Genomic DNA, 71,307 nt, shown 5'->3' with positions numbered 1-71,307 from the left:
CATGAATAAAACCTTATATGGTTACACACCCAATGAAAATAGTTCATTGGATCTCGATCGTAGTGATACACATATTCATAATATTGAAACCAAAAGATGCGAAGTTAATAATGATAGTGCAACTTATTTTTGGCACTGCCGTTTAGGTCATATTGGTGTAAAGCGCATGAAGAAACTCCATGCTGATGGGATTTTGGAATCACTTGATTATGAATAACTTGGTGCTTGCGAACCATGCCTTATGGGCAAGATGACTAAAGACTCCGTTCTCCAGTACAATGGAGCGAGCAACTGACTTATTGGAAATAATACATACTGATGTATGCGATCCGATGAGTGTTAAAGCTCGCGGCGGGTATCGTTATTTTCTAACCTTCACATATGATTTGAGCAGATATGGGTATATCTGCTTGATGAAACATAAGTCTGAAACATTTGAAAAGTTCAAAGAATTTCAGAGTGAAGTGGAAAATCATCGTAACAAGAAAAATAAGGTTTCTACGATCTGATCACGGAGACAAATATTTGAGTTACGAGTTTGGTCTTCAATTAAAACTATGTGGAATAGTTTCACAAATTCATGCCACCTGGAACACCACAGCATAATAGTGTGTTCGAACGTCATAACCGTACTTTATTGGATATAGTGCAATCTATGATGTTTCTTACCGATTTACCACTATAGTTTTGCGGTTATGCATTAGAGACAGCTGCATTCACGAAAAAAGGGCACAATCTAAATCCGTTGAGACGACACTGTATGAACTATGGTTTGGCAAGAAACCTAAGTTGTCGTTTCTTAAAAGTTTGAGGTTGCAATGCTTATGTGAAAAAGTTTCAACCTGATAAGCTCAAACCCAAATCAGAGAAGTGCGTCTTCATAGGATACCCAAAAAGAAAAATGTTGGGTACACCTTCCATCACAGATCCGAAGGCAAGCTATTCGTTGCTGGGAATGGATCCTTTCTAGAGAAGGAGTTTCTCTCGAAAGAAGTGAGTGGGAGGAAAGTAGAACTTGATAAGGTAATTGTACCTTCTCCCTTATTGGAAAGTAGTTCATCACAGAAATCTATTCCTGTGACTACTACACCAATTAGTGAGGAAGCTAATGATGATGATCATGTAACTTCAGATCAAGTTACTACCAAACCTCGTAGGTAAACTAGAGTGAGATACGCACCAGAGTGGTACGGTAATCCTGTTCTGGAAGTCATGTTACTTGACCATGACTAGCCTACGAACTATGAGGAAGCGATGATGAGCCCAGATTCTGCGAAATGGCTTGAGGCCATGAAATCTGAGATGAGATCCATGTATGAGAACAAAGTATGGACTTTGGTTGACTTGCCCGATGTTCAGCAAGTCATTGAGATTAAATGGATCTTCAAGAGGAAGACGGACGCTGATAGTAGTGTTACTATCTACAAAGCTAGAATTGTCGCAAAAGGTTTTCGACAAGTTCAAGGTGTTGACTACGATAAGAGTTTCTCACTCGTATCTATGCTTAAGTCTGTCCGAATCGTGTTAGCAATTGCCGCATTTTATGAAATCTGGCAAATGGATAAACAAAACTGCATTCCTTAATGGATTTATTAAAGAAGAGTTGTATATGATGCAACCAGAAGGTTTTGTCAATCCTAAAGGTGTTAACAAAATGTGCAAGATCCAGTGATCCATCTATGGACTGGTGCAAGCATCTCAGAGTTGGAATATACGCTTTGATGAGTTGATCAAAGCATATAGTTTTATACAGACTTGCGGTGAAGCCTGTATTTACAAGAAAGTGAGTGGGAGCACTACAACATTTCTGATAAGTATATATGAATGACATATTGTTGATCGGAAATAATGTAGAATTATTCTGCAAAGCATAAAGGAGTGTTTGAAAGGAGTTTTTTTCAAAGAAAGACCTCGGTGAAGCTGCTTACATATTGAGCATCAAGATCTATAGAGATAGATCAAGACGCTTGATAAGTTTTTTCAATGAGTACATACCTTGACAAGATTTTGAATTAGTTCAAAATGGAACAGTCAAAGAAAGAATTCTTGCCTGTGTTACAAGGTGTGAAATTGAGTAAGACTCAAAGCCCGACCACGGCAGAAAATAGAAAGAGAATGAAAGTCATTCCCTATGCCTTGGCCATAGGTTCTATAAAGTATGCCATGCTATGTACCAGACCTATTGTATACCCTACACCGTTTTTGACAAGGGAGTACAATAGTGATCTAGGAGTAGATCACTGGACAGCGGTCAAAATTATCCTTAGTGGAATAAGGATATGTTTCTCAATTATGGAGGTGACAAAAGGTTCGTCGTAAAAGGGTTACGTCGATACAAGTTTTGGCACTAATCCGGATGACTCTAAGTCTTCATCTGGATACATATTGAAAGTGGGAGCAATTAGCTAAAGTAGCTCCGTGCATAGCATTGTAGACATAGAAATTTGCAAAATTCTTACGGATCTAAATATGACAGACCCGTTGACTAAAATTATCTCACAAACAAAACATGATCACACCTTAGTACTCTTTGGGTGTTAATCACATAGCGATGTGAACTAGATTACTGACTCTAGTAAACCCTTTGGGTGTTGGTCACATGTGGATGTGAACTATGGGTGTTAACCACATAAAGATGTGAACTATTGATGTTAAATCACATGGCGATGTGAACTAGATTATTGACTCTAGTGCAAGTGGGAGACTGAAGGAAATATGCCCTAGAGGCAATAATAAAGTTATTATTTATTTCCTATATCATGATAAATGTTTATTATTCATGCTAGAATTGTATTAACCGGAAACATAATACATGTGTGAATACATAGACAAACAGAGTGTCACTAGTATGCCTCTACTTGACTAGCCTGTTGACCAAAGATGGTTATGTTTCCTAGCCATAGACATGAGTTGTCATTTGATTAACGGGATCACATCATTAGGACAATGATGTGATTGACATGACCCATTCCATTAGCTTATCACCCGATCGTTTAGTATGTTGCTATTGCTTTCTTCATGACTTATACATGTTCCTATGACTATGAGATTATGCAACTCCCGTTTGCCGGAGGAACACTTTGTGTGCTACCAAACGTCACAACGTAACTGGGTGATTATAAAGGAGCTCTACAGGTGTCTCCAAAGGTACATGTTGGGTTGGCGTATTTCGAGATTAGGATTTGTCACTCCGATTGTCGGAGAGGTATCTCTGGGCCCTCTCGGTAATGCACATCACTTAAGCCTTGCAAGCATTGCAACTAATGAGTTAGTTGCGAGATGATGTATTACGGAACGAGTAAAGAGACTTGTCAGTAACGAGATTGAACTAGGTATTAAGATATCGACGATCGAATTCGGACAAGTAACATACCAATGACAAAGGGAACAACGTATGTTGTTATGCGCTCTGACCGATAAAGATCTTCGTAGAATATGTGGGAACCAATATGAGCATCCAGGTTATGCTATTGGTTATTGACCGGAGACGTGTCTCAGTCATGTCTACATTGTTCTCGAACCCGTAGGGTCCGCATGCTTAGGGTTTCGATGACAGTTATATTATGAGTTTATGAGTTTTGATGTACCGAAGGAGTTCAGAGTCCTGGATGAGATCGGGGACATGACGAGGAGTCTCGAAATGGTCGAGACGTAAAGATCGATATATTGGACGACTATATTCGGACATCGGAAAGGTTCCGAGTGGTTCGGGTATTTTTCGGAGTACCGGGGAGTTACGGGAATACGGGGGAAGAAGTATATGGGCCTTATTGGGCTTTAGGGGAGAGGGAGAGGCAGCCCCCCCCCCAAGGCCTAGTCCGAATTGAACTAGGGGGAGGGGCTGCGCCCCCTCCTTCCTTCTCTTCCCTCTTCCCCTTCCTTGTCTCCTACTCCTACTACATGGAAGGACTCCTAGTTGGACTAGGAAAAGGGGAATCCTACTCCCGGTGGGAGTAGGACTCCCCTAGGGCGCGCCATAGAGAGGGCCGGCCCTCCCCTCCTCCACTCCTTTATATACGGGGGCAGGGGCACCCCATAGACACACAAGTTGATCCTCGTGATTGTTTTCTTAGCCGTGTGCGGTGCCCCTTCCACCATACTCCTCGATAATATTGTAGTAGTGCTTAGGCGAAGCCCTGCGACAGTTGAACATCAAGATCGTCACCACGCCGTCGTGCTGACGGAACTCTTCCCCGACACTTTGCTGGATCGGAGTCCAGGGATCGTCATCTAGCTAAACGTGTGCTAGAAATCGGAGGTGTCGTAGTTTCGGTGCTTGATCGTTCGGGCCGTGAAGACGTACGACTACATCAACCGCATTGTCATAACGCTTCCGCTGTCGGTCTACAAGGGTACGTAGATCACACTCTCCCCTCTCGTTGCTATGCATCACCATGATCTTGCGTGTGCATAGGAAATTTTTTGAAATTACTACGTTCCCCAACACTACCGTCCAACATCCGCTCCACTGCCGCTCAACCCGACAAACTCCTATGTTCGAGCGACCCGAGTCCAGTACTACTGCCCAGCCCGAGCTGCACTACCGCTACAGCGGTACTACCGCCCTAGGGTTCGGTACTACCGCCCTGCCTGCACTCAGAGGTCGGGTCATGGGCCCATGTATTTCCGTCTCACTTACCCCTTCGTGTACTTCGACTATATATACTCTCCCACCTCATCCTAGCAAGGGTTAGCGTTGTGATAGCTCATATTAGAGATAGAGCCTCGCTCATCCACATCGGATCTACTCCTTGAGAGAGACCGCGGCCCCTCTACGGAGAAGATCCCCTTGGATTCAAGACCCCCTTTTGGGTAGCCCCATCAAGACCTCCTTTGGAGAAGAACCGGTTACCGTGTATCATCCCTTGTTGATCGTGGATCATGTATCTTCCTTTGTGTTTCGAGGATCTAGCATATGTGTGATCGTTCTTGTTGGATTGAGTGATTCTCTCGTGTTTCCCCTCTTATTTCCCCCCGTGTTCTTCGTGTTCTTCGCGGGATCCACTCCTTTCGTGAAAGATCGGCCATCTAGGGTTCTACCCTACATCACTAGGTCAAGCGTATTCGCTCCCTGGTAATCGAGACATAAGCAATACCACCTCAAACTGGATTAGGCCTTTACCTTCACCGCAAGGGGCCGAACCAGTATAAACTCCTTGTGTTCTTTGTCTTGTTTAACCCCTTTAAGCTAACCCTGTTGCGATGGCTCCACAACTAAGTCCTTTTGCTAGGACATCTGTCGTGACAATTCCACGACAGGTGATGTTTACGTAGTGTTGCTTGGTTCTCCTAATTTTTTGATAACCTTGGTCTCATCATTGAGGGAAATACCTACTGTCGTTGTGCTGCATCATCCCTTCCTCTTTGGGGAAATACCGACGTATTTCTAGCAGACATCAGGTACCCGTGGATTCGGCTAGCTGGGGAGTGTGATTGTCGGTGGAGGGGGGGTAAACCTTTACTTTTATCGCTTGGGAACCGCCACTAATGTGTTTAGCATGGAAGATATCGATAACTAATGGTCGCGAAGTAAATAGGAAGGTGCATTTCTCAAAATTCCATTTATCTCTGTTTTTAAAAACTGAGCTCTCGCACCACTGCAAATCCCTGCTTCCCTCTGTGACGGGACTGTCTATTTAATTTTATGCTGGGTCATCACCTTCTCAAATAAGCGCCAGATTCTGAGAGCACTACTGTCATCCTCATGCATTGTGTATAGTTAATGTTGGATGCATCATGACTGGATCTTTTCTACCATGAATTACAATGTTTAGTCGCTGCTTGAACTTTGGAGGTGCTCTGCATTTATGTGTCAGAAAGGGCTAGCGAGATACCACTGTTGTCATATTATATCATGATTGTTTTGACAAGGTGTTGTCATTTGAGATATTTTATTATTGCTTGCTTGTTTATTATGTCATTGATATGACTTAATATAATTTTTAAGAGTTATTGTTGACATGGTTAGTTATAATCTTTGCTGAAACCTGGGTACTACTTAAGATTATTTATGTAAACAAGAGCAAAAGAGTTCGTAGAAGTTTTTCTTTTTCACTTACAGTTTATCAACTGAATTTCTTGAGGACAAGCAAAGGTTTATGCTTGGGGGAGTTGATACGTCTCTGTCGTATCTACTTTTCCTAACGTTCATCCTCTTGTTTTGGACTCTAATTTGCATGATTTGAATGAAACTAACCCAGACTCACGTTGTTTTCAGCAGAACTACCATGGTGTTGTTTTTTGTGCAGAAATAAAAGTTCTTGGGCTGAAACGAAACATTTTGGAGATTTATTTCAGAATAAAAGAAAAATACTGGAGCCAAGAACCACCGGAGGGGGCCCTGGGTGAGCACAACCCACCAGGGCGCCCCCCCTCCAGGCACGCCCAGGTAGGTTGTGCCCACCTGGTGGCCCCGCAGACCCTGATTCCGACTCCATAAATACCTATTTTTTGGAAAAAATCTGGGAGGAAGAATTGTCTCGTTTCACGATACGGAGCCGTCGCCACCTCCTGTTCTTCATCGGGAGGCCAGATATGGAGTCCGTTTTGGGCTCCGGAGAGGGGGATCTTCGATCTTCGTCATCACCAACCCTCCTTCATCACCAATTCCCTGATGCTCCCCACCGGGAGTGCGTAATTCCTTCGTAGGCTCACTGGTCAGTGAGGAGTTTGATGAGATTCATCGTGTAATCGAGTTAGTTTGGTTAGGGCTTGATCCCTAGTATCCACTATGTTCTGAGATTGATGTTGATATGAGTTTGCCATGCTTAATGCTTGTCACTTTGGGCCCAGGTGCCATGATTTTAGATCTATATATAGATCCAATCTTGCAAGTTATATTCACCTATTACGTGTTATGATCCGTAAACCCCGGAGTGACAATAGTCGGGATACTTTCCGGTGATGACCGTAGTTTGAGGAGTTCATGTATTCACTATGTGTTAATGCTTTGTTCCAGTTCTCTATTAAAAGGAGGCCTTAATATCCCTTAGTTTCCTTATGGACCCCGCTACCACGGGAGGGTAGGACAAAAGATTTCATGCAAGTTCTTTCCATAAGCATGTATGACTATTTACGGAATACATGCCTACATTATATTTATGAACTGGAGCTAGTTTTGTATCACCCTAGGTTATGACTGTTATATGATGAATATCATCCAATGAATCACCCGATCCAATGCCTACGAATTTCTCTTATATTGTTCTTGCTAAGTTGTTACTACTATTGTTACTGTTACACTTGCTACAAAATCATTGCTATCATTGTTACCACTACTGTTACTGTTACCACTACTATGAAAACTATCATACTACTTTGCTACTGATCACCTTCCTGCAGATATTTAATCTCCAGGTGTGGTTGAATTGACAACTCAGCTTCTAATACTTGCAAATATTCTTTGGCTCCCCTTGTGCCGAATCTATAAATTTGGGTTGAATACTCTACTGTCAAAAATTACTGCGATCCCCTATACTTGTGGGTTATCGAATCTTTGGTTTAGTTAGGCCAACTAGATCGATTTCTCTTGCCATGGGAAGAGGTGCTTTGTGATGGATTTGATCGTGTGGTGTTCTTTCCCAGTGACAGAAGGGGCAGCAAGACATGCATGCACCATTGCTATTAAGGATAACAAGATGGGGCTATTCCTACATGAATAAATCTCGTCTACATCATGTCATCGTTCTTATTGCATTACTCCATTTCTCCATGAACCTAATACACTAGATGCATGCTAGATAGCAGTCGATGTGTGGAGTAATAGTAGTAGATGCAGGCAGGAGTCAGTCTACTAATCTTGGGCGTGATGCCTATATATTGATCATGCCTTGGATATCGTCATAATTATTCGATCTTATATCAATTTCCCAATAGTAATTTGTTTACCCACCGTGTGCTATTTCTTGAGCGAAGCCACTAGTGAAATCTATGGACCATGGGTCTATTCTTTATCATATTTGCTTCCCGGTCTATTGTTTGCCACTTTTATTTTCAAATCTATTATTCCAAAAACCCAAAAATACTTTGCTACACTTTTTATTTGCATCTTTTATTTCGTGTTTTATCGAGATCTATTTATCCAATCTATCACAATTTTTATCCTGTCAACTTGACAATTCCAGGCGTCGTTACCCGAAAAGGGATTGAGAACCCCTTATAAGCGTCGGGTTACAAGTGTTTATTCTTTGTGTGCAGGTACCGTTTACATAGTGTTGCTTGGTTCTCCTATTATATTGATACCTTGGTTTCATAACTAAGGGAAATACTTACCGTAGTTGTGCTGCATCATCCCTTCCTCTTTGGGGAAATACCGATGTAGTTCAAGCGACATCAAAAGGAATTTATGGCGCCCTTGTCGGGGAGACATCATCAACATCTATCAGTTTTCTAATCACAAATCTCATCTCCTTGCAATTTACATTATTTGCCATTTGCCTCTCGTTTTAATCTCCCCCACTTCACAAAAAATTGTTGTTTTATTCACCCTCTTTTCCGTTCGCGTTTTCTTGTCAGATCTATTTTTGTTTGCAATATTGTTTGCGTAGTTGCGATGTCTCAAGAAAATACCAAATTGTGTGATTTTTTCAATACCAATAATAATGATTTTATTAGCACTCTGATTGCTCCTACCGCCACTAGTACGGAGTCTTGTGATATTAATGTTGCTTTACTGAATCTTGTTATGAAAGAGCAATTTTCCGGTACACCTAATGAGGATGTTGCGTCCCATCTAAACACTTCAGTAGAATTGTGCGATATGCAAAAGAAAAAAGATGTGGAGACTGATATTGTGAAGTTGAAATTATTTCCGTTCTCTTTGCGGGATCGTGCAAAAATTTGGTTTTCTTCTTTGCCTCGCAATAGTATCGATTATTGGGATAAGTGCAAAGATGCTTTTATTACTAAGTATTTTCCGCCCGTGAAAATTATTTCCCTTAGGACTCAAATCATGAATTTTAAGCAACATGAGCATGAACATGTTGCGCAATCTTGGGAAAGAATGAAATTTATGCTAAGAAATTGTCCTACTCATGGTTTAAATCTTTGGATGATTATACAAAAAATGTATGTGGGACTGAATTTTGTTTCTAGAAATCTTTTAGATTCAGCCATGGGTGGTACTTTTATGGAAATTACCAACTTCCATAGGGTTTGGGTTTAGCGTCAGAGAATCAATGTTTTGAACGCTACACCCCTCTTAATAGTACGGTGGTCCTATGACTCAATAAAGAGAAGAACAACAAAATAAATGCTACGTCTTCACTTCATCTTCAATCTCCTCGGACAGGCACCAAACCAATTGCTTCACGTCAGCAATTTTTGAGGGGTCACTCTTGTTATCATAATCTTTGGTGATAACCTTCACTGCAATGCAAGGAGATTACCTTCGTCGTTTACATCAAACTCCTCGTGACTTCAGGGACCTGTTACTCTGTGTGCATTAGCGAACACATAAGTCCCATACTGTTTATGTCAACAAACTCGAAAACATAAGGGGCCTATCATTGCACCAACAGTTTCTAATATTTTATGTCGAGTATTATTTGTAGATATGTTCATTGTGTGTCGACTGTCGAGTATTGATCGATGCTATGTGTGAAATATCCATGTCCATGCATTAGATTATTAAATCATCAATCAATTTATTTGGATTTGGTGTTTAGATCACCCAAACTTGCATAGCTATATTGTTGGCTTCTCTCTAACAAAAAAAGCTAGGTTGGTGGCAATCTTAGATACTTTCTTTTCACTGTTGTGCTTCCAATTTAGATTACTAATGATGAGATAGCAATATTTTTAAGATTCTTATTTGTAGATATTCCAAAGTATACCACATATGCTTCTACTATCTAGATAGTTTGCAGTTGTGGCTTATCCTTTTACGGTGAATTTGGCAGGTAGGTGGCATTTGTCGTCTATGTTCAAAGATGTACGGAGCACACACAAGATGTTGCATATATTGGCCTCCATACCATCCTCTTCTAACCTTGGTCCTGACTCTTCCCATCATATAGAAAGTGTATTGAGATTGCCTCCATACCATACTTCCAGCTTTCCATGCTTCATACATGTAGTACTTATGCATCGTCACTCCATACAGTTTGTTTCATATTACCATGTCAAGCTTCCACAATGACTCCAGTTTGCTTCATACATCTCCAACTTGTGCTTCCACGTTGTGTTTAGTTCACTTCATCTCCATGCCTCACATGTGCTTCTAGGCATCATGTATTTACTTAATCGATGGCCAAATCATGCTTCCTAAATTTCACATATATTATGGATAAGATGCATGTCACCCCCTTGTCTTAATATGCATGACAATGTAGAAATCTTTAGTAACCCCATTTCAAGAAATATATGTGCTTCCACTATGTAAAAATTATGTTGAGATTCCATGATCATGATGCATCCAATTTTCATCATTCATTTGTATCTCACAATGCACCATTTCCTTCATACAAACCATATTATGATTCTTCACTGTGTATGGTTTACTTCATGTGTTTCATACTTGTGCTTCTATGTCATGTTTAGTTTGCCTCATCTCCCTGCTTCATATTGAGGCATCATGTTTATATCAAAATCAAACTACTCATGCTTCCTAAATTTCTGTAGGGCTAAGGAGAGCGAAAGATAATGCTTTATCGATGGTAAGTATGTCACGGTCACCGATGGTGGGCATGCCGTGTGGCGTGAGATAAACCATCTCAATGCAGTGTGTTTTGCCATTGTTTTGGAAGCAAACTAGCAAGACACACTTTGTCGAAGGTCAAGGGTGTTATTCCCTGGATGGTGCCAACCTCGCTACTCTTCACCAGGACTCTTGTGGCTCAAGATGTTGGCACAAGCAGATTTTTGGGGTAGTAGGAAGTCAGCGACGCTAAGTAGGACACGGTTGATGGAGCAGAGAAGGAGGGACTGGGACGGTACCGTACCACATAGTAGGCAGGAAGTATACATGTTATGTACTCCCTGCGTAAAGAAATATAAGAGTGTTATAAGAGTGAGCAATTAAAAGCATGGTTTGTAGCATTGGAAGCATGATTTTTACATGATGAAAGAAAATTTGAGTACACTTGTATTTCTTGGAATGGCATCACTAATATGTTTGAAGCATGTGTTCTGTGTACTCATGATAATGTTTATTTTGTAGATAATGGATGTCTTATTTCGTTAGAGCAATCATATAGTCAATTTTATGTTAACCATAGCAAGTTTACTTCACTCTTTATGCAAAATCATTGATAAACACAAGCAGATTTAATTTTGCATTATACTGGATCAAAGTCACATGGAAGCAAATTTAAATGGGTCTGACTATATCACATCTAATATCTCAGATCTAAGTTGTGGCATCAGCAGAAGTAATTAAAAGCATGGTTTGTAGGGTTGGAAGCATGATTTTTATATGATGAGAGAAAATTTGAGTACACTTGTATTTCCTAGAATGGCATCCCTAATATGTTTGAAGCATGTGTTCTGTGTACTCATGATAATGGTTATTTTGTATATATGGATGTCTTATTTTGTTAGAACAATCCTATAGTCAATTTTCTGTTAAGTGTAGCAAGTTTACTTCACTATTGATGCAACATCATTAATAAACACAACTAGATTTAATTTTGCATTATGCTGGAACAAAGTCACATGAAACACATGGAAGCAAATTTAAATGAGTCTAACTATATCACATCTATCGGCCGCTGGAGCGTGGCAAAAAAAATCAAATGACAGACTTTGCTGCTTTGGAATCGAACTTGGAACTTCACACTGGGAAACACTAGTGCCTACCACTCCAACTAATAGTTGTTGTTGAATATTTAGAAGCTGGAAGTGATTAAGAACATAGTACAGCATCAAGATTAGAAGACGCTTTTAAAAAAATGAAACCTTATTTGCAAATTGTCAACAATTTTGAAATGTCGAATATTTTTTAAACACAAAAAAATGAAAACACTTTTTTCCAATGTGAATACATTTTTTAATTTCATTTTTTTAAATAAGAACAATATTTGGTATTCCAAATAATTTCTTCACGAACAGAATTTTAAAAAAATGCGAAAAAAATTTGAAATTCCCCAAACATTTTAGCTTATTTTTATTTTTGAAAATTCTATTTTAAAAAAAGATGAATAAATTTAGTTTATTTTTGTTTTAATCATAAATTTTCAATAAAAAAATTGTTTGCACCATTTAAAAAATGGTCATACATTTCAAAAGAATGTTTGTGATGTTTAAAAGAATGTATTATTTAATGAAAAAAAGTTCGGGCCTCGATTATGAGTCCAGGATATATTTGCAACTAGGACAAAAAGAAGGTCGGGCCCCCAGTTGCGAGTCGAGGATGGGATTGCATCTGACACAAAAAAACGGCAGGTCCTAGTTGCGAGTCGAGGGTGGACTTGTAACTCGGACAAAAAAAGACGGACCCAAGTTGCGAGTCAAGGGTGGACTTGCAACTTAGACAAAAAAGGCCGCGTCTGTAGGATCGAAAGTATGTCTAGAAGGGGGGTGATTAGACTACTTGACCAAATAAAAATCTAGTCTTTCCCCAATTTTAAGTCTTGGCAGATTTTAGCAACTTAGGACAAGTCAAGCAATCAACCTACACATGCAAGTCTAAGAGTATATCAGCGGAATGTAAAACATTGCACATGAAGGTAAAGGGAGGACTTTGGAGGGAGCAAATGCAATGTAGACACGGAGATTTTTGGCGTGGTTCCGCTAGGTGGTGCTATCGTACATCCACATTGATGGATACTTCAACCCACGAGGGTAATGATTGCGCGAGTCCACAGAGGGCTCCACCCACGAAGGGTCCACGAAGAAGCAACCTTGTCTATCCCACCATGGCCATCGCCCACGAAGGACTTGCCTCACTTGGGTAGATCTTCACGAAGTAGGCGATCTCCTTGCCCTTACAAACTCCTTGGTTCAACTTCACAATCTTGTCGGAGGCTCCCAAGTGACACCTAACCAATCTAGGAGACACCACTCTCCAAAAGGTAATAGATGGTGTGTTGATGATGATGAACTCCTTGCTCTTGTGCTTCAAATGATAGTCTCCCCAACACTCAACTATCTCTCAAAGATTTGGATTTAGTGGAAACATGATTTGAGTGAAAAGCAACTTGGGGAAGGCTAGAGATCAAGATTCTTATGGTTGGATTAGAATATCTTGGTCTCAACACATCAGTAGGTGGTTCTCTCTCAGAAAATGAATGGTAGAAGTATAGGCACGTTCTGATGGCTCTCTCCACGAATGAAGAGTGGGTGGACGGGTATAAATAGCCTCCACACAAAATCTAACTATTACACACAATTTACCAAACTCGGTGGGATCGAATCATGAAACTCGGTCAGACCGATTTAGTTCAAAATGTGAACGTTAGGATTTTCGGTGGAACCGACATGTCAACTCGGTGAGACCGATTTTATTAGGGTTAGGGCATAACGTAATCTCGGTGAGACCGATCACATAAACTCGGTAGGACCGATTTCTGTAATAGGCAAACAGAGAGTTGATCAGGCAAACTCGGTGGGACCGGATCGCTCATTTCGGTGAGATCAAAATGTTACAAAAGGGAAACAGAGAGTTTGCATTGCGAACTCGGTGGGACCGATCGCTCATCTCGGTTGGACCGAAATGTTATGAAGGGAAACAGATAGTTTTCAATCCCATCTCGGTGAGACCGAGATCCCTATCGGTGGGACCGAAATGACTAGGGTTTCTCGCAGTGGCTTTGTCAAGTGAACTCGGTGATGCCGGATAGATAATTTTGGTGGGGCCGAGTTTGACTTTTGGTTTGGGACATATGTGGATATGAGAAAGTGGTTGTGGGCTTTTGGAGCATATCACTAAGCATTTTGAGCAAGCAAGCCATTAAGCAACACCGCATCCCCTTTTAATAGTATTGGCTTTTCCTATGGACTCAATGTGATCTTGGATCACTAAAATGAAAATGTAGAGTCTTGAGCTTGAGCCAATGTGTGTCCTTAGCATTTTGAGGGGTCCACATTCCTTATGCATGCCATGCCAATCATTGAACTTTTTGAAATGATCATCTTGAAATAGCATTAGTTCAATGAGCTATATGTTGTTAGGAATTACCAAAACCACCCAGGGATAGTTGCACTTTCAATCTCCCCCTTTTTGGTAATTGATGACAACATATAGATCAAAGCTTCGACAAATGATAATAAGATTGAAATACATCATCGCTTTGAGAAGTATGTGATAAGCAAGAGCTCCCCCTAAATTTGTGCATTATTTGAAATTTGCTTTTGAATGCAAATGCACAATCGATTAGGATTATGGGTTTCTCTTCCATGTCACATACATCTTGGTGGAGCGCTCAAAATGATATAAGGTAAAAACATGCACTCCTCACCAAGCAAAGTGAATGATCATATATGAGATATAAAAGATAATATCATCCAAACAAGCATTAAGGTAGGATATGATCAAACACATGATCACCAAGCAAAGTGAATGATCATATATGAGATATAAAAGATAATATCATCCAAGCAAGCATTAAGGTAGGATATGATCAAACACATGATCATACAATTATATCACACACAAACATAAAGAGTATTAAAGAAGCACACATTGAAGTATCAACCAAATAGCAAAAGATCAAAGAGGCAAAAACACTCTCTCTCGAAGCCTATGATCTATACATTTCTCCCCCTTTGGCAACAAGTTACCAAAAAGTTTGAAAATGCATAGTGCTATGTGTATCTAGGCTTGGTCTTTGGGAGGTGGTGAGAGAGGACTCCAAGGATGAAAGCACCTGTAGACGTTGTTGGAGCTGGTGGAGTGGCAACTGGAGGTGGCACTAAAGCTGTAGCTACTGGTGCTGAAATAGTAGCTCTAGTGTCAGACATGGGCACTACAGCAGATCTCTGACCTCTGGGCACTCTCTGAAAGGCATCTGTGGTAGCCTGCCCTTTCCTCTACTCTGCTTCCTCCTAGAGATGCTCAACAGTTGTCTGCATCTCAGTCATTTTCAGATCAAGATCATAGGATTTGGTTTCAATGATCCTCTCCAAGCTCTCCTGATTTTTGTTTAGGGTGGCCAAGCACTTCTCAATCCTCAAAGTTGCTTGAATCAGATAAGCAAGCTAGTCTTGTTTTGTCTTTAAGAACACTTGAGATGCCTCCTCAACACTTGGCATCTTTGCAGCCTTCTTAGCCTTTGCCTTCTCTTTCTTTTCTTGTGCTTGCACAGATGTGGGATCATCCTCATTCATCACAACAGTGTTGTCCTCAAATTATGGTCTCAAAGTTAGATGCCCCTTGTCCAAAAGATAAGTATATGTGCCCATCTTGGAGTTGATGAGCACCTGAATATGTGGAGCGTACCCACAAGATCTTTTCTGATCAGCAGTTGTCCTCTTGATTGTTTCAACAATCAGGCTCATAACTTTGAACTTCTGAGGCACATCAAATATCTGCAGCAAGTTGATTGAATGTCCTTTGATCATCTTCTGATCTCCGGATTTGGGCAACAATGTATGCCTCAAGATTGTGTTGATAGTAGCTAGACCAGACAACAAGTAATGTACAGACCCAAGCTTATGTGTTTCCAATGCTTTGTCTGGGATCTCCTTGTACATGTTGGCCATAGAGTTGTGGTCTTTCTTCTTCTTGGCATAGACATCCAAGTCACCTTCATGCTCTTCAGGGGCATTTATCAACTTTTCCCACTCCTCAACAATTGACTAGTACCTTGTACCCTTAGACATCCATACAATTCTACCATATGGATTAAAATGACTTGTGGAGTAGAATTGCATGATGAGTTCATCATTCCATTTGGTAAGCTCCTGTCCCACAAACTCGTCTACTCCACAAGATCTGAAACTCTCATGCACTCCTGGAAAGTGGTCTTCATTTTCATCGATGTATTCCCAATCGATCCACTTCATGTCACACACAATAGGCTTCTTGTCAAGCAAGATGGTTTCATAAAAATCTTGTTGTTCTTTTGGTGTGGAACCTGTAGTCCACTGCAGTCTTCCTCCTCATAGCATATGGATCGGACTGTCTCCAAAGTCTGAGACCTGCATCCTTCCTGATGTTCATGTCTTCTGCCACTGGATGGTTGTCATTATGATCTGGAATCTTTGGCTTAAGCTTTCTGAGCACTTGGGCTTCAGCATATTCTTCCTCAACTTCAGGCACTAGGGCCTTGTTCTTCTCTGTAGCTGGAATGTTCCTAGTGCTCCTCTTGGGCTTTGGAGCTGGAGCAGAAGCTTTGGGTGCAGTCTCGGGCTTAGAAGGGGCAGCCCCAAACTTAATTGCATCCCCCATCAGCTTTTGGGACTTGGGTGCTGGTGCAGCATCCTCTTCCTCTTCCTCAGCTGGATCTCTCATCATAGAGGATCTACCAATGACTTTGGCAACGGTCTTCTTGACCCTCTCCTTCCTTTTCTTACTCTCTCCAGCAGCCTCTTCAATTGCCTTAGAAGTTTCAACAGTTGAGACCCTGGCCTTTAAGGTTGGCACCCTCTTGGCAGGGGCCTTCTTGTGCATACCAGGTTTTGTTGTAGCAGCAGTTCCATATTCTTTCTTCAGCACTTTCTTCTTGGAACTTACTTCCTCCTCAGCAGCCACATAGTCATCATCCTCTGAGTCTGAGGTTCTCTTCTTCCTCTGCCTAGTAGCTGCCTTGGGCAAATTGCTTGGAGTGCTCCTGCTGCCATCATCATAGCTGCTAGAGGGACTAGTGCCCTCACTCAAGTTCACTTGCTCTTCTGATTTGTTCTGGCTATCACTTTGGTTAGACATATTGGCAAGGCAAACTAACAGCAGACCCTGTGAATAGATGTAGATGAGATAGAGTGGATGAGCATCACAAAGTGCAGAGTTTTTGCAAAACGGATGAGTCAAAAACTTAGTTTTAGTTTTCCACAGAAAGCATTTCGGAGCTATCAATTTGTTAAACTCGGTGACACCGAAGCAACTTTTGGAGTCTAAACTAGTGAACTCGGTCAGACCGAGTCATAGTTCGGTGACTCCGAGATTCCTAGGGCTTCACAGAGAGTTGAACTTGGTCGCACCGATTTGCAACTTTCAGTCAGACCAAAAAGTTCAGGTGCTATGGCCTAGGCCAACTCGGTGAGACCGATTTCCACAACTCGGTCTGTCCGAGATGGGTTCGGCAGAAACCTAACCCTAAATTTTTGAATCAAACCTAATCTAATGGATGTTTTCTCTGGATAGATTGATCTCATACTTGGTAAAGAACATGGCATTGCATTATGCTAATAATCGGAGTAAGGAATTAGCACAAAAGGTCGAACTCATACCCTAGTTCGGCGGTGAGTTTGCTATGGCGGCAACGGTGGCGTTGAAATCCGTTGACGGTGATGGAAACTAGCGGCGGGAGGTCGCTCCGAGAAGACAATCTGGAGACCCGAGGTGGCAGAGCAGGACACGAACAGGATGAGGGGTTTTGAAGAAATTTCCAAAATCTCACCCGTCGGTATATATATCCTGACCCTGTCGGTGTGACTGAGTGGAACAACTCGGTGGCACCGAGATGCAGAATCGCAAGAGGTTATTGCAACTCGGTGTGACCGAAAAGTTCTAATCGGTTGCACCGAGATTGAAAACCTAGATCAACTCAGTGAACTCAGTGTGACCGAAGTGGATGGATCGATCAGACCAAAATGCACAGAGAGGTTTTTGAAGTTTAAGTCTATGACGAATCGGGGACTCCGAGTGCTCCTCACACAGAGTGGTTCGAATCTGACTTGATCAAACTTTGTGATGTAGCATGAATAGAGTTTGAGACGAGAAAAGCATAGATAGCTAGAGGAAGTTCTTAGGCATTCTTGTCCATCCATTTGGTAAAAGAAAAAGAGCCAAACAATCAAAGAAACAAATGGATGTCCTTGAATGAGTAAAAATATGAATCAACATGCTCACACAATAAAATGGCAAATGAAATATGTGGCAAGGCATGCACAAACACTCTAGCATCTATCAAGCAATTGGCGATGACTAGGTCATCTATATATGAGTATATTGACTTAGGAGTCAAATGAGAACATTTGATCATAGGTCATACTCATCGTTTAAGCACAAGTGAGGTTACCACTTTTACATAAAGTGTTGTTGTGCTCACACCATTAGAGTTGCTTTAGCTCAAGTTTTAGAGTAAAGCTCCCCCTACATGTGATATCCCCCCTAAGAGGGATGAACTAACCTTGGGTTTTGTCGATGATGACTTCATGTAGATGTTGAAGATGTGGATGCTCAATATTGATGTATATCATTTGGAGCAAACCGTTTGAGTGAGTTGCACTTTCAATACCTACAGGGGTTAGTCCCACAAGGAACAAACAAGGATATCCATAGACATAGAGTGATGTTCACACAAGATGATGTCCATGAAAGCATTAAGTTACATTGTCCCTTGTCTTACCAACAAGAGGGTTTGTGACACCTTGAACTAGTGCAAGATGTGGAAGTTGTTTGCACTTGTCCTCGCCAAAATGATATGAGTGAAGTATGTTGGCGGAGTCACCCTCAAGAACTCTCTAGTTCTTCTTCTTCGGGATCCACATCATTTTGATGGGAATCCTTCGAGTTGTAGTTGTACTTGATGAAGTAGAACTTGATGTAGTCTTGGGAACCCACTTGACCAAGGCCTTAGGAGCTTCTTCAAATGCATCAATCTCCTCTTGAAGCTTGTCCTTGCTTTTGTGCTTGTGGTCTTGTGGTGGAAGATCATCTTGAGCTTGTGTCCCTTGGAAAGAAGTAGGATCATACTTCTCTTGTTGAGGAACAAACTTCATCTTGGGGTATTGATCTTCATCCCCCTCAACTCCATTGGCATTGAACTTTCGTTCAAAACCAACACCTTGATTCTTCCGGTGCCTTCCTTGCTTGCGTACAATTTTCTCAAATTGCTTACTCCCAGCAAGGCTCTTGTAAACACCTTTCTCTATGATTCCCTTCAATAACCTATTTTCTTGCTCAAGTGTAACTTGTCTAAGAGAATCATTAGTGGAATCAAGAGAACTACTAGAAGCAACAACATTGATTTGAACATGATTATTGTTACTACTAGAAGAAGAATCTTTCTTACTCTTGTTGCTAGATTTTACTTGTGGCGTGTAAGTAGACAAGAGTAAACGCTTGGCAATGTAAGAAGAACTTTTCTTGCGAAGATCATCATTGATTGCTTTTAAGAACCCGTGCTCTTGCTCAAGTTGAGTTTTTCAAAGCGTAGCTTCTCACGAGTCTTTAAAAGCTCTCGATGATCTTCCAAGGTAGTTTCATGAGCTAACTTAAGAGTGTTTAGTTCTTTAGTTAGACGCTCAATCTCCTTCTTATCATCATCATTCGTTTTATCTTGATTAGCATGATCAATAGCAATTTCACCATAGTTTTCATCACTAGAGTTGTCAACAAGTAAATCATCATCACCTAGCAAATCATCTTCATCACTATTGAAATCAACATACTCAGGGTGTGATAACTTTGGGCATTTAGCCATGAAGCATCTTCCAATTCCTTCATCATTTGGTGCGTCAAATATGTCGTAGGAGTTGGTTGACACGAGTGCTAGACCGGCAACACCTTCATCTTGAGTATATTCGGAGTCGGAGTGATAACTTCTCTTAGGGTGATTGTCGGAGTAGGAGCCGGATACCCATTCACCAACATGAGCTTGATGTCTTCGTTTTGTGTAGCTCCTTGATGAATTATCCTTCCTTTCTGAATCATTGCTTCTCCGAGATGTTCTTCGTTCATAACGATCATCTCTGCTCCTCTCTCTTGGAGGTGATTCTTCTCTTCTACTTCTCCTTTTGGGTGAATCTTCTCTTCTTTTGTAGGGGGCGTACACTCATTGGAGTAGTGTCCGGGTCTTCCACAATTGCAGCAATTACGCTCACGACTCAAAGATCTTTTGTCATTGTAGGACCTTGACTTGGAACTTCTTTGTTTGTTTCTATTCTTGTAGAATTTGTTCAAGTTCTCCACCATTAAGCTCAATTCTTCATTGGAGACTTGTTTCTCACTCGATGTTGTGGGAGCATCACATGAAGCTTTGTAAGCACCACTTGACTTGTTGTGGAGTTCTTCCTTATCCTTGAGTGACATCTCATGAGCAACAATTCTACCAATGACTTTTGTTGGCTTGAGATCTTTGTAGTTGGGCATCATTTGGATCAAGGTGCACACGGTATCATATTTTCCATCCAAGACTCTTAGGATCTTCTTGATGATGAATTTGTTGGTCATCTCTTCGCTTCCTAAGCCGGCAATCTCATTTGCGATGAGAGCAAACCTAGAGTACATCTCAGCGACTCCTTCACCATACTTCATTTTGAACTTGTCAAGTTGACTTTGAAGCACATCCAATTTGGATTCCTTTACGGACTCGGTACCTTCATGCATATCAACCAAAGTATCCCAAATTTCCTTTGCATTCTCAAGGTGGCTGATTTTGTTGAATTCTTCGGGGCACATCCGTTGAAGAGAATATCGCAAGCTTGAGCATTGTATTGCAACATCTTCATTTCTTCCACGGACGCTTCACGATCCAGTTCTTTTCCATCCTCGAAGAAATCACCTTGCAAGCCAATGCGCACAATAGCCCAAACAACGGGGTTATGACCAAGAATATGCATTTTTCATCTTATGCTTCCAACTAGCAAAATTAGTACCATTAAAGTAAGGACCTCTACGGTGGTAATTTCCTTCGATGAACCCATACTCCCCTAGGTTGTGAAACCAAGGCTATGATCACCAAAGCTATGGAAATCAAGGCAAATGGAGACCAGAGCTCTAATACCACTTGTAGGATCGACGTAGGTCTAGAGGAGGGGTGATTAGACTACTTGACCAAATAAAAATCTAGGTTGTGTTTGATAGCAAGATATTGCAAAAACCAAAGTATTAAAAAACTACAATATTTTAGTCTTCAGATATAAGATACCACAGTTTTGATATATCAAAGTATTTTGAAGTATTGCGAATACTGTGACATGTTTGGTTAGTGCTTTATGCAGCAATGCAAATTAGCTAGCCAGTGGGTTGATAGTCGTTACAAACACGTGTGTTCCTAACTAGTTGCAATCATTCCATGGTTTGGTTGATCATAGATGATTAGTTGGGTATATGGATACTTGTGTTTTGTGGCCGGCACAGATGGAAAACATGCCATGAGCAAGTGCTACAGCAGCTCAGCTTTGCAGCTGCACGCCTGAGGAGCAAGCTCGCCCAGCAATCCAATTGGACTTGCTCGCTTCATTCCTCATGGCGAGCATGACAGGGCTGGACGGGAAACGATGGGAGGCAGGGATCAATGGCCGGGCACGGAGAGGCGATGTATGACATACTAATGATCAGCTATCAGATAGTGCGCCATGGCAGTGCAGCAGTGGTAACGGTCGCGTGGAAAAGCTCAAGGACGAGATCCCACAGAATAAGGTCGTGGAGCAGAAGCAATAGGAGGATGATGGAGGGGGCAACAGCGGCTTGGATCAGGGAGGAAGATGACGGTGAGGCATTTCTTTCGACAGCTCAGTTTTTAAAAAAAGAGGTCCAGGGCTCTTTTTTAAAAAACAGAGAAAATACTACAGTTTTGCAAATACTGCCGTATTAAAACCATCGTTTTTAGTGGCAGCCAGACACCCCATAGTAATTAAAACTATGGTAATCTTAAATACCAAAGTATTCTGAAAATACTTAGAGAAAACTAAGCTATCAAACAAGGGCCCTAGCCTTTTCCCAGTTTTAAGTCTTGGCAGATTTTAGCAACTTAGCACAAGTCAAGCAATCAACCTACACATGCAAGTCTAAGAGTATAGAAACGGAATGTAAAACATTGCACATGAAGGTAAAAGGGAGGAGTTTGGAGGGAGCAAACGCAATGTAGACACGGAGATTTTTGGCGTGGTTCTGATAGGTGGTGTGATCGTACATCTGCACGTTGATGGAGACTTCAACCCACGAAGGGTAACGGTTGCACGAGTCCAAAGAGGGCTCCACCCACGAAGGGTCCACGAAGAAGCAACCTTGTCTATCCCACCATGGCCATCGCCCACGAAGGACTTGCCTCACTTGGGTAGATCTTCATGAAGTAGGCGATCTCCTTGCCCTTACAAACTCCTTGGTTCAACTCCACAATCTTGTCAGAGGCTCCCAAGTGACACCTAACCAATCTAGGAGACACCACTCTCCAAAAGGTAATAGATTGTGTGTTGATGATGAACCCTTGCTCTTGTGATTCAAATGATAGTCTCCCCAACACTCAACTCTCTCTCAAAGATTTGGATTTAGTGGAAAGATGATTTGAGTGGAAAGCAACTTGGGGAAGGCTAGAGATCAAGATTCTTATGGTTGGATTGGAATATCTTGATCTCAACACATGAGTAGGTGGTTCTCTCTTAGAAAATGAATGGTAGAAGTGTAGGCATGTTCTGATGGCTCTCTCCATGAATGAAGAGTGGGTGGAGGGGTATAAATAGCCTCCACACAAAATCTAACCGTTACACACAATTTACCAAACTCGGTGAGACCGAATCATGAAACTCGGTCAGACCGATTTAGTTCAAAATGTGAACGTTAGGATTTTCGGTGGGACCGACATGTCAACTCGATGAGATCGATTTCATTAGGGTTAGGGCATAACGTAATCTCGGTGAGACCGATCACATAAACTCAGTAGGACCGATTTCTATAATAGGAAAACAGAGAGTTGGTCAGGCAAACTCGGTGGGACCGAATCGCTCATTTCGGTGAGACCGAAACATTACGAAAGGGAAACAGAGAGTTTGCATTGCGAACTCGGTGGGACCGATCGCTCATCTCGGTTGGACCGAAACGTTACGAAGGGAAACAGAGAGTTTGCAATCCCATCTCAGTGAGACCGAGATCCCTATCGGTGGGACTGAAATGACTAGGGTTTCTGGCAGTGGCTATGTCAAGTGAACTCAGTGAAGTCGGATAGATAATTTCGGTGGGGCCGAGTTTGACTTTTGGTTTGAGACATATGTGGATATGAGAAAGTGGTTGAGGGCTTTTGGAGCATATCACTAAGCATTTTGAGCAAGCAAGCCATTAAGCAACACCTCATCCCCTTTTAATAGTATTGGCTTTTCCTATGGACTCGATGTGATCTTGGATCACTAAAATGAAAATGTAAAGTCTTGAGCTTGAGCCAATGTGTGTCCTTAGCATTTTGAGGGGTCCACATTCCTTATCCATGCCATGCCAATCATTGAACTTTCTGAAATGATCATCTTGAAATAGCATTGGTTTAATGAGCTATATGTTGTTACGAATTACCAAAACCACCCAGGGATAGTTGCACTTTCAGCGTCCCTGTTACAAGTCGAGTGTAGACCTGCAACTAGGACAAAAAAATTGTTGGGCCCAAGTTGCGAGTCAAGGGCGGACATGCAACTCAGACAAAAAAGTTTGGGCCCAGTTGCGAGTTGAGCGTGGGATTGCAACTGAGACAAAAAAAGGTCGCGTCCCCATTATGAGTCAAGGGTGGACTTGCAACTAGGACAAAAAATGTTGGGCCCTAGTTGCGAGTCGAGGGCGGAAAAGAAGTCCCGGCCCAGTTGCGAGTTGAGGGTGGGATTGCAACTAAGACAAATAAAGTCGGGCCCCAGTAGTGAGTCGAGTGTGGACATGCAACTGGAAAAAAAGGTCGGACCCCTAATTGCAAGTCGAGGGTGGACTTGAAATTGCGATTAAAAAATATCGGGTACCACTTGCGAATCGAGAGTGAACTTGCAACTGAGAGAAAAAATTTGGGCCTCAGTTGCGAGTTGAGGTGAACTTGCAATTGGGACAAAGAAGTTCGGACCCCAGTTACGAGTTGAGGGTGCACTTGCAACTGAGACCAAAAAATGTCAAGGCCCAGTTACGAGTCAAGGGTGTGATTTCAATTGGGACAAAAGAAGATCAGCCTCAGTTACAAGTTGAGGATGGACTTGCAACTGGAACAAGAAAAAAAACCTTTTTTGATGGTGGACTGTCAACTAACAACGATCAGAAAAAACAATAATTTAAAAAATGGAAAGGAGAAAAAAATAAAAAAAATAAAATCATGAATTGAAAAAAATTACGAATTTGAAACACACAAATGAAAAAGGAATAAATAGGGAAAAAGACAAAGAAATCAGAAAAACACAGTCGTTGCGCATGCACCACAAGCAGGATACCTACAAACACACAGGAGCACAAACAAAGCAACACCGCGTTGATGGGTGCTTAATGGATCAACGCTGAAGCGAACAAAATGCATCCTCCTATCGTTGAGTTTGACCAACTCTGTCCCGACTCATCAATCAAGACTTTGAACAAATGAAAGAATAGGCGCGTGACGTCCTCAAGCACTTTGAACAAACGAAAAAGAATCAAAGAACATGAATTTTGATGTCTAAATCATGTGGTTAGAAAGTTTTAGATGTGATGTAACTATTTTCACATTTAGATGTGAAATAGTAAATCCGAATTTAAATGATAATGGATTCAAATCTTCTTCCTATGGAAACAAATAGCTTGGCGTGAAAAGCAAGAATGGAGATTCATGTGATTTATGGAAGCAGTAGTTACAAAAAGATTTGTGAGATTGACGTGATTTATGGAAGCAGTAGTTACAGAAAGATTTGCATGGTTGGCAACAAGGAGTGAGGCAAGAGTGGAGCGTGTGGGAGCGGTAAATTGGAAGTTAGGAAGGAGCGGTAAATTGGAAGTTAGGAAGCAGCGGCAAATTAGCGATCGATAGCACCTAATAACTATATGGAATAATTACCAAATCCAAAGTACACCATGCTTCCAATCGGATAGCCTTCGACTGGTCTGATAGATGCAAACTACCAGTAGTCTAATGCCTAGTGGTGTCTCACATACAAACCAACACCTGCGAAACAGTGGGCCTATTCGCTTCCGTAGTTGATAGAGGCTAAGGTGTCCCGATGTTTCGATGAGATGGTTGCTATCGTTTTCTGTGGGAGTTGACCTTGACGATCCGACTGCGAACGTGCGAGACGTCGCGCCTTAGCAATCGCTAAACCAACTTCCGAGGGTTATTGACCACGCCGGAGCACGATCAACCTGACCACGAGGGTCTGTTTCCTGCGAGCAAACGAAGAACAAGCAAGAAACTGAGATTGCAATCTGGATATTGCGAATATAAGATGAAAGCTTTATTGATCAAGGTGGGGTTCTGTGACGTCTTGGTCTGGTCGTTGGACACAAACGAAGTACGCGAAGTTGCAGCTATGGCGAACTTTTAATCTAAACAAAACCCAAAGTCTAAACGACGCCCTAAGGGCTGTATATATGGAGGAAGAGGGGGGAATTTCGTGGCCCTTGAGGGTGGGGTCCGAAACCAACCCTAACTCTTGTTTCCCCACACATACGGACTCTAAAAATAGCCTATACTTAAGTATTTCGAAATTACATGGGCCTGGCCCATTAATAAGGTGACGCGGCACCTAGAATAGGCTATGGACGAATATTATGAAGTGGCATCTTGTATATTTCGTCCAAGGCTTCATGCACTCCTTATGGCGGCTTCAAAGTCCTGAAATCATCACTTGTAACTCCGTTCTTGATCCCCTTGCGCATGCCATCAACTCCATGCGTGTTCTTGCTCCAATGTTCATCCTTCTCCAAGCTAGGCCCTTCATTTGTAAGCAAAACAAATGTATCCAATTTAGGCAGCATCATAATCTCATGAACATTAGAATCATTATCAAGAAACGAAAGTACCTGGTAATTTAATTGGCGTGCGCGAGCTCTAGTAATTGGTCCAGTATATGTAACAGTAGGGGTTGTGGGTGTAACAATGGTATTGATGTCCTCATCAGTAGTTAATGTTGTCCCCTCGGCCGTCTACAGGTTTGCCCGACAAGAGAATGGAAATAAGAACGTCTCCAGCTGCCCTCCAACAGGCCCCCAGGGTGCCTTTTTTTACCGTCGGTGCAGAAAAAATCACCCACCCACGCCCCCAGATCCTTGTTTTTCATCGGTTTGGGCCGAAATTACAACCGGCGAACCCAAGCAGAACCCAGCGCATCGGGGGGGGGGGGCTGGGGACACCGGCTGAAGCGAAAAGACGCGTGGACCCGCACTGTCGGTGACGCCAGCCGATTTTCCCGCCGTTTTCCGCTTTTCCCTCCCTTTTCCTCCCCACCACCTCCCGTCTCCCCCGCAACTCCCGCCATTCTCCCCGGATCTGCCCGCCATGTCGTCAAAGAAGTATGCGCCCCTCGCCTAGCCACTGATTCCGCCTAGCCAAAGCCGAGGAAGCCGAGGGTGCCGATGCCAAGGCCCCGGGGCTTGACGAACGCCCAGTGGAAGGCCGGCGTTGATCGTCGGGTGGCGGTCACCAACGATCGGCGGAACAGGCTCAACGTGAAGAAGGCCAGGGACACGGCGGCGGCGCAGGAGGAGACGTCTCGCGCGGGCATGGCGAACGAGCGCCAGCTCCTTCTGCCTCAACAGGCCGGCCAGTACCCACAAGGCGCGTGGGGCAGCAAGCAGAGCGTCGCGTCGCCGGCCAACTTATCACTGCCAGTGTGGGGGTTCGCACCCTCACCTGACTACGCCGACGATGACGCGCTTGGCGGCTTCAACCCCAACATCACCTTCCACATGGCTCTGTAACCCCCCCCCCCCCATCTTCAACCCCGACCCGCGCACGCCCTTCCCCGCGTTCACCGCCAGCCTCAACATCCAGTACGGATACTCGCCGACGTACTCAGGCTCGCTTGCCCCGACTCTGCACCATGGGCCCCTACCCTTCACACCAGGCTCGGCGCCAAAGTTCAGCAGCACCGATGTCGACAAGGACGAGATCATCACGAACGGCTCAGCCGCCGCCCCTTCGTACCCCGGGTTCCGCATGCAAGAAGAAACGCTGGACACCGTCGTTGACATGGAGGACGTCGAGCACGACGATGCCGAGGAGGAGATGGAAGAGGAAGAACCGACGGAGCCAGCGGCCAAAGGGAGAAAGAAGAAGCGGCCGTCCAAAGCCAGGCCGGGCGAGCCTCGCGTCAAGTGGACGCCAAAGGAAGACAAGTGCCTCGCTGAAGCATGGAAGACTGTCAGCATCGACCCAATCACTAGCGCGAATCAGAACGCCGACACCTACTGGAGAAGGGTCAAGACGGCGTTCGACGAGCGCAAGTTGGTCGACCCCGACTTCGCCAGCATCCACATGGATCGCGACGAGAAGGCCATGGCCAACCATTAGGCGACCATCCAGCGGGCCTGCAACAAGTGGCATGGGATTCAGGAGGAGGTCATTGCTCGCCCGGAGAGCGGCGTTAACGTCGAGCGTCGGGTATGTCCATCGCTCGCCGGCCCAGCTCTTCGCCGACACTTGTTCTTCGTCTGTGTAGATGGTTCGAATGTTCGACATGTTTCGCTAGGACAACAACGACCAGGATTTCATGCTCCTTCATGTCTTCACCAGGATCGAGTCGTGCGAGAAATGGACAGAGTGCCAGCTCGCTCTCGCCAAGACCAAGGACAGTGTCTACAACCCGGACGCGCATGCCTTGCAACGGCGGAAGGGCGTCATGATGGCAACAAGAAAGCCAAGGCGGCGAGAGACTCAGCGTCCGCTGCCGAACGGTTGCAGTCATTGATAGAGCAGTGCATCGCCGACGCCAGGAGTCACGCCGCCAAGAAGGAGAAGTCCGAGGTGAGGTGGTCGGCGCTGATGACGAAGCAGGGCGTCAAGCTCAACCTTCTCAAGACCATCATCATCGTGAAGAAGAGGAACACCGACCTAGCGTTCCTAATGGGAGAAAGATGGCGACGATGGACCAGCAGGTGAAGGTGTGGTACCTGGCAGAGCGCAACCTCATCTTGAACCAGATGTCGAGACCGGCAATGACCACTGCCACTACGCCCACGCCTACGCAAGCACTGCAACTATGCCCACAACGCCCATGCCAACCTCTCCCACCCCTACAGTAGAGGAGCCTGCCAATTGAGTTCCTTGTCTATTGTTCCTACCCTTTTGATCGCCGGACTTTGGCTATGATCGATCACCGACCTGTGGCATGATGATTGCCGAACTTGTGTCATTTTTGATAGCAAAAAAGAGAACTTTGAATTTTTGGGCGTTTGGGGGCCAAAACTTGGGGGCACGGCTGGGAACTTGATTCCCCTCATGCCGAAAAAACCACCGGCGCAAACGCGCAAAGGCCTTCCCCAGGTTCGCTGGTGTGCCAAACGGCTGGAAATGCTCTAACAACCCATTTGTGCATGAAAAGAAACAACCTGGTCTAGCTTGGAGAATCAAATGACTATAACATTCTCAGTCGCTACTGTCCAAGTTCAGATCTGGTCAAGGTACAACATTGCACCTTGATTAAAGGGCTATAATAATCGCAAAACACAAAAATAAATCAATTCTTTCCAGCTTTGCTTTATAGTGACATTCCATCATGGGTCTTAGAAGAGTGAAAATGTACAGATGACAAACCAAACACCTGCAAAAGCAGAGGGCCCTATTCACTTTCATAGTCATCTTCATCTCCAAATGAGAAGACCGAAGCGTCTGCGGCGATGGCCTTGAACTCGCTCAAGCTGGATGATTCCACAGCAGGGGGTTGTGCTTTGGTGGAGCGGCTCTTGCTGCTAGCTTCAGTTTTGAGAGAGATAGCGTCAGCTGCCCTTGCAATTCCTTGATCGCCCGAAATGGTTATTTTCTCGATTCCGCTGGCAACAGCTGATGGCTCCTGTTGTGCAACACTTGTTTCAGAAGCTTTGGCTCCATTTGCTCCACCTTGACCACTGCTGGAGACCTCCTTCCTGCCCTTGGATGATCCATCTTCTGCTTCATTGTCAGAAAAAACATCATCCTTATCATCACTTCCAGTTTCTTTCTTGGACTCTACAGGTGCAGCATTGCTGTCTTTGGCACTGCTGCTCGTAGAGGAATCAGCATCAGACTTCTTATCAGCAGATCCATCAGCTGGTTTTTGTTTTGGTGGTTGTGAACCACTATAATCTACCAGAACGATCTCAACCTGGAATCCTGGTGACGGCAATTTTCTCTGGATACCATAATAGTTAGTTAAGAGTCTGAACAAAGGGCAACAAGGTGAACTCAAGATAAATGACTCATCACTGGGCAAAATGTTTTCTTCACTTACTAGTAGTAATATAAATCATTTTCATCAATGACAAATATAAAATGTACCAAGTCTGCTACAGCTCAACTAGAGCCAAACCTTGCATTACACACATGGCAACTCGTGGAATAAGGGTGCATTGGGTCTGTAGGAAATCTGCAGGAATTTCAAAGGAACATTTGTTCCTGTGGGAAAATTTTCCAACCTAAAGTTTGGGAGAAAGGAAAGGCGTGCATCTACTTGATGCTAGTGGGAGAAGGAAAGGCAAATAACATATTCATGGAACCATGATTAATAACAGGTGCACCAGTACCATTCCTTCGTTCTCCTGCAACCTCCCAAATCGCACGCTCCTCGGCTCCTTTATTTTCCAGGTGTGATCCTTCCCCATTCCTACACTTATCATATTCCTATGTATTACACATAGTTCAAAAAAGCGCTAGGCGTTAATTGTGTGTTTTGCCACCTCCTTGCGATTTCTGACCAAAGCGCATGCTTATGCGCAATTATGTGCAGATTAAGCGCATGCTAGGCGTTTTGCTATCGCCTAGAGCTAGGCGCGCCTTTTTTAACTATGGTTTTACACAACCGTGTCCGAACAGGGCCTAAAACTGTCATGTGAACTCAACAATATAAAGTGGATATTTAGCGTCCATCTTATTGAATAATTCAATATTTTTATTTTTGAAATGAACTTCCGTTAATGTATTAACAACTTTTAATATTGGACATTGGATGAAGCTAATCCGACGATACAGAGGTGGTAAATCTGAGCACTATTGGCCGTTGGATATCATCTTCACTCCATCGGATTCTACCACGTGCACTGATGAGGACATCCCCTACTGCAGTTACACCCACACATCTCACAGGTACACCTGCTCAAGTAACAAAAAGACTAGGACCAATCACCAGAGTTCGCACACGTCATTTCAGGACTTTGAGGGAGCCATAATGACACATAAAGGCATGGACAAAGCACACACGATAACACTTCATAATTTCATCCATAATCATCCGTAGGTATTGTGCCACCTCACTTTTGGGCCAGGCCCATATAAAATCGAAATAAAGGGCAATAGGTAGTTTTTCGAGTTCGTATTAGTGGAGAAACCAACTTAGGGTTGATCCCCCCCCCCCTCCCGGCAGGGCATCATTTAGACTTGGGTTTTGTTTAGGTACAAATTCGCCATAGTTGCAAATTCATATATTTCATTTGTGTAACAACCAACCCAAGACCGCTTACGGAAACCCAACATTCAGCAGTTTATATTGCAAATCATAGTTCTTGCTTGTTCTTCGACTGCTTACAGGGACTGGAACTTTGTGATCAGGTTGACCGTGCCCTGGTGTGGTCAATAACAACTCCGGAATTGATTTAGCAATTACATAGGCGCAACCTCGTCCCATGTTGTAGTTTAATTATCCAAACTTTTCTTCTTGTAGATGAATTGTCACTCTTTTTTACTTTATGATTTAGAGTGCACAATATACACAAATTCGAAAACACCAAACACTTTTTTGTTCTAGAATCTTCCATACTTTTAACTATCCAAACTTTTTGCCGAATGAATTGCCATTCCTTTTTTTACTATATATGATTTACAATGCACAATATGCACAAACCTCACTTCACAGGCACTTCTCATTTGTTCTAGATCCTTCCATACGTTAATTCCCCCAAGTTTGTTTCTTCAAAAATAATTCCATTCACTCTTACTTTACAAAAGACTCAAAAGTTATGACAGCACGTTCATAATTCCATTTGTCTTTGAAGATGCAATACTAGCTACTCAAAACTGCAATACAAGATACCTAAGGACGTGCGGGCTCGGGGTCCAGGACCTGGAGCGTGCCGGCCTAGCGCTGCGCCTGCGCTGGATGTGGTTCTCCCACACGGACGACGACCGCGGATGGCGAGGCCTCGACCTCCAGTTTTCCCGCGAGGAGCGCGCGTTGTTCTTCGCATCGACGACCATGGAGCTTGGCGATGGACAGACGGCATTGTTCTGGGATGACCGATGGCTCAACGGCCAGTCCGTGCGAGAGCTCGCGCCGGCACTCTACCAATGCATTCCCAAACGGCGACGCAAGTCGACAACGGTGGCCGCAGGCCTAGCGGGCAACGCTTGGGCTCGTGACATTCAAGGAGTGATAGGGATTCACGAGATTGGCCAATATCTCAGACTGTGGCAGGCCGTGCAGCACATCAGCCTATCAAACCGGCCCGACCGAATGCTCTGGAGATGGACGGCTAGCGGCAACTACACGGCACGGTCATGCTACGCCGCAACCTTCCATGGATCCATGAAATGCCCCTCCTGGAAGCTTACCTGGAAGAGCTGGACACCGCGTCGTGTTCATTTCTTTCACTGGTTGGCTAGCCAGGACCGGTGTTGGACGGCAGAGAGACTAGCCCGTCGCGGCCTACAGCACCATCCACGATGCCTCCTCTGTGATCAGGCCCCAGAGTCAACGTGGCACCTGCTCCTGGAATGCCCGTTTACGCGGCAGGTCTGGCACGACGTGCTGGCTTGGGCAAGGATACCTTCTCAACCGCCAAGCAATGAGCCCACCCTCACAGACTGATGGCAACGAATGAAAGGGCAGACCCCACATGCGCTACGGAAAGGCCTGCAATCTATCGCCATGCTCGTCCCTTGGATGATTTGGAAACAACGCAACGAGTGCGTCTTCGACAATGCGCGCCCCTCAGTTACCGCTAAGGATGGCAATGGGTCGGGTTTGGATCGGGTTGAACAATATAAAATCCATATCTATATCCATGAAGACAGTCTTTGCCCACCCATGAAAAAATCCACGGGTGAAAATTTGTGTCCATGTCCAAACCCGATGGATATCCATACCCACTGGATATCCACTGGGTCCTCTCAAGACATATAAATAAGACATAGCACAATGTTAACATAAGCTTCTTTGTTCTTCACCTCATGGTAGGCTAGGTTTCACTTATGGTAAACATCAACTTATGACAAATCAACGTCCACTAACAACCTAATATAATTTAGCTTTTTTTTCTAAAAGATGAGAATGATGAGTCATTTAACGAGGAGATAAAAATAAGGGAAGGTGCACTGTAGTATGTTACGGCGGGGATTGAATGTCAACTAATAGAAGTTATGACAAGGATTATGCAATTTCTTTTGCATGTTTTAGATAACAAAGTGGAAAATTCCAGTGGGACATTTGACTGTGGGGTAGGGATAACAGATTTTGACCCATTAAATCATACTATCGGGTCGGGTTTGGGTATACCCATGGGCACAAGATTAGATCCATGCCCTACCCACGAGCAATCGGGTCGGTTTTGGGCGCTGCCCATGGGCACAAAAGTATATCCAAACCCTATCCATTCGGGTCGGATATCCATGGGTAAAATTGCCATCCTTAGTTACCGCACTCGTAGATAGGATTAAGGCCGAAGCCAAATGTTGGGCACAAGCTGGCGCTTTGGGTCTCAGGGTAGTCCTCCCCACTAACTGGGATGTCCACTGATAGGTTGCCAATCCATGTAACCACCACCTCCTAGGAGGATTGTATCTTCTCATCTTTTCTATGAAATGAAACGCAAAGAGTCCTTTGCGTTTTCTCGAAGAAAAAAAAGATACCTAAGGACAAATGTGCTGGATATATTTGACATTTTCATGTGCTATATTATACCTTGCAGTCTTCAAATATTCTGTAGTTATAATTTGATTTTCAATGGGATGAACCACGAGAACTAAATCTACATCTACGCCATGCATATATGACTCCAAACTAACATGTTTACCTGTATATCCTGTGGTATATCGATATTCGTTCATACTTTGGTTATATCTATAAGCTCCTACGTGCAATTTGCATGTGTACCTACCTAGTCAAAATAATCAGTTGCCTTGTCAAAATCAGCAATGAAGCATCGATTACCTTGTCAAAATCATCAAAATCAGTTGGATTCAGTGTCACTCTGTTCTCCATCATTGTTGTATTTAGCCAGCTGAAAAAGACAAGTTAAGTGTAAAATATAATTAAGAATATAATTTATTTCCAGTTTCCCATGTAAGATTTTGATGCCATCAGATATATATCATATATATATGTAGATTTATGCAACTAAAGCAAGATACTTATGTAAAGGAATGATACATTATTAGAAAAAAGGAGCTTACCAGTAGAAATCTCCTTGCCGATCATGAAACTGAATCTTGAAATCACCAGCTACCTCTGCTAATCCAGGCTCCCCAGGCAACGCGAAAACCATAATTCCCTTCCTTGGTGCACTAAACCAGAAATCTTCTGGCTGAAAATGGGTTGAAAATTAAGTTACCAAATAGAGCAGAGAAAGACTTCCCACGCATTTAGAGAATAGATCAAATATATAATAATAGAAACAGCTTCTCTAGGTCATAGTGAAATAAGAGAGTTTGGAATATCTTTTGAGGTTTTTGGTACTTTGTTTTACGGAATGTCATGTGGTGGGCCTTGGAGAAACACAAAGTCCCAACAAAGTAAATTAACCTCATCAAGGACATGTACGATAATGTTGTGACAAGTATTTGAACAAGCGATGGCGAGACTGATGACTTCCCGATCAAAATAGGACTGCACCAACGGTCAGCTTTGAGCCCTTATCGTTTTGCTTTGGTGATGGATGAGGTCACAGGGATATACAAGGAGATATCCCATGGTGTATGCTCTTTGCAGATGATATGGTGCTAGTCGATGATAGTCGGACGGGGGTTAACAGAAAGTTAGAGCTATGGAGACAAATCTTGGAATCGAAAGGTTTTAGGCTTAGTAGAACTAAAACTGAGTACATGAGGTGCAGTTTCAGTACTACTAGGCACGAGGTTAGCCTTGATGGGTAGGTGGTACCTCAGAAGGACACCTTCCGATATTTGGGGTCAATGCTGCAGAAGGATGGTGATATCGATGAAGATGTGAGACATCGGATCAAAGCCGGATGGATGAAGTGGAGCCAAGCTTTTGGCGTTCTCTGTGACAAGAGTGCCACAAAAGCTAAAAGGCAGGTTCTATAGGACGGCGATTCGCCTCGCAATGTTGTATGGCGTTGAGTGTTGGCCGACTAAAAGGCGACATGTTCAACAGTTAGGTGTAGCGGAGATGCACATGTTGAGATGGATGTGTGGCCACACAAGAATCGGGTCTGGAATGATGATATAGGGGATTGAGTTGGGGTAGCACCGACTGAAGAGAAGCTTGTTCAACATCTTCTGAGATGGTTTGGACATATTCAATGCAGGCCTCCAGAAGCTCCAATGCATAGCAAACGGCTAAAATGTGCTGACAATGTCAAGAGAGGTTGGGGTAGACCAAACTTGACATGGGAGGAGTCCGTAAAGAGAGATCTGAAGGACTGGAATATCACCAAAGAACTAGCCATGGACAGGGGTGCGTGGAAGTTAGCTATCCATGAGCCAGAACCATGAGTTGGTTTCAAGATATTATGGGTTTCAGCTCTAGCCTACCCCAACTTGTTTGGGACTAAAGGCTTTATTGTTGGTAGTGGTGGTACTTTGTTTTATGGAAACAACAAAACTGGAAACCTACTAGATTATGCTAAATAAAGCCTGAAACAAAGAAAAAGGAAAAGAAAAGAGATAACAAAGTAGGCTGCTCAAGTAGCAACCACACAAATTCCAAATGTACTTCCATTATAGCATTGTTTTTGTGTTTAGCTTCACTAATGCAAAATCCATAGAAACACGCAAGACACGTAAGGTAGAAGCCAACATATCTAGATTCCAAAAGTATTGTGCTCTTGTAACCAGTCAGCGGGCCGGCGGATCGAGGTGGAGGGTCGGTGAATCGGGGTGGAGCAGAGGTGGATCGGCGCGGAGCAAAGGCCAGCTAGGCGAAGCAGAAGCCGGCAGGTCGATTGTTTGGCAGTGTGCAGTGGCATGTGGTAGAGGCATTGACTAAGGGGAGCAACACGTGGCGTGCGCGGAAGCAGCAGCGACCAGAGGCAGGCACGCGTGTGGACAGGAGAAGAAATCAGCAGCAAGCCAAGAGGATTATGGCGGCGCAAAATTGGATGGAGCATGAGTTGTGCGTGCGATTTTTTTTTACCTAGACTCTAATACCATGTTATGGATGCACCTTATCTCAATTGCATAGCCCAAGGGGGGTACAAGGAAAGAGACGTGGCCTAATAAGAACTCCTAGACCAATACTAATACTCCTTAACAGGTCTGTCCTTCTTTATATAGGAAAATCAGGAGCAATACGAGACCGGTTAATTAAGCAAGAAATATTACAAAATATTATAAGCTATCGGTATATTAGAGGAGGCATGTATCTATTGTTGAGGAAGCAAAGAATCAACACAAAAAAATAGTGTTCAATATTTGTTAGTTTCATTTCTCTCTTGGACCTAATATCATTTACAGTATGATATAACAACCATTACATTTCTTTACCAATGTAACACCCCATTGGTACTAAAAATGTTGGGCATACAACTGCTTCAAGCTATAGAAGATGGTACTAGGCTATGTTCATACAACTGCTTCAAGCTATAGAAGACAGTACTAGGCCACTGATTTTTTTAAGAACCTTCTTTAACACTATGTGGTTTCCGCTATGAGCTTACAAAAACAAAGTGGGTGCAATCAATAATATGAACAACCCGCACAGATATTCGTGATACTCAACCGATAATTTTCAGAGTAAGCAGAAAGCCACAAACTACTGAACATAAACAAGAATGTTTTATTAATGAACAAAAACCAGGGTGGTTTATTGATGGAAAGGCATACCATTAGTTCTTTCGTTCTTGGATGCTTCTTCGTAGAAAAAAGAACACCTGCATAATAGGTTATTACTCAATGCAGAGGAGAAAAACTGCTAATCATAGAAAAAGAACAACAAGCTACTCTTTTACTATATGATATGTGAGATGAACATTTCAAGTTCAATTCATGACGTAAGATACCATTGTGATTGGACACAGTAATTGATGGCCTGATCCAATAGGGGCACCTATGAAGGCGAAATCCCCTAAGCATGCACCTGGAAAGTGTGGCACATGCTTAATTATTAACAAATGAGATACATGCAGATCATACTGAAATCATGGAGGAAGTAGTGTGAACACCTGCGAGGCGGCTGATTTTCACCATTGAAGTAAATTAAGATACGCTCAAAGTACTTCACATATCTCTGTAATTTTTTCCAGCACATTAAGAATAATGCATTGTTATATAAATAAATTAAAATAATCCGAGGGTTACTCACAATCTGGCTTGGAAGAATAAGCCCTTTTCCATCTACACATCTTTTCTGATTGTAGTATTCAATGGACTCCTCCGCAGTAGGAAAGAACTGTCCATACATATGATGCACAAGCTTCCAATTTTATTAACCCTCAAAATTGGTAGAAGAATTGGCATGGCTAATTTTAATTAGCATGTAATGCAAATACTGATTTTACCTTTAGGTATACTAGAAGGCTGGAGATCATCAACCCTGTTCTTGCTTTCCCAGCTTTGCAATGGATAACCACCACATTTTCTATGTCTTCCTTCAGCCATGAGTATGCACTTTGGCAAAATGATATGACAAGTTGTATCGGAGGACAATTATGATCATCAAAAGGAAAGCATGCAACCTAAAATATACACATCAAATATGAATATTGAACAAAAATGATTATTTCATTATCAAACTGTGTGAAGGAAACTGAAGCAAGTGATTGGAAATTTTCAAATTATTTCTTGGTGGTGACAGGACAGGGACATAAACAGATATATAAGCTGCCCATACCTTTCCCTCAAAAAGAGATGCATCGTACAGCCTTTCTGAGCAAAGGTTATACACCTTATATTTCCCCTGTAACATAATAATAAATATAGAGGTTAAAAGGCACAAATAGTTCAAGTAACATTTGTAACTGAACTTTGTAATTGATGTAAACGAAGATCAACTAGAAAACGTAATTGTCCTCCAATGACATTTAACTAAAATTTAACTACCTCAACGACATTTCACGAGATCTACCGAACTTAAAGAAACATGTGTTATAGGTTTGATCCACAGGAGTCCTTAACTGCAAAACTTCCAGTAGTATTGCACATTGGTAAAAATAGAGAAGATAGGTCTAACAATGCATAGAAGCAAAATATCATAGATGAATTACCACCCTCAAGCAAATGAAAAAGGCATTCATCACCTTAATAAAGATATGCATTGTACAACAGATGAAAAAGTTAACTTGCATATTCATCATAATAGAAACGCTAAAACCCATTGCTTTTATGCAACACTTTGGCGTCAGGGTGCCCCCCAAGTCTAGGGCGTCGAGCCGCCTTTGACATCTACGAAAGGCATCCGCCTTGTCCATGTAATAGATATGTGTACTTCCTCCTTTATATAGGGGTATATTTGCATATATATAGCATGTGTATATTCTGGCCTCTTTGGCCCGTAGCAATACGGGGTCCAGTGGAGGATGACGACACCCAGGCAGCTGCCTCACCGGACTGCATCGCCTCTACTCTCTACTGTCGCCTCCACTGTCTCGTCTTGGTCTCCTATGGCCTGATAGTGGAGTATGCTGCTGTTGCTCCCAAGCTAGTAGCACCTCATGCACCCCAGCCTGCTCGGCTCTCCAACTCAGCATGGCCTCCCATAGTGAACAAGAGAGCATGTGTTACCAACATGTCAGCAAAAGGCAAGTCCGCTGCTGCTGCTGCCAATAGTTCCAAGCAAATTGTTGCCATGTTTCGAAGAACACCTGAGGATCTTGTAGATGAAAGGCACTTTGGGTGTTCTCAAAGCACTATGGAGTCCAGCACAAAGACTAAGGAAGAGAGGCACTATGTGTTAGGAGCTAGGGTTCTGCCGGTTCTAGGGCGGAGATTGTAGGGGAAAGATGGAGGAAGACGAGGTCGAGGGCGCGGCAGCCGGCCACTGGGCGCCGTCCTTGCGTGGTGGAGAAGAGGCGGCGGCGGCGCAAGAGGCGGCTAGGGTTAGGTCTCCCGGCTCCCTAAGGGAAGCCAAGCAAATACTGATTGCTTCTTGCTTGATTAGATTGATACATCTCCTCTCCTTATATAGAGAGGTTTACTTGACTCCTAAGCAAACGACCCTAATAACGATAAGATAATTGGGCTAAGCCCCTAATAACAATAAGATAACTTGGGCCACAGCCCACTGGGCTAAGCCCCTAATATGCCAGTCATAACACTTCTCCCCGCCTGCACAAACAGCTCGTCCTCAAGCTGTAAGGCAGGGAAGCGCTTGCTGAACTCCTCGAGGTGATCAACCAGCATCAAACACCTCCGCGACAGCTGGGGCGGCCAGGTCGCCGAGCCCGGCGGCGACGGCGTCCTCCTCAATGTAGTCTGCAGCCTCCAGGTAGAAGAGTCGGGGGCAGACGTGGCCGGGCATGTAGGTCTCGTCGCAGTTGAAGCACAACCCTTGGCGGCGACGCTCGAGTAGCTCGGCCGAGGTGAGCCGGCGAAACGGGTGCGCCGCGGTCGCGGCAAGGGGTGCCGCGGAAGCCTGAGCAGGCCGACCCTGCGCGGGAACATCCGGCCAGGGTGGCAGCCCAGCGGCCCGGGACGGTGATGCCTGCTGGATGGCCACCGCGCGGTGCTCCAACGCGCGGGCGTAGTACATGGCCGTCTGGAGGTCCTGGGGTCCCTGCAGCTCGACGTCCACGCAGATATGATCTGGCAGACCGCCGACGAAGAGTTCGGCCCGCTGGTGAGCCGTCACGCTGGACGCGTGGCACGCCAGGGCCTGAAAGCGGTCGGTGTAGTCCTGCACCATAGAGGTGAAGGGAAGGCGGCCCAACTCCGCCAGCCGGCTCCCACGTATCGGTAGCCCGAATCGAAGGAGGCAGAACTCGCGAAAACGCTGCCATAGGGGCATGCCGCCCTCATCCTGCTCGAGGGCGTAGTACCACGTCTGTGCGGCGCCGCGGAGGTGATAAGAGGCGAGCCAGGTGCGGTCCGACGCGAGCGTCCGTTGCCCCTGGAAGAACTGCTCGCACTGGTTGAGCCAGTTGAGGGGGTCCTCGGCGCCGTCGTAGGTGGCAAAGGCGAGCTTGGCGAAGCGCGGCGGTGTCTGAGCATGACCGCCGTGAGTGTACGGCTCGGCGGTACGGAGCAGCGAAGAGGATGGCGTTGGTCCGGTGTGCACAAGTGGTCCGCAGGAAAGCGGTGGCCCGTCGAAGCCAGCGTGGAAACCCGCGGAGCCGGAGGGCCTGTCGTACGGCAGGGAGGGCGCCGGCTGGTCCGCGGCCATGGTGTAGACTGGCGGCGGTGACGTCCCGGCCAACCAGACCGGAAGCTGGGAGGTGAGGGCAGGAACCGCACTTGCTGAATCGGCACGCCCACCGGCGCGGTTGTAGTCAGCCATGGTGTAGACTGGCGGCGGTGACGTACGGCAGGGAGGGCGCCGGCTGGTCCGCGGCCATGGTGTAGACTGGCGGCGGTGACGTCCCGGCCAACCAGACCGGAAGCTGGGAGGTGAGGGCATTTGTTCTTCTGTGAGTGTGGCATACCATTTAATGCTACAAGCAGTAGACAATTTGAGATTGCAATTGAAGCCCCTCGCCAATATGGTTCAGGGTACAAGCCTCCTAGTGCCTATGAACCAAGACCTGAGAGAGAGCCATTGCTTAATGATTGTGTCAAGGAAACAAGTAGGGGGCAACATGAGGCAGCATGGAAATAATAGAAGGAAACTCATGTCGGATGGCTGGTTGGATAGAAGGGAGCGCCATTTGATTAACTTCCTTGTTAATAAATAATCCAGAGGACACTTCTTGGAGTTGGCTGATGTGTCGCTTAATCCGGGCGTTGCACGTTGCATTGTAGCTCAAATAAATAGAGGAATACGAGGTAGAAAAGTCGCAAGTACGCACATGGCGCAAAACATTGTCTGTGTGTGTGAGATAGAGTTGGGGTAGCACCAATTGAAGAGAAGCTTGTCCAACATCGTCTGAGATGGTTTGGGCATATTCAGCGCAGGCCTCCAGAAGCTCCAGTGCATAGCGGACGGCTAAAGCGTGCGGAGATTGTCAAGAGTGGTCGGGGTAGACCGAATTTGACATGGGAGGAGTCCGTTAAGAGAGACATGAAGGATTGGGGTATCACCAAAGAACTAGCTCTGGACAGGGGTGCGTGGAAGCTTGCTATTCATGTGCCAAAGCCATGAGTGTGTTGTGTGTTGAGTTCATCGTGCTCAGCTCCCGTAAGCTCTTCCGGCCGACAATTGGCATCAGAGCCTTGTTAACCGGTGACCGGTGGACATGTCGAGCAGCGGAGGGCAGACAAACTCTCCCTCCCATGCCTCCAAGTCGCAGCCACCGAAGCCACTGGACGTGAGCCGCGACCACAGCCGAGTGCGGCGAGGGGGGAGCTGGTCATGCAGCAGGTCGTCCGGGAGATCGGCGGCGGCGGCAGGTCGTCCGGGAGATCGGCGGCGGCAGCAGTGGACTCTCCTTTCCCATGCTGAATAGGACAAACTACACCGACTGGGCCCTGGTCATGCAGGTGAATATGCAAGCGCTTGTGGAACGCCATCAAGGACGACGACATCCCGCACCGTGAGGATCAGCAGGCGATGGCGGCGCTCCTAGCACTTTTAGGCTGCCACGGTGCCATTTCGGTTTTTTTCTTTATTTCCCGTTTCTGTTAGAGAGCTTAGCTCGGGTTTCTAACGAACTTTGAGCGAATCTTGTACTCAAGCACGATTCATTCGTGGGATAGAACGAACGCCATAGATCGTGGGCATTGCAGCTCGAATAGATAGAGGAGAAAGAAACAGAGAAATTGCAGGTTTGCACACGGCGCAGAACATTCACTTCATCGTGCTCAGCCCCGATGAGCCCTTCCAGCCAAGGGTAAAGAGAAAATGATGAGGCCTTAGTTGTGAAACTAAGGAGCTGCTTTAATGATGTACTTGCAAAAATGGTACTTGATGTCAATCTTCAAAACAAATTGATCAACATGGGGAAAAGAAACCCTCATGAGTCATGTTGAATGCAGCATGTTAATTTTTGCAAGATAATTCCAGCAATGTAATTTATGTACAGACTCTTCATATATGTTTACTTTTACATGTTAATTGTTTGGTGGTGTGCATATTGTGGTCAGACCATTGAGCTACAAAGGTTTGAAAAGCGTATTGTTAGTCTTTGTGCTTCATCATTTGGTTGTGACTTGTGACAGAAATTGGAGCACATTTGAATTTGCGAGTCAACTAGTAAACTCTCTGTATTTATTCAATAGTAATTTCAGCAAGCTAGTTATTCATTTTATTTGCTGTTTGTAGATCCATATAAAGAAAGGAAACACGTTACAATGGAAAAGAATGAATGATGTGTCTTTGTTTCATACAACCAGAAGATGCATAGGTTTCAAAAGAGGTGTGAGAAGGCGGGCAACAAAAGCTGAGGTTTTTGATTGGGGCAATGAATGGGTTGACGCAACAATGTCACCACCAAAGGTGCTCGAGGGTGTCCTGATGACATTACATGGGAGGATGTTGGTGTGGCTATTGGTGCATCTTCGAACCTTTCGAGGTCGCAATCTTCCTAGGACAGCTACTACACTTCATAGGGGGGCGTCAAGCGTCTGTGTGGCATACATAAGGCAGCACAAGAGACCTACACCAACACGGCCAACAATTCTTGCAAAAGATGAGGAAGTGGAGTTAGAGCAATACTCAAGTATCCCCAACACAGAGGAGGATGATTGAGACTGTGATTGATGATGATAGTGTGAGCAATGATGACGATTCAACCAATGTTGACCAAGATGGTGGAGAAAACACCAATGTCACCATGGATGAGTTATATGATGGTTATTGAGACTTGGAGATGAAAGTTGAGAGTTGAGAGACATGAGAGAGTTGACAAGCCTTAAGCCTTTTGCTATGCTGGTATTATGTGGACGTTTTTTATGCCATTGTAGTAATGTTTTAAGAATCACCAAGGAACTAGCCATGGACAGGGATGCATGGAAGTTTGCTATCCATATGCCAGAACCATGAGTTCGTTGCGAGATCTTATGGGTTTCACCTCTAGCCTACCCCAACTTGCTTGGGACTAAAGGCTTTGTTGTGGTTGTTGCTGTTGTTGTAGTGATGTTTAAGAATCGGGATTCATGACAAATGTCATGTGGTTAACTGGTTGTGCAATATATCATGCACTGCAGTCATGCTAGATATCTTGTTTTTCACTTTTGCAGTTTTGCTCACGTTTAGTTCTCTGCTTTTTCATTATTTGTGGACAAGTTATTAAGTTATAACATATTTGCTCATGTTCATGCCGCTGTTATGGCACTGCTAGGAGGGCGCGAGAGGGCCGGCCGGGGGCCTTTTGCCCACGGCCGGGCAAGATGGAAGGGATTTCCTTCTTAATTCTTGCTTGATTAGATTGATACATCTCATCTCTTTATATAGAGAGGTTTACGACTCCCAAGCAAGGCTTACTTGACCCCTAAGCAAGCGATCCTTAACTATAATTAACCATAAGACTAACGGGCTATACCGCCAGCCCAGGCCATTAGGCCCATTACGTACTCTAACACTACACCCCACCTGGACATGCAGCTTGTCCTCGAGCTGCAGCCTAACCAATTTATAACCATGACTCGACGTAACACAAACCTAACACCTAAAAACAAGACTTTTACATCTCGGCTTGTTTTATTACTCTCAACCTGAAATGGACTGGGACGATTTATTTTGGACCCCTTAACAAAAAGTGGACACCATCCGCACGTCGGACGTGCACGTGTACAGCCACCTGGATCCCATGGACACCATCTGGACAAAAGGAGTGCATGTGTATGGCCACCTGGAAGTGGTCGCAAGAGCGACCAGCAGAGGCGCCCTCGCGGCAGCCGGCAGAATGCAGTGGTGCTACGCGGTGCGCTCCTGTCGGTGACACCCTGCCTTCCCCCCGCCGGACGGCTGTTGGTCTGCACCGCACAGAGAAGAGTGGAGGGCTTGCGATGGAGAATGGCGAGGAGGGGTGCGCCCCCCCCCCCCCCCACCGCCGATATCGCAGACTTTGAGGTCGCTGCCCGCGGGGAAAACAGCATGCCCAAGATCCCCGACGCAGCAGACGAGATCGAGGCCCTTTGCACAGCGAAGCGCAGCTGGGAGGAGCGGCAGCTGCAGACCATGCATCTCCCGCACACGCCGACGCGCTAGGAGGCCGCGCGCAACAGCCTGCAGCCTCACCGCCACCGACACATGGCGGGTAGTGATCCAAGCCGGAAGCGGTGACGGTGACGGCGGGAACTTGATCTGCTGGATGGGAACGCCCTGGGGAAGCGGTAATGGCGACGGCGGGAACTTGATCTGGTGGATCGGGACTCCCGCCGACGCGGTCGATGCGGGGCCGGAGCTGACTGGCGGTGGCTGTTGCAGCGGAGCGCCGGGCGGGCCGGCGGTGGCGGTGGATGACAGCTGCAGCGGCCCGGCAAGCGCGACGGGGACGCCCTGGGGCTGCTGCAGCGGCTGCCACTGTAGCCAGGGCGGGCCGGTGGTGGCGGTGGATGGCAGCTGCAGCGGCTGTTGCAGCGGCCCGGCGAGCGCGGACGCCCTGGGGCAACGGCAGCGGCTGCTGCAGCGAAGCGCCGGGCGCGGCGAAGGCCGCCAGGAGCAGCGGCTGCCACTGCAGGCAGGGCGGAGCGGTGGATGGCAGCTGCAGCGGCTGCTGCAGCGGCCCGGCGAGCGCGACGGAGGCCGCCTGGTGCAGAGGCTGCCATGGCAACCACGGCGGCGCAGTGGCGGCGATGGGCGGCGCAGCCGGGTGCGGCCCGTAGGACCCGGCCAAGAACAGGCGGATCTCCTGGACCGCCTGTGTTAGGTCCTGCAGCGTCCCGGACACCTCCTCCGGGGTGAGGACAGCGGGGGCGGGCGCGACGGAGGATCCCGGCGCGGGCAGGAGCGGGGCAACGGTCGTGGTGGTCGCCGGAGGCGACGAGGTGACCGGCAGTGGAAGAGACGGGTTGGGCAGCGGTGAAGACATGATCGAACCGAAGCTAGCTGATACCAAATTGTTATGGCGCTGCTAGAAGGAGGGCGCGAGAGGGCCGGCCGGGGGCCTTTTGCCCACGGCCGGGCAAGATGGAAGGGATTTCCTTCTTAATTCTTGCTTGATTAGATTATACATCTCCTCTCTTTATATAGAGAGGTTTACTTGACTCCCAAGCAAGGCTTACTTGACCCCTAAGCAAGCGACCCTTATCTCTAATTAACCCTAAGACTGACGGGCTATACCGCCAGCCCAGGCCATTAGGCCCATTACATACTCTAACAGCCGCTTTCTGTTTTGGAGAAGAGCAAGTGCAAAGAGGATGGGAGGGATGGATGCTATGTGGGCTCTACAACCAGCAATTTCAAGGTGTGTACTACCAAATTCTTCTTTATTCTGCTGCTCATAGTAGTTCAGAATTGTCTAATTGTGTCGCCTCACCTTACGCTTTAAGCGACTAAAAGGTGAGGCGGTACTAGGGCGCCTCGCTTCGCCTTACCGCCTTAAAAACATTGATCAAACCCCTTGATCTAGATACTTGAGGTGAACAAGTTATCAACTGTTCTGGCGCTAGTGTCTTCGAGAAGTTATTCCTGTGTCATATTCAGAGGGCATGCCTACACTGAAGCAAGCTGCTTCTTTTTGCGAGAAAGAGAAGCGAACGCATGTTATTAAGTTAGCAGCATGGTCAAGGTAGCAAGAAACATATGGACGCATAAACAAGTAAATATCAGACATATATCTGTAAGGCACTCTTAAAAACCTGAAATTTATCATGTATGTTAAGAAGCTACCTTGTGATGCATTTCAAAGAACCTGATGACTTCCTCCATGTGGTTGCGATAAAAGCCCTGCAATAGAGGTATTGATGTGTTTAATTCTAGAGACAATACAAAGGAGCTCCACCTTCAAAGTGTGACACTGACCTCAAAATATCCGAAAATTCCTGAGCTCAAATCACCGGCAGGAAAACCCATAGCAATTATGTTCTCTGTAATATATGTCATGTCTAAATCAAATCCTCCTTCCTATTATAAGAACGAGAAATTTGTCAACATCTATTGTCTTGCTGCTATGGCCACAAAAGCTAAATTATTGAGTGAAACCATCCTGCCTACTGTTTTTCGTATAGTTTCTAAGGTGTTCGAGAAAATAACTGACTACCAAGGATCTTCTAAAGATAATCACACAGATCATTACTCTAATTCTCCAAAATAGTAAAGTTCGACCCTCCTCTCCATATAGCATTCTTGATTGTCCTTGCTATTATCAAAGTAGCAAAAGACTGATGAATTATCATAATCATGAGGCATGACACTGCTTACCGAACCCAGCTAAGAACATGCAAATATGAACCTTGAACCAAACGACATGTGACTTGTGAGAAGATGCATGCTAAATATGAACACATATTAATGTCTAAAACCTCCTAACATGGATGACTTGGTGCTGGAAGAAGGCATTTTCAACGACACACACCATCATTTTTCATAAGTCAGAAGCGAGCAATGGAGCAAACATAGCATTCAAGGAATTGTGTGCGAACTATTAGAGTTTCCATGATGAAAGAGGAACAAAATTGTTGCTCAATTAGAGGCATGTATGCTTATCCTGATCATGTTAGTGCAATACTATAAGAACTGAAAAATAAAAGAAACATGTTTGAAAGATATAAAGGTTCACCCAAGATTTCATATTCGAACACCTATAAATGTACCTGATATCGTCTCTTATTCTGTGAGACCATGTGGCGAGCCTTAACTTGCACTGCCTTAACAGCATTCTTAGAGGAATCCACAATGCCTCTTGTCAAGGAACCAAAAACACCAGCTTGTGCAGTAGTTGGGGTTGTGCTGCCTTCAGCACTCTCATCTTGATGTGGATCTTTTGGAGACAGCCGTAATCCAAGGCCACTAGCGAGACGGGAAACGGTATTTTTACCTGTTGGTGATTCTTGACCTGAAGAAGGCTGAGGGATTTTCAGATTTTTCGCCCAGGAAGATAAGCCTGATGTAGAAAACATGGATGATGGTGCCTCGCGTCCTGCAGCATCTTGTGTGGTGGCAGAAGTTGGAGCGGAAGGAGATGAAGGGGCAACAGGATTTGGACAGGCAGCCTGTGTCGCGGAATCATTTGAAAGAGCACGTGGAACAGGATCAGCAGTAGTAACGGCAGAAAGTGGAGATGAATCCTGGTTATCCATAGGAGTATCAGACGGGGTGAGAGATGGCTTGACTTGTTGTTGTTCCATGATTGACTAACGGAGTTTATTAATCTCAGGTGAACGAATGACAAGCCACATCTGCAAAACCATCATCATACATGGTTATAAGAAAGCAGCTCAACCTGCAAGTACAAATCATGTCCTCGACTAACTGCATATATTTTATTTACACAGAATTTGAGTGCATAACTACAATTTCACTCTTAACAAGTGCAAAAGATCTCATTCTAAACAATATGTTATGTTGCATCAACTCATCAGCCAAGCAATGTATCACTTTACACATTCACATATCTAACAAGAAGACAACTTAGAATAAGTATCATCTTATCGATATCACTGATTACTTACAACTGGGCAGGTTATTCCACATGTACAAGAACTGAAAATACAAATGAGAGCTCGTCCAGTGGCGGAGCGTAGTGGGGACAATTCCGGGCCCTGGCCCCCCCTTTCAAAAGGAAAATTTACCAAATACACTTACTTATCTGCTAATTGCTCTACTAATCGTCCGGCGTCTCTGATCATCCTAGCCTTTTCTATGCCATATACACTCATTTGGCCCCTCCTAATATTTGATTCACGCTCCGCCACTGAGCTCGTCCACACTAAAACTAACACGGGAACAAGAACCGCAACCTGAGCTACCACGGCAGCGAGACACGTAGCTAACAAGAATCTTTAAGCCTAACAAGAAACTCACGACGAGCTCGGACAAAGCAACGTGTGAAAGAACCGCTCTGAATGGGATCTCTCGGGTCGGCTACGGACTCAAGAACTTATAATAGATGAGAAGCGGGGGGTGTGGCCTGGCCTTACCAGCAAGGTCCGGATCTGTGTGTCGTTCCTTCCCTCGAGGCTTGGCGAGTTGGCGACGACGGCGAGCTGCCTGATGGAGGGGGGAGGAGGGCGGTTGCTTCTTCGGCGGAGGTCTATGTGGGAAACAGAGAGATGGGGATCGCGGCCGGGTTTGGTGGGGTGCAGCGGGAGGAGACGACCCTGGAGTGGGTACAGGGGGTTAATTGAGAGGGGTGATTTGGAGCCCGGGCTCAGCTGATCCCGATATCTCCCTCGTCTGTTCCAGTATTGTGATCCGAACAAATCCAGCTGTCCTGGTGGTTGTGACTGCCGATAAAGTGGATATACGGTTGAATACGGTAGCGAACAGTGGCCACGCGCGTGTGGAGGCCTGACGGCCATCAGCCCGAGTCCGTCTGAGCCTTGTACCAGGACTGTGACTTGGCGAATGGGCCGCGGATTAGAACGTTTGCTTTTCGTCAGGGCCAAGGATCAGATAATGGGTCTGTGATGGGTGTCGCTGTCTGAGCCGCCTGTCGGTCGGCGTGGTCATGCCGAGCATGCACGTGCGGGCGAGGAAAAAAAATGACATCTCCAAGGATTAACCTCGTTCTTTCTGGATACCTCGGCTGTCGGCCGTCCTCAACCAACTACGTAGGAGAGAAAAATAAGGAAGAACAGGCAAGGTCATCGGAAGCGTGTGATTTCAGGGGTGGGTGGGGTGGGGGCGCCCTACATTTGCCGCCGGCCTGCGTGTTGATGGACACGGAGGGCATGGAGTTTCTGCTTGATGCGGTCGACAGGTCAGTCAATCCCCTACTCACCGCCCGTCAGATTTGTGTTGTGCATAAACTATGTAGATTTACACTATGCGATCCGCTGCCGATTTCCTAGGTTCCCCGTCCGGGAGGAGTTTGCTGATAACCTTGAACAACCAGATCCGGTGCCTCTTCTATACTTGTTACAAAATGGGGGCGGCAAAGAGCAGGGGGGGTGCTGCGGCGAACAGTGGGTCTGGCGTGGCTAAGTTGGCCGGGGAAGATGTCTCGCCCGACGAGCAGGGCGATGGCCGGCGAAGGCGAGCTGCGTCTCCGACGAGGTCCGCTCAGTCAACCGACAGGGTTAATCTAGAGGCCCGCGGCTGGACTAAAAGGTTAGAAAACAATTCTGATGCAGTAATTTGCTTGCAAACTACATACTGCCGTACAATCACGGAAAGGGTCCCCTCGTGTGCTTAGTCCAGAGCCATTTATAGAAAAAACTGCAGAGAAAATGAAAACTGAGATGCCATCAAATCTGCTTCCGCATCTGTTTTAGGAGACTGTTGTAGTTTAACTGTAATGTGCTCACACATGTTAACAGCTGGGAGTGCGCCAGAAAATTATGAAACTGTTGTGTCTTGGCAGTCAGCTTATACAATTAAGTTGCAAAACGAATGCAGGTTGCATCTTGGTAGTGCGCCGCCTGATCGTGTGTCATGCCCGTCCAGGATGACTGCTCTGGAGTTAACAATATGCAAATACGTGGAGCAACCTGACAAGAGTGTGATGAGGCATGCACTAGGGCTCAATTTCGACTCATTGCGGGAGGCATACGATTTCTACAATCTTTGTTCCTAGGAGATCGTCTTCGGTATAAGATATGGTAAAAGCAGACTAAATGCTCAGAGGACAAAAACGATGCAAGAGATTGTTTGTGGATGCTCGGTAAGTGTTATTACACATGCACATATGGTTTGTGGATCACACAATTTTTGCATATCTGCAATTTGGTTTCGTGTGGTTATCTCCGTGCAGGGCAAACCGGAAGCAGAGAACAGCAGGTCATGCAGATGCGAGTGTCCAATGCTGGTTAGGCTGCTGTGAGCGTCTGACAACAGTTGGTACATCACAGAGCACCGGGAAAATCACAACCATTCTCTGTCGCTGACTATGGGGGAGAAGGTGCACTGGCCGTCCCATAAACACATAGATGTGTACACCAAGGATCTGATTAGGCAACTGAGGGAAAACAATGTCAATTTGGGGAAGGTATACAGCATAATAGGAAGTGTCTTTGGGTCAGTTGAGAAGGTGCCATTCACAAAGAGGACACTCCGGAATATATGTGGGAGGATTAGCCGTGAACAAGCTGACGATGATGTCCAGAAAACGCTTGAAGTGTTTGCTGACATACGTTCAAGAGATCCTGGGTTCACCTATGTGGTTCTTGCTGACAAGACAAGTAAGGTGAAAAATCTAATGTGGGCTAATGGCAGCAGCCGCATGCAATGCAAATTCTTTGGGGATGTTGTCACGTTCGACACCACATACAAAACAAACCTGTATGACATGCCGTTCAGGTTATTTGTTGGAGTTAACAATCATTACCAGAGCATCATCCTGGCAGGGGTGCTGATGCGCGATGAGAAAGAAGAGAGCTTCGAGTGGGTTTTCGCAGAATTCTTGCGTATGATGGGCGGGCCTACCCCCAGAACTATACTCACAGGTCAGATCTATGCAAAAATAAATAGTTTCCAAAAAAATTTGCTGCCTATATTGCCCATGTTATTTATGGAAGAACAAGAATGAACTTAAGACTCCGAAAAATATTTAAGGTCAAATTGTAAAAAGGTCACGGACAAAAATGACTTGATAAAATGCAGACCAATGTAGGGCAATGGAGGTGGCGATTAAGAAAACTTATCCCAACACTGTCCACCGCTGGTGCAAGTGGCATGTACTCAAGAAGGCGAAGGAAATGCTTGGCCCATTATACACGAAGAAGTACGAATTTCAGGCTGATTTTCATAAGGTAGTGAACCACATGTTGACCGAAGAAGAGTTCAAATCAGCTTGGGCAGCGCTCCTTGATAGGTACAACCTGAACAGTCACGCATACATGACACAAATATATGAAACCCGAAGAAAATGGGCCAAACCATATTTCAGGGGTGTGTTTTGCGCAAAGATGACAAGTACCCAGCGGAGTGAGAGCGCAAACCACATGCTCAAGTCGTACATGCCCCCTGCAAGCCCTATGCATGTCTTTGTCAGGCAGTACATGAGGCTGTAATTTGACAGAGAGCGTGATGAGAGCTATAAGGAGAAGAGGACCATGATTGTAAGTTACCTTTCCATCACTCAAGCAATACTTTCACCACGGAAAAGAAAAAAAAATTAAGATCATTGTCACAACGATGCATGTCCTGAATTTTTTTCTTCTGTGTCTTTCAATTGATGCATGGGGGGGCCCGGTAAAACGAACGAACCTCGCAATAGAGCGGCATGCCAGCAAAATATACACTAGGAATATGTTCGAGCAGTTCGAGCAGCTCCTGATTGAAGGAACCGCTTACAATGTCACTGAAGTGGATAGGATGAGGAGGTACATCACCACTCACAATAACGCAGCGAAAAGGGAGAAGTGGAGCAGGGTAGAGTACGAGGTGACGATAAACGAAGACATGTCGATCTTCAGTTGCGAGTGTGGCCAGTTCAAGCATATTGGCATGCTTTGCAGCCATGCGTTGAGGGTACAAACCGATCATAAAGCATGGACTGCATGAGAGTAACAAAAAATGCCGGTCAAGTTGACATGCTTTCTTTTTGCCGTGTAGGTGATGGAAATTCTTCACATGGAGGAGATACCCAAACACCACATCATGAAGCGGTGGACAAGGGACGCGAGGGATGTACTACCTGGACACCTGGTTCAGTACCAGAGAGACTGTTCACACAACCTGCCATTCACAGGAAGGCACGCGACACTGTACGTGAAAGCCATGGAGGTCGTGAGGATGGGGGACGCAAGTGTTGCATCGTATGATCATGTGAATGCGGGCCTCGACGCTTTGCTACACAGTGGGGCAGCGATTGCGGAGAAGAGGGATGGGTTGGCTTTCGAGGATCGTCTCATTGAAACTACACTGACAACACCAGCCGCTAATGGCGAGCTTGTGTTTGTCCCTCTGAGCACTGAACAATGCCGGAGCCCCGGGCATTCAGTTAGTGTGAATGCAATGCAAAATCTTGCAGCGCCGGACAAGCATAGAGGGGCTGGGAGACCGACTAGCAGCCGCGATAAGGCTCCGTACGAGGTGTTAAGCAAGAGGACAAGATTCTGCAGCATATGCCGCCGGGAGGGTCACAAGAAAACGACGTGCCCAGAAAGAGGTGATGCGCCAAAGAAGCCACGCAAACCAGGCAAATGCAAGAACTACGGAATAGAAGGGCATCGACGGAACACTTGCAAAAGACCGCTTGCGTTCGCCGAGTCCTGAGTTGTGTGGATTCTGAATGAGGCATGTTTCGTTGATTTGGCTTGGTTATTTTTCATAGTGTGTTTTCTGTGGATCACCTATCCGTCCGTACTTATATCAGAGTAGACGATCTATGTGCTGTGATGTAGCTAAGAACATAATCTTTGTTCTTGAACTGTTAATTGAATTTTCCAGCGGCAGCTGTGGTTCAGGTTGTTCTATTTTTTAATACTGTACTTTGTCGACAGTACTGCTGCACATAGAAGAGCCATCCAGGGTAAAGCCAGCGATGAGGCTGCTGGCATTTTTTTCCGCCGAGTTGTTGTCATATACATGTGATTCTGTTTGACACCTGGACGACATGCACACACGCAGGGTGGCGCGGGGGCATATGTGCTTCCTGGCCATTTTTCAAAATTCAAATGAGTGAATTGAATGCATCAGGGAACTGTGTCCTAACCCAAGTGCTGCATAAATAGGAGCTGCAGGGCTCAGCTACTACGCCATTGAGTCCCAGTTCCCATTCCCATCTAGACTTTGAATTTTTGTGAAGCCGCCGACTGCATACGATGGGTCTCTTGTCTGCTAAGCCGGCATGGAGCGGCACAACCATGGGCGGTGACAGTTCCGTGGTGATCATCCTCTCCACCCTTCAGGTACAGTTCTTCCCTGCCATGAAATTTCCTTCACCTGCGAACTCTGAATCAGCACTAGCATGGAGGGGGTTCCTGAAGGAAAGTGTATGTGATGCAGTCGTCGTCACCGACCCGCGCCGAATCCGTAGGGAGTTCCTGGAGCACAACGGATGCCCCCGAGCTCGTCTTCAAAGGCGACGGACAGGTGAGCCCGGCTAACCAGGATTACCACTTGCTGTCGAAAAGTTCTTGTCTTCAACCCCTGTATATTGTCTATTTTTCTTCCAGGGTGATGTGATCCAGCAAGAAGAGACACGCCTGGTGCCTCCTAGAGAAGGGCTAGATGCGAAAGCTGAGCGAGTTCCAGCAGACGAAGGATTCGATGATTACGATCCAGCATTTCCTGACCAGTCCACGTACAACAATGCTGGCTCTGCCGTGGTATCTGCTTCTAGAGTAGATGATGGCAAGGGAGAGGATGGTTCTGACGATGAGAGGGAGGTTAGCAGCCAGCCACCTAAATGGCGGCGTAAATTTGAATAAAACGCTATTGTGTGACGGTGTGGCATTGCTAGGTGGGGGTGTGATTGTGCGCTTGTACCTTTCTCCTATCGCGTAGATCGCTGGCGCAAAACCACGCCGCGTATTTAGATTATGTGTGTCTTTTCTACGATTTCCTTCTAGCTTATGTCCCGATGTTCAGTCTCAGTGTCCAGCCCGGTGCCTTTGAATGCGTACTCGAAGGTACACTGGCATTTGTATTCACCATAATCATTGTATAGTCTATGTACCATTTCAAAGAAGCAGGCACGGGCGGGAGAGTGTACGTTGTGTATAAAAAAGGTTTGGTGGGCTAGTGTTATTTCTAATAAATTAATAATTTGTCTCGCCGCACTTAGTACTAATTGTCTTATAAACAAATGCCATTAGGTCATAGCCTTCGGCAATTATTAAAGTTCTCTCCGGGTGAGGTTCATTGTCCGATGAACGAGCAGTTCAGAAGGAGGGGCATATTAAATGCTTCGAGTGGGTGGGCGTTGGCATGTATGTGCTTCTCCCCTCCCCAGGTACAACTGCTGCAGTCCGGTGGTCCATTATTCCTTCTCCTTGGCACGGACCGCGCCGAGAACAGTGATTGTATTGTTCCGACCGAGGCCGTATCAGCTGCAAACATCGCCTGTTAGCCAAATGCGTACGTGCGCTGTGGGTTTCCAAAAGTGGGCACACAGGGAACACATCCCACATGCACGTGGCAAACATATTAGAAATGGTGGCCTCAGCTGAGCCACATATTAAAGCTGGATAGAAAGCATAAAAAAGAGAGCATATGCTCTCCGTGACAAGTACATACATAGAGCGAGATCAAAAACCTCTCGTGTGCCTCGGTGAAATTTTTTCATTTGAGCATGGATACAAAAATTGTTGTGTTGTAACGCTTGTATGAACCATTGTCCCGTTTGGTTGGATTCAATGGGTAGAATTGGAAAAGGCTATGAGTGAGAGAGAGGGATAGGTGGGAGTCAAATTTGGGGCCGGCCGGGGTCAGGGTTAGCGATAAAGTTGACAAGACTACACAGGCCCGCGTGGGAGAGACAACTCGTGCCCTCCAAGTAGAAAGGCTAGCTCTACTACAGCCACTCCACCAGTGCTACTTCGTCCACCACCACTCCTCTCTCCCCCCAATACACTGTTCCTGGAAGAGCAAGATCTGGTGGCCGGGATTAGGGACGGCGACTAGTTCTCCTCCGTCGGACCCAACATTGGCGAAGGTGATGTTTGGTCCGCGTGGTCTTATAATAATCCGCTGCTCTCGCTTTCTAGGCGTCCCTTTCTGTTCTCTATAGCAAACACTTTTTCTAGATGATGCTTTGACTTTTTTCTCATAGCTTTTCCGTGATTGGGTGATGTAGGTTCGTCGAGATGGAGCCGCCGGATCCACCAAGAAAAAGGAATCTGCCGGGCGAAGATGGTGGAAGAGAAAGCAAGAAGAAAAGGGGAAAATTTGTCGGACCAAGGGGGGTAGCTGTGGATGGCGACGGCGCACAGCTGGTCCCACCATCTACTCCATGCGAGCGTTCTTCAGTAGCCGCGACATCTGTCCCGGTAAGCTACTGCACTTCACGGGCTGTTCTTGGCGGATTAAAAAAAGATCTGGACGGCAGATGTTCCCCCTTCACCTTCGGATTTTGTTTTCCCCGTCCAATGAAACCTTTATCTGACGGATGCGTTGCTGTATTTGAAACTAATGCAGGATCCGGCTGCTGATGAGTTGGAGATGAGAACGAACACGAGTCGGAAGAGGAAGCGGGTGCTTGTGGACGAATACATCCCGAGCAATGACAAAAAGCGTCGACCTGGCCGTACCCTTGTACTGGTAACGATGACACCACCCCATGGTGGGTATGTAGTTCCCCTCGTTCCGCCAGGCCGTCTTGCGGAATCGACTGTCCTTCGAGGTAGAGTCGTTAGGTGCACTTGGAGATGTCATCAGATCGTAAGCCTTGGCTTGCAGTACTACCCAATAGTGCATAGATCAGGCATGGCTAGTTTGTTGACCACTGTGTGGAGTGGCGAGGCTGATAGAAGGTTCTACGCTTGGCTACTGAGTAGATTTAGGTGGGAGGACATGAGTTTCACCTTCCCGGATGGACAAATTAGGTATTTCACTCCCAGGTCGATTGTCCATACCTTGGGTCTGAAGAATCATGGCCGTCGAGTAAGCATGCTTAAATTAAAACCCAAACAAAGGCAAAACCTAACATTGAGAATCAGAACAATCCTGGGGATAGACAATAGGAGAAATGCCAAAGATGGAGGGCTAACGATCCATGCTGTCAGTGACGTTGTCAACAGTTTGAAGTCACCGAATCTTGACCAGCATCAGACCAGGGTTTTCGAGATGGCATACTCACTCTTAGCAGCTTCTACCTTTGTTGGACCAAAACTGATGCGAAGCATCCTTCCATCATCCCCATGGACTCTACACCGACACATCAAGCCTCACGTGGACCTATGACAAGAGCGAGAACACGTGCTTTGGAAACCAAGGTGAACTCCTTCCTACTTAGCTTGCATATGGATACGCATGGAACATTGTTGCTACCTCACCAAGATACACTATGTCTCATTAGGTACGAAGAGGAACACCACCTAGAGGCTCAGGAGCACACCCAAGGAGAAGAGGAACCACCCCAAGGCCACGCGGACCAAGACGGAGTGCAACAGCAGCAACATTGGAAGTCCCAGGTGACCCCGTGCGCACGGGCCCCCGAGACCCCGTGCCCACGGGCTGTCCAGAGAGTTGGCGCTGAAGCACCCCATGAGCACGGGCCTGTACTGTGCCCACGGGACCCCCGTGCGCACGGGCCCAACTTACCCCGTGTGCACGGGCCTCCCAGGATGGACGGCTGAGATCCCCAAACCGAGCCCCTCTTCATCTACTTCGACCCCAAGACTATATAAACCGTACCTAGTGCTATGTTTAGGGTTAGCAAAGTATGAGATGAGATATTTGTGAGCTTTACTCCTCCTACCTTCCCATTTGTGGAATCAAGACCCCTTTGGGAAGAATCCTAGTGGATTTCAAGACCTCCTCTAGGAGAAGACTATCTTCAAGACCTCATCTCCTAGGAGTGGGAAGAACTTTGCCATTGTATCTTTCCTTTGATTGTGCTTGTGACTTGTGGATCTTATTATGCTATTCTAGTGGATGTGTGATTGGGGAATTGATTGAGTGATTTCCTCTTTGTGTTCTTGTGAGTTTGCCCTTTTCCCCCTCCAAGTGTGAAAAGATCCCCCTCTAGGATTTCATCCTATATCATTTTGGTATCAAGAGCAAGGTTGATTCACATCTTGGAGTCCCTTCCCCCAATTGCTAGCTTGATTTTGTTGTTTTTCGTCCTAATTCGAAAATCCCCACAAAAATAGCCCCAAAAATTTTTCTTGCAATTTGTTGGATCTTGTGAGATTTGGTTGTTTTGATCCACGAATTTGGAGTTTGGCAAGTGGATCTACCCATCTTCCTGCTTCCCCACCTTCCAAATCCTCGGAATTGACCTTATCTTGGAAAATACCCACGGATCCGGAGCTGTTCACCCGCTCGCAGCACACCCCGTGCACACGGGCCCTCGAGACCCCGTGCACACGGGACCCCGTGCACACGGGCCTCACTTACCCCGTGCGCACGGACCTTCCAGAAACTTTCGGCCATCTTTGTTTTGCACCATTTTGCATCCATACCAACACTCGTGTTCTTCCGCACTATTTCTCGTGGTTGTTTGAGTTTCGGACCACGGTTTCTCTTGTGTCCTAAGGTGTTTAGGCTACTTAGGCGCATTTGGACATCATCATCGCCGCCACTCGATCATCAGCTCGGACGGTAACCTCGGCGACATCTCACCCTCGCTTTTGCCTTGATAACCCGAGCCATTTCGCGTCACTTACCCGTCGAGACTAGCAAGTGAGAATTGTCGGGCCACGCTATTGTGCACCGTAGTGATCTTGTTACCATCTTAGTGCCATAAGTCTCTCCCGTGCATTTCTTACATACTTGTCTCATATCATACTTGGCTCTAGCTTAAAAAAGCTTTTAAGCAAAATAGGAGCAACAAAGAGCTTGTAAGCAATAGCATCGAGTCATTTTCGCATATCATCTTCAACACCTCATACGCAGCATAGTTGGGATTGAAGACGACACGTTTCTCTTATAGGTTGGTGCACATGCTTATCTAGCCCATTCGAGCAATCGAGCTAGCGTCTCTCTAGTATTCGCACAACAAGAGCATTTTCTGTGGTTGCACATTTGGAGCTCACCCCTTGGTTGTGCGGATCCCATCTATCTTCCGTGTGTGTGTTCCTAGTGATATCATTGGGTTTGATCTATTTGTTTTTACTTGCATTTTTGTGAATCTTCTCAACCTTATCGATATCTTGACTAACATTTGCTTGAAATTTTTGCCACCATCCTAACCGAGCTCCTCCATAAGCCTTTTATTTGTAGGTGTGAGAAACAATTCCCGATACCAATTCCCCTATTATAGCATCGTGAGATCGTACTTGTTACATCCACAATCTTCGGAAAAGGTAACTTTGGTTTTGTTCTCTCATTTGTCCTACTCACCACCACTTGCTCATGATGGATAGGCCAAGTACTTCTACCAACCCACTCTTCATGGAGCAAGACGACAACATGAACTCCTTCGTCACCAAGAGTCACCTCTTTGGTGCACAACGTGCTTTGCATCAAGAGCAACAAGCTATGAGTGACCGCATCGACAACCTTGCCACCGACTTGCGACTTTCCGAGCAACGTACAAGGGACTATTTCGACCACAAGCTCGACGATCACAAGCAAGAGAATGACGCAAGGATGGACGAACGTGCTTTGTTGCTCAACCGCTCGTCTTCCACTTCAAGAAGGAGCCATTCAAGCCGCCACTCCGACTTCACCCTCTCCGCCTCAAGTACACCGACATCGAACACTCTTCGTCGAGCCACGCGCACCGACCGTCAAGCAAGACTCAATCCACTTCGAGACACCGACTCTCAAGAGCGCCGACAACGTCAAACTCAAGAGGCCTTTGCGCTAGCACGAGAACGGCAACAACAACGTCAACATGAAGAGGAAGAACGTGCGCGTCTCCACCAACTTGCACAAGATGCCGAGACACAACTTCAAGAACAACAACTCCGTGACGCTCAAGCACTTGTGGCGCAACAAGCTCTACGCGATTCGAGTCGAGCCGTTGCCGACCGAAGACGTCAAGCCCGTGAACAAGATGAAGCACTTCACAAAGAAATTCAAGAACAAATATTTCAAGCTCGCGTGCATCGTCAAGTTCCTCTTCGAGCTCGTGAAGCCCCCCCACAAGCTCGCCAACACTATCAAGTTCATCAAGAGCATGAAGACAATGGAGATCCCCCACGACAAGAGCAACATGAGGTTGACAACCTTCCGCATCAAGAGCACCACGAGTTGAACAATCACCTACAACATGGGCGTCATCATCCCCGACCCCAATACAATGAAGAGCAACGCTACGGCAAGCTCAAGTTCACCATGCCCAAGTTCAACGGAAGCAACAATCCCGAAGAATATCTTTCATGGGCATTGAAAGTTGACAAGATCTTCCGTTTGCACAATTATGAAGAAGAGAAGAAGATCGCGATGGCATCCCTTGAGTTCCAAGACTATGTCCTTATTTGGTGGGAACAAGTCACTGAGTGCCGAGAGGCAAGAGGTGATCCACCCATCATTACTTGGGCGCAAATGAAGGATGTCATGAGAGCACACTTCGTCCCTACCTACTACAACCGCGACCTCTTCAAGAAACTTCAACAACTCAAGCAAGGAACCAAGAGCGTTGAAGAATACTACAAGGAGATGGAGATTGCAATGATAAGAGCCAATGTCACGGAGGATGATGAACAAACAATGGCACTCTTCTTGAATGGCCTCAACCATCCCATCAAGAAGATCGCCGACTTCCAACCATACTCAAACCTCATCGAGCTAGTGCACCAAGCCACCAAAGCGGAACGCCAAGTGCAAGATGATTTCAAGTATGCCAAGTTCTCGTCCAACACCTACGGCTCCTCTTATCAAGCTCCCGCGACTTCGGCAACTCCTAACTCAACTAGAGCATCACCAAGTACCGGCAACAAGTCAAGTTACAAGAAGACTTCGACAAGTGCAAGTCGTCCTCCTACTACAAGCAACTTCAAGACGAAAGCTTCATCGTCATCTACTCCAACCGATGAGACCATCAAGACAAGTTCCATCAAATGTTTCACATGCGGAGGCCGAGGCCACAAGTCCTTCGAGTGCACAAACAAGCGCACCATGATCCTCAACGACGACGGAACCTACGACTCCATGAGTGAAGGAGAAATGGAAGTCCTTGAGCAAGTGGCCATGCACTGACAAGTAAACAACGAAGACGAAGATGATCAAGTCTTTTGTGATGAAGATTCAAGTCCCGCTCTTGTTGTCTCCAAGGTCTTGACTCTTCAACATCAACAAGACGAAGATCAAAGATGCCATATCTTCCATACAAAGGCCGGCATCAATGGACGGTCCGTCAAGGTCATCATCGATGGAGGTAGTTGCCACAACTTAGCAAGTGAAGAACTATGCTCCAAACTTCAATTGGTCAAGACGGAGCACCCTCACCCCTACAAGGTTCAATGGCTAAGTGACACTGGCACCATACAAGTCGAGCATCGAGTACACGTCTCTTTCAAGATCGGCGCCTATGAAGACACTTTGGAGTGTGATGTCCTTCCGATGACCGTTTGCCATCTTCTTCTTGGACGGCCATGGCAATTTGACCGAGGTGTCATTCACAATGGGCGTACCAATCACTATAGCTTCAAAATTAAAGGGAAAGAGTTTGTACTATGTCCTATGTCTCCAAGCCAAGTACTCGCCGACAAGCAAAACACCCATCGTGGAGAGAATAGTGAGAGAGTGAGCCACCAAAAAGAGAGTGAGCGCCACAAGCCCAAATTGAGTGCCTCCACGATGAGCGACAAGAAAAACTTAGTCCTATTTGCCACCAAACGTGAGATGAGAGAAGTGTGTGATAACCCATCAAGTGTCCTACACTATGTCCTATTGTGCAAGGACGAGGCACCAAAAACTAACACCTCTCACAATCTACCTTTGGTGTTATCTTCTCTGTTGCAGGAATTTCAAGATGTTTTTCCCGATGAGCTACCTCCATGACTACCTCCTCTACGAGGCATTGAGCACCGCAGAGACCTCATCCCCGGAGCACCGCTTCCAAACAAAGCTCCCTACCGCGTCAACCCCGAAGAAACCAAAGAAATTCAAAGGCAAGTAAAGCATCTCATAGACCATGGTCATGTGCGTGAAAGTTTGAGTCCTTGTGCCGTACCGGTCATCCTTGTGCCAAAACATGACGGTAGCTTTCGCATGTGCTCTGATTGTAGACCTATAATGCTATCACCGTTCGCTATTGTTATCTCATTCCACGCCTCGATGATATGCTAGATGAACTTAGCAGTGCCACTATATTTTCCAAAATTGATCTTAAGAGTGGTTACTATCAAATCCGCATACAAGAGGGTGATGAATGGAAAACCGCTTTCAAAACCAAGTTTGGTTTGTATGAGTGGTTAGTTATGCCTATGGGTCTCTCGGAAGCACCGGGCACTTTTATGCGCCTTATGCATCATGTCTTTCGCCCTTATATTGGTGAGTTTGTTGTGGTTTACTTTGATGACATTCTTGTGTTTAGCAAATCTATCAAAGAGCATGTCACCCATGTCCGCACCGTTTTGCAAACTCTTAGAAAAGAGCGCCTCGATGCTAATATGGAGAAATGCCTTTTTGGTGTTGATAAGCTCGTTTTCTTGGGTTTTGTCGTTTCTTCTAAGGGTTTTCATGTAGATGAGTCCAAGATCAATGCTATTAAGACTTGGCCGCAACCAATCAACTTGCATCAAGTGCGTAGTTTCCTTGGTCTTGCGGGTTTCTATCATCGCTTTGTGAAGGATTTTAGCACCATCGCCTCGCCTTTGCATGCTTTGAGCAAGAAGAATGCGCCTTTTGTTTGGGGACCATCCCAAGATACCACATTCAATGAGCTTAAGAATTTGCTTACTCACGCTCCCGTGCTTGCTTTACCCAACTTCGACAAACCTTTTGAAATTCATTGCGATGCTAGTGGTAATGGCATCGGAGGTGTGTTAATGCAAGAGAAGCGCCCCATAGCTTACTTTAGTGAGAAACTTTCCGGAGCGCAACTCAATTACCCCATCTATGACAAAGAGCTATATGATTTGGTCCGCGTTTTACATGAATGGGAACATCACCTTCGTCCCCATGAGTTTATCATTCATACCGATCATGAGACTCTCAAGTATCTTAAGGGTCAAACTAAATTGAACAAGCATCATACTAAATGGAGTGAATTCATTGAGTCTTTTCCCTATGTCATCAAGTACATCAAGGGTAAAGAAAACATTGTCGCGGATGCGCTTTCCCGTATATGCATTCTTGTCACCCAACTTGAATTGAATGTCATTGGCTTCGAGCATATCAAAGAATTGTATGAGCATGATGAAACTTCTGCCACTCCTTATGCCAAGTGTTTGTCTAATACATCTTGGGAACGCTATTACCTCAAAGACGGCTATCTTATGAGAGCTAACAAACTTTGCATCCCCAAGTCGTCCCTTCGTTTGTTGCTTTTGCAGGAATCGCATGGAGGAGGCTTAATGGGACACTTTGGGCGCGATAAGACGTTCGCCACACTCTCGAAGAGCTACTTTTGGCCAAAGATGGTTCGCGATGTCAATCGTTTCACCAACCGGTGTTCTACATGTCGCAAAGCTAAGTCCAAAGCTCAATCTCATGGTCTCTATATGCCTTTACCAATTCCATACCAACCGTGGGAAGACATTAGCATGGACTTTGTACTTGGTTTGCCTAGAACTCGAAATGGCAAGGACTCCGTGTTTGTTGTTGTGGACCATTTCTCCAAAATGGCTCATTTCATTCCTTGCAACAAGATAGACGATGCTTCACATGTTGCAAATTTGTTTTGTAGGGACATATTACGTCTTCATGGAATGCCAAGGACAATTGTCTCGGACTGCGACGTCAAGTTCTTGAGTTACTTTTGGAAGACCTTATGCGCCAAGATCGGAATCAAGTTACCTTTCTCCACGGCGTACCACCCTCAAACCGACGGCCAAACGGAGGTGACGAACCGTACACTCTCCACTCTACTACGAGTCTTGATCAAGAAGAACATCAAGGAGTGGGAGGAGTGCCTACCAATCGTCGAGTTCGCCTACAACCGTGCAACACATTAGACTACCGGCAAGTCCCCTTTCGAAGTCGTCTATGGATTCAACCCATTGTCCCCATTGGACATTCTTCCTCTACCACTACAAGAGCGCATCAACATGGACGCGAGCGACCGAGTGAACCACCTCAAGAAGATGCATGAATATACAAGGCACACCATAGAGCGCCAAGTACAACGACTCGCGACCAAGCGCAACACCAACAAGTCCCCAATGGTGTTCCAACCGGGTGACCTAGTTTGGGTACATCTCCGCAAGGATCGTTTTCCCAAGGAGCGCAAGTCCAAGCTACTTCCAAGAGCCGATGGCCCATTTAAGGTACTCGCACGCTACAACGACAACGCCTACAAGGTCGACATCCCACGAGACAAGTACAATGTGAGCGGCACATTCAACGTCAAAGACTTGGCCAAGTACCATGGTGATGAAGATCACGATCCGTGGACGGATCTCTCCCAAGGGGGGGAGATGATGCGGAGCATCCTTCCATCATCCCCATGGACTCTACACCGACACATCAAGCCTCACGTGGACCTATGACAAGAGCGAGAACACATGCTTTGGAAACCAAGGTGAACTCCTTCCTACTTAGCTTGCATATGGATACGCATGGAACATTGTTGCTACCTCACCAAGATACACTATGTCTCATTAGGTACGAAGAGGAACACCACCTAGAGGCTCAGGAGCACACCCAAGGAGAAGAGGAACCACCCCAAGGCCACGCGGACCAAGACGGAGTGCAACAGCAGCAACACTGGAAGTCCCAGGTGACCCCGTGCGCACGGGCCCCCGAGACCCCGTGCCCACGGGCTGTCCAGAGAGTTGGCGCTGAAGCACCCCGTGCGCACGGGCCTGTACCGTGCCCACGGGACCCCCGTGCGCACGGGCCTCCCAGGATGGACGGCTGAGATCCCCAAACCGAGCCCCTCTTCATCTACTTCGACCCCAAGACTATATAAACCGTACCTAGTGCTATGTTTAGGGTTAGCAAAGTATGAGATGAGATATTTGTGAGCTTTGCTCCTTCTACCTTCCCATTTGTGGAATCAAGACCCCTTTGGGAAGAATCCTAGTGGATTTCAAGACCTCCTCTAGGAGAAGACTATCTTCAAGACCTCATCTCCTAGGAGTGGGAAGAACTTTGCCATTGTATCTTTCCTTTGATTGTGCTTGTGACTTGTGGATCTTATTATGCTATTCTAGTGGATGTGTGATTGGGGAATTGATTGAGTGATTTCCTCTCTGTGTTCTTGTGAGTTTGCCCTTTTCCCCCTCCAAGTGTGAAAATATCCCCCTCTAGGATTTCATCCTATATCAAAAACAGTCATACTTATCTTTGCCCTGGGAGATGTTTGCGTGCGTGTTGTGCAAGGATGGGACTGGTGAGTTTGATCTAGCGGAGTGGGCATTTCAGATCATCAGAGCAGCTGTGAAGAAACTTCGAAAAGATTTAGATGCTGGAGTCAGGACTCTGATAGTAGGAGGCAGCCACCTGGCACTGATGGTAAAAGTGACATTTCCAAAATAAAAGTTTAGATGTCTTTATCATTTCTTGGTGTGGTGTGGGGCACCTAAATATTGATCTAACATCTAAGGTTTGCTTACTGATTTGTTTTCATGTGTGACAGCCTTGGTTCTTCGACTGGGTTGACTATGGGGTGTATAATGTAGAGCAGCACACAGTCCCGCCGATCAGCGTGTACACAGCTGAGATATGCAGGAGGCTTATTTTTCTCACCAGGGAGTACCCAGACGTTTTCCCAGTAAGTAAAACAATTCCTTTTCAATATGCGTGACCCCCTGTATTAAGGTTGCTACCAAAAAGAACACATGTATCATTGAAAAAAACTTTTCTTTCTTCCTGGACAGACAAAGCCCCATGATGAATTCGACAATCTGGTTGAAGACTGGCATGATGTAGTTGGCGAGCCTGGTGGATTCCTACGCCATGAAGGTAAATTGTGACATTGTTGAAGATGCAGCTTGTTTTTTCTCCATGTTAAGGTGGTTGCAAAAATATGAAGAAATAAGTTGTATTAACAATGATCTGTTATGCCATGAAAACATTAAGGTCAACGAGAGGCGCTCCGAGCAGCTGAAGCGCTCATCGCTGCAAGCCAACAAAATTGCAGCCCATCTCGAGAAGGGCACGTCTATGAGGGGGGAGGAGGTGTCTCAGACACAAACACTCGCACAGATAAAGGTAAAGGGGTAGCTGACAAAAGTTCGAGCTCATTAGACAGCGACAGCGATGATGAACCGCTTGATCCGAGCATTCGGCTAGCAAGGAGGATGCTTAGAGCTGACAGGAGAGGTTCGTAGTCGAGCTTTTCAACAATGTAGGTTGTGCCTGGAAATGATAAAAATGGTTAGATTTTCGACTCCTCCATATGACAAACACGTGTTCGCGCTCTCGAGTGCAGGGGAGAACATAGGTGCTCCACCCTCAAGCGTACGGATCCCCGGTGTGGTTGGGGGTACGCGTGCTACAGGCAAGTTGTCTACTATAAGAAAACACATGTTTAGAATGCTAAAAAAATTGTTTCATTGCATTTTTCAAAAAAGTCGTGAAGCTGACTGCAATTGTTTTAACATGCAGGTCCACGTAGCCTTAACCGATTCAGACAAAGGCTGGTGATGGGAGGCAACAGCAACAATGAAGGTGGTACAAGCAATACCGGTGTTTTGGTTGTCAATCAAGACCGACGAGCTTTGCTATGCAGCAGGGGGGGATCTCAGGGTCGAGCTGTCTGAGATCGAGGCTCAAGCAAAGTCTGACCTCGAGTGTGACTCTTTCAAAACTGCTTTTCAGCATGCACTACACGCAACTGTGATATCAAGTGAGTAGCCCGGGGGTAGCAACCGGTACTTAAACATATGTTGCATCTATTTTTACAGATGCTCGATCGCATGGGGTTATTAAAGGTAGAAAGGGGAGGCCTGGCTGTACTGGAGTGGGCTGTCCACATGGAGCCAACACCGAGGAAACGAAAGACCGTGTGCGCAACTTGGCTGCAGCTGCGCTGGCTGTAGTGGAGCAAGCTATCGACAATCCAGGACTGTTTGAAGGTACTGAGCTTGTAGCAAATAATGTAACCATTTTTCGGTAGTTTTGGCAACGGTGATAAAAATAGCACAAATGTTGGCTACAGGGATATTTGACCAGGCCAGAGAGGTGCTATCAGGCGTAGGTGTTGAAGGATATACAGAAGGTAGCAGTGCCCCAATTAAGCCACCTTGTGTTACTTACGTGTTTCGTGCTTCACCAGTTGTATCCGTACTAAGTTTACACTGATACAGGGTTGACTCATTGTACAACAAATGGATCTCAAAGTAATAGAAACTGCAACAACGCAAACCAACTTGTTAACGATGATGACATCAATTGGGAAGATCTGGAAAAGGAGACCCATGAACTAGTGGAACTGGAACAACCTCAGACATGCAATGTTGCACAACTGTGCATCGCCGGGCCTACTGCTAATGGTGACAGCATCAGCACAGGAGGGTGCTGGGGATGGAGGTCGCGAGGGAAATACACGACAACCTGACGTGGACAGCAGTGGGGGAATGTCTGTAGATGGAGGTATGATTTTGCTGGTTAATTTACTATATGCTTCTGAAACGCTGCCGACGAAAAGGTCCCATAAGAAAAACTTACATTTCCTTCTTGGGTTTCAGGTACTGCTGATGATTTGTTGGACATAACATCACTGGTACCAAGTGATTGTATGGAAGAAGACGACGATGGAATAGGTGTGCAAGCTTAACTTCAAATCAATACGACCAAGAAGAAAAATGTCTCTTGTGTGAGCCTAATTGGATATATGAAAAAATTGTTTCCTGACCATTGAACACATATCGTTTTTCAGAGTTGGACGATGAGTTCCTAGCTGTGGCAACACAGGTGCCAACAGATTACACGATGAATGACGAGATGATAAATGAGGAAATAAATTTGGGTGGGTTGAATAACTTAAGGGGCATGCTTGTTGCACTGAATGCATGCATCAGATGGGTAGCATGGATCATAGGTACTACTCGGATGCGATTTGCTAACCAATTCACTATGCAACTTAAAAAATGGGAGGGGGGAGAAAACTTGCTAACCTCTTTCCTGTATGTTCCAGCAACAATGGTGGTTGGAAGTGCAAGGCCGGGAGATGAAGAAGATGAAGACCCTCCTTTCAATGGGCCAATCTTGTTGGGATGGCATGGCACACAATACATAGAAGATGCCCGTCCCAGCAGGGATGAGATTCTTGCCCGGCTCAAGCACATGACCCGTCCGCGTGCCCTTGATCTTCAAAGAACATGTGGTCCTCCACATCCCTTTCAACGTGACGGCAGAGGTAGATTGCCTATGCGAAGACGAACAAATTTTTTTGTCCGGGCGTGATCCTTGTCGCGCGTCGTGGAGTTCTGCTCATGTTTCCTTTTGTGGTGTAGATGGTGGTGACGATCCTCCTGGGAGTGGGATGTCATTGCAATAAGATGGGTCAGCATCTCGCTTTCATCAAGAAGTGGCGTTCATGGCCCCACCTATAAGTGGATATGGGATTTAGTCGGTTTGACCGCACATCGGTTCTCTTCCCTTCCCTAAATCCCTATCCCCTTCTGCATTCGCCTTCCACCGTGTTGCCGCCGCCGCCATCGCGGTCGCCTCCTCTTCGATGGCGATGCCGCACCACACCTAGTTGCCCATCCACATTCGCTCCTCCTCGCGCCCTCTCCTCTGCGCCGTTGTGCCGGTCGCTGAGCCTTGCCTCGCCTCTACCGGTCTACGGTGCTGGCGCCGGGATCCGTTCTGGGCGGCGCTTGTTCGCCTCGGCTTGACGTTCATAGAAGATTCTTCCTTAACCTCCTCTCCAGCGCCACTTGTCGTGGTTCTAAGTCTGACAATAGAATGGGGGGGTAGGAATGTAGAGGCAAGATCCTAGCTATGGAGGAGTTGTACACGCGAGTTTTACGAGTTCAGGCCCTTCTCGAAGGAAGTAACAGCCCTACGTCTCGGAGCCCGGAGGCGATCGACTGGATTATACGCGTGTGAGTTACAGGGGGTGTGAACCCTTGTCTCTGAGGAGGGGGGTGGCTTATATAGAGTTCGCCAGACCCCTCCTGCCCTCACTTACAAAGGGTTTAAGGTACATAAAAGTAGAGACGTTACCGGTAACGCCTGTAATAAGAGTACATAAATGACCATTAAAGCTATGACTTAAATCCCGACCGTTGCAGAGTGAGCGGCTCTTGATCTTCTGGTAGTCGAGTGGTTGTTCGTACGGTCGAGTGTAGGGCTGGAATTCAAGCCGAGTCAAGACAGCTCGGCTCGACTCGCTAGAGCTCGTTTCGTTAACGAGCTAGCTCGACTCGACTCGTTATTATAATGAGCTCAAATCCAAGATTGGCTCGACTCGTATAACTCGCGAGCTGGCTCGTTTAGCTTGTTAAGCTCGTTAAAGATATGAACATAAACCCTCAAATATTATAAAAATAATTATGTATATATTAAACATATATATCACTAAACAATAGTAATTTCCTTGTAAGGCATGAGTCTCCTAGGCGGTTGGGCCTTCAACGGCTAGGCCTTGTGTTGTGCATCTGGGACATAGGGTGCTGAGTGGCTGACCTTTTTTGTATTGGAAGTGGCTGATCTTTTGTACCGAGCCTAACGAGTTACACGAGTACTCGTGAGATTGGCTCATTTAACTTGGTCAATAAACGATCTTAAACTAAAGCTCGGCTCGACTCGTTATTCTTCGAGTTCGAGTCGATTCGAGCCGAGTCACGAGCTACTCGTTTAGCTCGCGAGCTTCGAGCTTTTTTTCCATCCCTAGTCGAGTGTCTTCAAGACTGTCGAGTGGAACATGGCTTTATGGTCGAGTGGACGATGATTTTTCTTCGACTGCTCCTGGTTCTTTAAGGGATGTCCTTGGGGAGGGTATCTTGATCAGATCCATGACCCTACCCTAGGTACATAGCTTCATCATTAGCCCCTGAATGGATCAGGGTTTGAGTGAGGAAGGAGTTGAGAACACTTCCGACTCATTCTTCATGCTATGAGTATATCTTGCTCTGGATCAATGAACTGAGGGGATAACATCAACTTCTTTTTTAGTCGCCTTGGTCCATTCTTAGTTTTTGTCGAGTGAACTTTCACGGTAGAGTTCCGAATGACGACATGGAGGATGTTTTCCGTCTAACAAGTTGCTCTGCTCTCCGCGGATTTCGTGGGATTCGAATTTTGGGAAGCAAGCCGGACAGGGAGGCCGTGGTAATCGGGACGGATTAGGCAGGTCGCCTCGATCCCCGCACCACCTTTTTTGCCACGTATCGCGCGCGTGACTGTTGCGGGATTTGTTTAGACCGTCTGGGCCTACAAGTCAGTCACTCGGGAATGACCTTATAAAAGACACCAGACCGGGCCTTTGAACAGTGCGCCCTCATTCTCTTTCTTCTTCCTCAGACTTCTCCGCCGTGCCCGCTTCCGCTCTCGGCGTCGCAACCTCGCTCAGACTCGATTCGCCGCCATGGGAAAAGAGAAGACGGTGGCGTTGGAGCGCGCGAAGAAGGCGACCGTGAAGGCGAAGGGCAAGAGGACCAGCCGGGGCGGATCCTCGTCAAGATCTGGCCTGCCGTCGGGCTGGATCCAGGGCGACTGGATCCGCTCGACGATCAACCAGGACGACCTCAACGACCTGGTGGAGGGGGGACTGATCCCCCACGAATCGGCGCGGCTCCCGGGGAACGAGACCGAGCCGCAGCCGCGGGAGGGTGAGTGTGTTCTCCTCGCCACTCACGTCGACCGCGGGTTTTCTTTGCCTCCCCATCCTTTCTTTTGTGGCTTTTTGAACTTCTTCGGGGCTCAACTCCACCACTTCACTCCAAACACCATAGTTTATCTGGCTGCCTTTGTGTCAATGTGCGAAAATTTCTTGGGTTGTCGACTGCACTGGGGTCTCTTCAAACACACATTCACCTGTCGCTCCCAGTCGGTCAAGAAGGCCAATCCAAGTGATGAGAGGACACACGTGATCCAGATGTGCGGGGGCCTTGGGATCCAGATGAGGAACAAGAGTACCTTCCCAGCGATGATCCTTCCCGACTCGGTCCGGGGCTCGCGGTCGACTTGGTTTTACCGTAAGGACCAGCCGACCCTGGGTCAGTCGACTAGATTTCCCCCCTTTTCCCTGGCTTGAGTGGAGAAGCCCTCCTCCTTGAGGGTGATCCCAGAAGAGAAGGCGCAGTTCAAGGCGTTGGTCGAGCGGGTCGTCCAACTTGTCCGCGACGGGGTGACTGGGATGGACCTGCTGGAGGTCTTTCTCAGTCGACGCATCCAACCGCTTCAGGCCCGTGACCATCCGATGTGGATGTACTCGGGACTCGAGGACTCCACTCGGATCCACATGGAGGACGTCAGCGAAGACATGGTGGAGAAGTGGCTGAGGGGAATCACCAGCAACAAAGACAACCCCCGGGGGTCTAGGACGGTGATTCCATTCGACCACTCGCGCCAGCCGGAACAGGTATGATTCTGCTTAGCCAAGTATCTTCTCGATTCACTGTGTGACACCTTGTTGATGGTCGACTGTATTTCTTTTGCTCATTGTCCTTTCAGGCTCTCATTGATATGTACTCGATGCCCAATGGAGTGCAGGAGCAAGACATCAAGGAAGGAGCGAGCGGGGGCGAGAGTGGCGAGTGGCACTCGGATGCAGAGGAGGACGAGGAGAGCGACGACTCGAGTGATGACGAAGAGGTCGACTCGCCTCCTCGCAGAGAGAGGAGATCGAAGCACGCACATGACCCGGCAAGCACCCCGGTCTTCGCGACCGCGCCGACTGGGCAATCTTCGAAGCGCCCCTGGACGTCTTCTCCAGCGCCGATTGAGAAGGCTCCGAAGCAGCTCAAGGTTGTGCCGCCTCCTGCGCCAAAAGCATCGAAGGCCACCTCCTCCAAAACACCAAAGGCTTTGCCCAGAATCAAAGTGACTGTCCCCACCATCTCCGGGTAATCATCTGATCTGTTCTTTTCGTCGACTCGAGCAACAAAACGTAACCAACTGAGTGTGGACATTTGGAGTGCTGCTACATCAGGAACCTTATTCCTACCAGTACCGAGACGAGGAGATGGAAGATGCGGTTACCTCCAACCCAGGTAAAAACTCTTATGATCTTGTTCTTGATTACTTGGTCGATTGAATTCTAGCGGTTCACTTAGGGTCGACCGAACTTCTCTGCAGCTCCACCCAACGTCATCGATCTCCCCGATGATGACAAAGATGTGGCTGCTAGGCCCAGAAAGAATAAAAAGGTAGCGGCTGGTAAGACGTCTCAGCAGGGACCAACGACAACACCAACCGTCCGTCAATCTGAAGACGCGGGCGGGGCCTCTGTAACTTTCGCTGTACTCTTGTCGAGTGAGCGCCCCGCACCGTCGACTGTACCGGTGTTTCCTTCAGTCGTCCAATCTCCCGCCCCGGAGCTCCAAGCTGCTGCACCTGGGTCATCTGCCCCCTTCTTCACCAGCTACCCTGTTCCAGAAAGCCAGTCGAATGCGGCTGCGGAAGCCATCCGTTAGGCTAATGTGATGATGGAGCGGATGAAGACGGTGCACGAGAATAGCCAGGCTGCTTACGATGCCAGCGCTTGCTCTCCGAGCCAATGTCCAAGTAAGTAGACTTTCGACTGACCTTGTTCTATTAGGATATGCTACCCAAAATATTTTCTTCCATACAATCTCATGTTGTTTGCGTCGAATCTGTACACCCACTGGGTGTTTTGTTGTCTTTGGTATTTGCGCTCTTCCACTCGGTCTGGGCGAGTAGGATCTGAACCGGTGGGGGCACGCTAAGTGCACCCACTGGGTGTAGTCCCCGAGACCGCAGTCGACTGCTGGCAGTCGACTGGGCTCTGAGTTCTTTCTTCCTTTCTTTTCTTTCACTCGACCCGGGTTGACTGGTCGAATGAGATCTGAACTGGTGGGGGCACGCTAAGTGCACCCACTGGGTGTAGTCCCCGAGACCGTAGTCGACTGGGGTCTGAATAGTTTTTTTACTTGACCCGGGCGGACCAGTCGAGTTGGGTCTGAATCAGCGGGGGCACGCCAAGTGCACCCGCTGGGTGTAGTGACCCGGGCGGACCGATCTCTTGTTTGATCCGATTGCTTCTTTCATAGAGAAAATGAAGTTGGCTCTGGTGAAAAAGGACTCGGACCTCCCAGCTGCGCAGAAGGAAGCCCATGATAAGATTGCCCTTGCAGGCCAGAAGCTGGCTTCAGTCGAAGCGTTGGAAGGGGAGGTGAACAAGCTGAAGTCCTGTCTCAATGAGTCTAACCGAGAAGTGAGTCGTCTAAAGAAGGATAAAATTGTCCTGAATGAAAAGCTGGAGTCTGCGGT

At 46.2% G+C, this 71,307-nt stretch overlaps 4 protein-coding genes across 5 annotated transcripts; 2 read left to right on the top strand and 2 right to left on the bottom strand.

The window, feature by feature from the left end:
* Positions 1-28,396: 28,396 nt before the first annotated feature.
* Positions 28,397-47,403, bottom strand: PEN2 (PTEN 2). Of its 2 annotated transcripts, XM_048673322.2 has the most exons (13): positions 47,217-47,402; positions 45,891-46,475; positions 45,100-45,201; positions 44,968-45,024; positions 36,937-37,002; positions 36,605-36,781; positions 36,409-36,495; positions 36,269-36,333; positions 36,107-36,183; positions 35,931-35,977; positions 33,321-33,451; positions 33,079-33,148; positions 28,397-29,070 (listed from the first exon to the last, which is right to left on the bottom strand). In XM_048673322.2, exons 2-13 carry the CDS (start codon positions 46,422-46,424, stop codon positions 28,522-28,524), a joined length of 1,962 nt encoding a protein of 653 aa, XP_048529279.1. In that variant the 5' UTR covers positions 46,425-46,475; positions 47,217-47,402; the 3' UTR covers positions 28,397-28,521. The 2 variants fall into 2 exon arrangements, with proteins under 2 accessions (XP_048529279.1, XP_087381974.1); XM_087525848.1 differs by having other exon boundaries at positions 36,269-36,495; positions 47,217-47,403.
* Positions 37,017-39,657, bottom strand: LOC147970953 (uncharacterized). Its single transcript, XM_087525849.1, has one exon. It carries the CDS (start codon positions 39,655-39,657, stop codon positions 38,434-38,436), a length of 1,224 nt encoding a protein of 407 aa, XP_087381975.1. The 3' UTR covers positions 37,017-38,433.
* Positions 47,404-49,420: 2,017 nt separating the features above from the next.
* LOC147970952 (protein FAR1-RELATED SEQUENCE 5-like) lies at positions 49,421-51,456 on the top strand. Its single transcript, XM_087522724.1, has 4 exons — positions 49,421-49,682; positions 49,840-49,984; positions 50,421-50,709; positions 50,794-51,456. Exons 1-4 carry the CDS (start codon positions 49,436-49,438, stop codon positions 51,454-51,456), a joined length of 1,344 nt encoding a protein of 447 aa, XP_087378850.1. The 5' UTR covers positions 49,421-49,435.
* Positions 51,457-51,941: 485 nt separating this feature from the next.
* Positions 51,942-52,912, top strand: LOC125555874 (uncharacterized). The gene is made up of 3 exons (XM_048718685.2): positions 51,942-52,091; positions 52,189-52,275; positions 52,359-52,912. Exons 1-3 carry the CDS (start codon positions 52,005-52,007, stop codon positions 52,611-52,613), a joined length of 429 nt encoding a protein of 142 aa, XP_048574642.1. The 5' UTR covers positions 51,942-52,004; the 3' UTR covers positions 52,614-52,912.
* Positions 52,913-71,307: the final 18,395 nt, after the last annotated feature.

Source organism: Triticum urartu, chromosome 5A (genome assembly GCF_056163025.1).
Source record: "Triticum urartu cultivar PI428250 chromosome 5A, HENAU_Tu73, whole genome shotgun sequence".
NCBI classification, from domain to species: Eukaryota; Viridiplantae; Streptophyta; class Magnoliopsida; order Poales; family Poaceae; genus Triticum; species Triticum urartu.
This window is presented reverse-complemented; position numbering and strand designations above follow the sequence as displayed.

Bases quoted from the DNA above. Each gene is read 5' to 3' on its own strand.
- LOC147970953 (XM_087525849.1), bottom strand. From the start codon at position 39,657: ATGCCCTCACCTCCCAGCTTCCGGTCTGGTTGGCCGGGACGTCACCGC.
- PEN2 (XM_087525848.1), bottom strand. From the start codon at position 46,424: ATGGAACAACAACAAGTCAAGCCATCTCTCACCCCGTCTGATACTCCT. The intron at 45,025-45,099 runs GTCAGTGTCACA...CCTCTATTGCAG, and splicing joins GAATTTTCGGATATTTTGAG to GGCTTTTATCGCAACCACAT. The intron at 33,149-33,320 runs GTAAGCTCCTTT...TGTCTTTTTCAG, and splicing joins CGGCAAGGAGATTTCTACTG to CTGGCTAAATACAACAATGA.
- LOC147970952 (XM_087522724.1), top strand. From the start codon at position 49,436: ATGTGGGCTAATGGCAGCAGCCGCATGCAATGCAAATTCTTTGGGGAT. The intron at 49,683-49,839 runs GTCAGATCTATG...GATAAAATGCAG, and splicing joins CCCCAGAACTATACTCACAG to ACCAATGTAGGGCAATGGAG. The intron at 49,985-50,420 runs TAAGGTAGTGAA...AATTGATGCATG, and splicing joins GAATTTCAGGCTGATTTTCA to GGGGGGCCCGGTAAAACGAA.
- LOC125555874 (XM_048718685.2), top strand. From the start codon at position 52,005: ATGGGTCTCTTGTCTGCTAAGCCGGCATGGAGCGGCACAACCATGGGC. The intron at 52,092-52,188 runs GTACAGTTCTTC...TATGTGATGCAG, and splicing joins TCATCCTCTCCACCCTTCAG to TCGTCGTCACCGACCCGCGC. The intron at 52,276-52,358 runs GTGAGCCCGGCT...TTTTTCTTCCAG, and splicing joins TCTTCAAAGGCGACGGACAG to GGTGATGTGATCCAGCAAGA.